Source organism: Lissotriton vulgaris, chromosome 5 (assembly GCF_964263255.1).
Source record: "Lissotriton vulgaris chromosome 5, aLisVul1.2, whole genome shotgun sequence".
NCBI lineage: Eukaryota > Metazoa > Chordata > Amphibia > Caudata > Salamandridae > Lissotriton > Lissotriton vulgaris.
The window spans coordinates 1,809,050,340-1,809,122,428 of record NC_141693.1 but is presented as its reverse complement, the minus strand read 5'-3'; the positions used below and the strand labels follow the sequence as shown (position 1 = coordinate 1,809,122,428).

Below are 72,089 nucleotides of genomic sequence, written 5' to 3'. Positions count from 1 at the left end.
CAGTTCTGGAGGCCACACCTAGAGTGTGGTGTCCTGGTCTTGAGGGCACCTGTGTGCACTGACAGGCAGTTCTGGAGGTCACACATAGAGTGTGGTTCTAAGTTCTTGGGGGTACTAGCGTGCACTGACAAGCAGTTCTGCACACCACATCTGGAGTGTGGTGTCCAGTTCTTGAGGGTGCCTGTGTGCACTGACATGCAGTTATGGAGGCCACATCTTGAGTGTGGTGGCTCACCTCTTAAGGGCACATGTGTGCACTGAGAGACAGTTCTAAAGGCCACACCTTGAGAGTGGTGCCCAGTTCTTGAGGGCACCTTGTGCAATGAACGGCAGCTCTGCAGGCCACACCTGGAGTGCTGGCACAGTTCTTGATGGCACGTTTGTGCACTGAGAGGCAGTTCCGGAGACCACACCTTGAGTGTGTTGCCCAGTTGCCCATAAAAATTGCCCATTGAATTGCCCATAAAAATCTTCAGGGCAATGGCCCTCCCATCCTGGCCAATTTGATCAAAATGCACAAGGCCTCTAGAAATCTTCGTTCCAATGACCAGAACCTGGCACAAGTTAGCAGAATTAACAAGGCCCGCACGGGTGGTCGCCTCTTCTCTCATAACATCGCGAGGCTGTGGAACTCTCTGCCCCCCTCCCTTCGACAGGAGCCCAATCATCTCATTTTCCGTAAGAAAATAAAAACCTAGCTTTTCCCTATCAATTACAAAAGTTCCAACCTAGAAGGTGATGCAATCTTTACTGAGCCCTTGAGGGGTTATACTTTTAAAATCCTCAGGAAACTTAGGGTGATGTGTTTCTTCATGCTGGGGGGAGACTGCGCTTCTCCAGCAGCTCCCCCCAGCACCTTTTCACCAATGCGGGTGACCTCCTTTCTCTGGGGGGCCACCAAGCACCAAAATGGCAGACTTCCAAATGCCTGGCAAGTCATTATGGGGCATTTGTGCTCCTGTTCTGCACATAATAGACGAGCGGTTCTCCTGCTGTGCCGTGGAGAGCCACGCTGGTGAAGCCGGCGGCTTCGCCGCCTTTCTGACCACGGTGGGGGCCTGGTCTCACCCGGACCCCCGGTAATGTGATGCAGCTCGGGGAGCCCACACCCGGCCGCTCTGCGGTTTTCTGGGGCCTGGTCCCACCCGGGCCCCACATGCCTTCTTCGTTGGAGGCAGCCCGGGTAGCCCACCCCCGGCTGGTCTCCGCCAGCTCCCTGCACGGCCAGCACTCTTCTGTGTGGCCGAGGGAGCCGGTACCTCTCTTCGGGTCTGCCCGCTCCTGGCAGGCGCTGGGAGTCCTTCTGGTCCTCCTGAACCTCGGGGGAGTGCGATGGCACTCCCCCACCTTTTTCCCTCACATCGGGGCCTGGGGATGGGGTCCCAGGCCCCTTCTCCTCCACACTCGGGCCCGGGCCCCCGGACATCTTTGGGGGGGTGCGAGGGTGCTCCCCAGCAACCAGCATCAGCGGGAGCCAGGGTGGGCTCCTGGCGCCCCCTGGGGGCCATTTTCACTGGGAGCGCGATGGCGCTCCCTGACTTTGCCTCGGGCCCGGAGATGGGGGTCCCAGGTCCCAGGGCACATTTTTGCGGGGGAACGCAATGGCGCTCCCCTGCCCCCTCCTTCACATCACTGGGGGCCAGGGTGGGCTCCTGGCCCCTTCTGGGAACTTCACGGGGGTGCGACGGTGCCCCCCTACTTTGCTTCCTCCCGGAGCAGCCCCCAGGATCTGACTCACCCCGGGGGCATCTCTGAGACTGGGGGCGGAGCCCCACGCTCTTCGTTGTTGGTCTTCTTAGGGGGTCAAAGGTCGCCTTCCTTCCGGTGGCTATATCTCAGCCCCTAAGGGTCCTATCAGCCCATTATCACATCTTCTTGCCCCTGGTGGCGGCCTCCAGCCACTGGGAGCACTCTCATTCGGCCTCTAGGTCTCCAAGAGGGTGCATTCTGCAGGGGGTGGTCTTCACTGGCTCCCTGTGCTTCTCTTCTCCCTTCGCATAGCCACCTGCTTCTGCGCACCGGTCCTTGGCTCTTCTTCTGGCACGGTTAGTGGCCTGGGGGGCAGTCAGGGCAGTCCTCCTTCCTAGCCTGTCCTACAGGATATAAAATCAGCCACACACCGCGCCCACTTAACCGAGGAGGGGGAATTGAATTCATCCATAGAGACTCGCTCACCCTCTCCCAGTTAAAGATTCGAGAGGTACCGGGATTTGAACTGCTGGGTTTCTCAGTTAAACAGCAGGAGTCGCTGTGCTGCTCGGGTGTCCTCTGTTATCGCCCCCCGGGACCAGCACCTTCCATTCCTCTTTTCATTGACCTAATTTATGAACTTGCCAGCTCCCATTCCAGGTTATTAGTTCTTGGTGATTTCAATTTGTGGGCAGGCAGTTCGTTGGACAATGCTTTTTTCTCTCTTAGCCAAGCGTGTACAGATCTTAATTTAGTACAGTTGGTGAATGACGCCACGCATCGGAAGGGCCACATTTTGGACTTGGTGTTCACGGATCCTCAATGGGCATCATTTGTGGACATCAAGTGCCAATATTGGACGGATCACTTTCTGATTAGGTTTTCCCTTTGGTCGGAGGACCCTACTTCGCGCAAGGCTGGATTACCTCTAGCTAAGCTAGAGAGACCTTGGTCCCGCATCTTAAACAATGTCCCATTGCCGAACATCTTAGATAAGGACTTCAAACTGGGCAATACAGTTGAAGACAGTTATACCCTCTTCTGTCAGTCCATAGCTAGCTCGCTGGATAAGTTAGCGCCCCTTCGGAAGTCGCGAGGGAGAGTGAACCGAGCTAGTCCTTGGTACACGAGCGAACTTCGCCAGCTCAAACTCGACTGTAAACGCGCGGAAAGGGCATGGAGGAAGCAGTACCTAGACTCCGAGAAAATTGCATTTAAGACTGCCATGCATAAATATAAAGCTCAAATTAAGATAGCAAAAGCGACCTTCCTTGAACTTACTCTGAATCAGGCCCCAAACAAGGCTCAGGCCCTCTTTAAAATCGTTAAGGACCTGGCTCATCCGACCTGCGTGGCCAGCGCTGTTCCCTCGTCGCAAGCTCTTTGTGACTCTCTGGCGGATGCCTTTGAGGAAAAAATTCGTAAAATCCTAGCAGGTCTGCAGGACCCACGGAATTCTACCACTGAGGAGGGAGCTCCGGAGGAAATGGCCAGTCGACCCCTGCAGAGGGCTACCATCCTCTGTCAGGAAGCTCCGGTCTCGCCCTCCAGTCGACCCCGACCAGTTGAGCAGCCTTCCAGCCCGGGAGCTCCGGCGGCGGAAGCCAGTCGACCCCAGCTGAGTAGCCCTCCTTTGCTTCTGTTGGATCAGGCTCTCAGCTTGGGAGCTCCGGCGACTGCGGCCAGTCGACCCCATCGGAACTGCTCTCCCCTCGCGGCCCCTGATTCGGCTCCCTGCTCGGGAGCTCCGGCAATTGTAGCCAGTCGACCTCAGCAGGGTAGCCTTCTCCCTTTTCCGGTGGAGCCAGCTCTCAGTCTGGGAGCTCCGGCGAGCGAGGCCAGTCGACCCCAGCTGAGCGGCTCCTCTACCCCCACTTTGGATCAGGCTCTCTGCTTGGGAGCTCCGGAGATTGCTGCCAGTCGACCCCAGCAGAGAAGTCATTTTTCTCCTTCCTTGGAGTCAGCCCTCAGTTTGGGAGCTCCGGCGTGCGAGGCCAGTCGACCCCAGCTGAGTAGTTTTCCCCTTCCATCCTTGAAGGAGTTCGGCGATCTAGCCCTAACGATTTCTTCTGGCTCGCCTTTGGACCCTCTCCCCCCCAGACTCTGGAGGGTGTTTCAAGAGGACCTCTTCCAGCCCCTGCATGCCATCTGCTGTCAGTCATTCGAGACTGCTACTGTTCCAAGCTGCTGGAAGAAGGCAGTGGTATCCCCGCTTTTAAAAAAACCTACGCTCGACCCTGCCTGCCTTTCTAACTACCGGCCAATCTCCCTGCTCCCTTTTCCGGTTAAAATTATGGAAAAGTTGGTCACCCGTGCTCTGTCCAGTTTCCTAGAAGGGAACAGCTGGTTGGATGAGACGCAATTCGGCTTCCGCCCAGCACATGGGACGGAATCCGCGTTGGTGACCGTGTTAGACAACCTGCGGGCGCGAGTCGACAGTGGTCGGGCAGCATTTTTGGTGCTGCTCGACATGTCGGCCGCGTTCGACACGGTCAGCCATCCTACCCTGATTTCTAGGCTGGAGGAATGCGGGGTCAGGGACAAGGCCAGGGATTGGTTAATCTCCTATTTGGACTGCCGTCAGCAACGGGTTTCATTACCCCCCTTCAGCTCGGAGGAACGGAGAGTGGGACAAGGAGTACCTCAGGGCTCGGCCATCAGCCCTATACTCTTCAATGTCTACCTCCGCCCCCTAGTCCAGCTCATTAAAACCTTTGGTATCTCTGCATTTAATTATGCAGACGATACTCAGCTGGTCTTCTCTCTGGAGGGACAGGAGGCAGTCACATTAGAGACCTTTCATCGGTGCATGCAGGCGACAGCGGAATGGCTCCGGCTGAACTCGTTACAGTTCAACGGAACTAAGACGGAGGTTTTACATTGCTCCACTGATCGAATTCCTCGCGACCTTCCAGTGGACTTCTGGCCTCCGTCCTTCTCAGAGACGGTGTCTGCGGCACAATCAGCGCGCAATTTAGGCGTCACTTTTGGGCCTAACCTGCAGTTGGATCTACATGTGAATAAGATCTCGTCAACATGTATGATGCTGATTCGTATGCTGCGCAAGGTCCTTCCTCTCCTCCCTGTGCAAGCCAGACCAGAAGTAGTGCGTTGTACCATCCTAAGTCGACTTGACTATTGTAACGCACTACTTCTGGAGGCCCCGGTAACACTCTTGGGCAAGTTGCAAAGGGTGCAAAACATCGCAGCCAAACTCGCCCTTTCTCTCCCTTACCACAGTTCATCTACGGCAGCACTGCGAGAACTTCATTGGCTGCCAGTTCATCTTCGGGTGCGCTACAAAGCAGCATGTATTGTGTTCAGGGCTATCCACGAGCTAGGCCCCATTCCGTTGCGGCGAATGTTTGCCTGGTACTGTCCATCTAGAGCTTTACGCTCTTCGTCATCCAGGCTACTGGTAGTCCCACGATTCCAGAGAGTGAGAATGGGGGGCCGCTCTTTCAGAGTAGCGGCAGCCAAACTCTGGAACTCTCTGCCTTTATCCTTGAGAAGCCTTGGAGATCTCCTCTCCTTCAGAAAGGCTTTAAAGACTCATCTTTTCCCCAGGATAGGCTGAGCTACTGTTTTCATTGAGTACGGGTCAAAGCGCCAGGATGCCCTTGGTGGTGACAGGTTGCGCTATATAAGTATGCCACAATACAATACAATACAACTGCCCATTGCCAGGATCCGGCACCTTCTGCCTCAGCAGACCACACCCCAGAGAAAGCTTCTCTTCCTATATAAGCACTTTTTAAAAATTGAGTAGGGGCTGGCAGGAAGTCTCTGTGGTCCTCTCAAAAATGTAAATGTCGTATACTTGTAAAGCGCACAGCTGCCCGCACCACGGGCGTCCCGGTGCTGTATACCGCTGGGGAACCTGTCCTGGCTTTCCCTGTGAGATGGTCCCTTCTGGGCACCTCCAAGGTGAGACCAGGCATCCCCTGCGTTGAAGGGGCTGTTGTGAAGATTAAGCAAGCTATTGCCCAGAGTTGCAGAGTGGAGCCCAAGGTTATAGTCGGCGCCGAGGCGAGAATTATCAGGCCCGCGGACATTTTGACCCCAGACCCTGCCGCGTTGGGAATCGGACCCTGGTCCCGGGCCGATCTCAGCTTCCGGGTCTGCCGCCTCTAACCATTGAGCCACACTTCTCCACAAACAGCGACGTATCACTTCCCTGCCCCTGCTCCCTCCTCCTTGTCCAGCCTCTGCGTTTGTTCAAAATGGGGTCTTCCAGTGTCTCTGGCCACATGGCCTCTGAAACCTAACTCCTTCCCCCCTCATTGCCTATCCTCCTTGGTGCAGCCTGGTGCCTGACACCAAGTGATAGCTGCTAATGGATGAGCCTGGAGCTCCACCCATCTCCTCATCCTGGAGAGGAGGCCTTAGCTTGTGGAAGAAAGGTTATCAATCTATCCAGCTGAGGTCAACTCTCACCCTGGGTCTGGTCATGGCTGGCTCAGAGAAATATGACAGCTCTGTATGACCCAAAAGCACTACAAATATGACTTTGGACTCTGCAGAATACTTCTTTTCACATCCGCTACCGTAGACTTTAGTGCTTGTCTGGAAACTGTAGGCCTTATGAAAGTTACCCTAGCCCATGGGTTCCACCTCCCCATAAGGGAATAATGTAGTGGAAAACATAGTAAAACACACTGACTTTCCCTGGCATGTTTCCTTCCAGTGTATAAAGCCTATTCCATGTCAAAACACAATTCTGCATAAGTCCTGCCACACCATTAATTCTGTAGCTGCTCCTGGACTGCGCATACTAGGAATCTCCCCTCCGCAGCCCCTACACATGTGCACACGCATGTACACATGTGTCTGCATGTAACCAGCGCAGTGTCCCTGACTCCAGCTGCTGTTCAGCGGCCTGGACAAGCCAGGGGGACACCAGTAAAATCCCCATGCAGTCTCTTACATCCTGAGTTTACTGTGGGTGAGTCTCAGTTTATGAGGCTCCCCCACAGTAAAAGCTCAACAATTAGGTGCTCAAAAAAATAAAAATCTGGGTGGCCCATAGTGTCACAACCACCTTCTAACACTAATTCATTGTGGTTTCAGGTGCAGTATCAGTAAGCTCCATTTATGCCAATGCCAAAGTTAACTGTCCACCTCCAGTGCCGAGAAGGGTAACGCCATCACCTATAGACAAGGTTAGGCAACAGTTACTGGTGCCGGTTGAGCGTCCCCCAGAGTCTTGTGGATTGGTCCCTTTCGTAAATTAGTATATTGTTTGGTGTCATCTATTTGTTTACCCACATTTCTTTAGTACTGTGAAGTGTGTCTCTATCGCATCACATGACTTGCAGGTCGGAAGGGTTGCACTGGTGATGGAATGTAGTGTGGAGGTGACTCTATTAGGGGTAGACTGCTTTGTTGATATATCAGTAGCGTAGCAGTGGAACCGGGGCCTGGGGAGTGAGGTTCCCATTGAACCTCAGTTTTATCTGTTTTGTAGCTATCAAACCTAGGAGTGAGTGCCGATTTGGATTACTTACATTAGGGTCCATGGCAATCTTGGACGCCATTGGCTTCATGTGATTGCAGGCCGTAGCTATATTATACTTATTGAACTACCAGGGGCCCTCACAATTGCTCCATCTTCCACCATACAAAGCTTATATAAAAAAAAAACAAGAGATAGATTGCAATGGCCAACAGGTTCAAAAATACTTAAATTTCATAATGTGATGCAGTCAAAATGCCTGTAGAATAAAATAACCTTATGTTTCAGAATGCTCTTACTTTTGTCAAAGGTAACTTCATTCATGTGTGACACCCCTTGATCTGATTGTGTATTTATTCACACATATTAACTTACATTGCTTCCAAATGTTATAGGAATGACCTATTATCTGAATTGAAGATAACACGTACGAAGTAAGACAGGTTTTGTGTGCCACTGATCTTTCGTTTGAGTGACCCAGCCACAGTTTGCTTTTATAGTTTGCTAAATGCGCCATACAAACAATTGTGTATATTGCATTAAAGTGTAATGAAGTCAGACGTTGATCTCCACGTGTTTCCAGACATTCATACTGATTGCATCTATATAGAATGCTTAGCTAGGCATAAATGGCACAGACCTCTGCAGACAGGTCAACAACATCTTAAATGACTCTCAATAACCTGGAAAGAGTCCCCAATCCTGCGCTGGCCCCTTCAGGTCCTGGCCGTTACCAATATGTTATCGATGTTGCAATGTTGCAATGCCAAACAGAAATGTAAAACTAAGGGTGTGCATGCACCAGTAAACTCTGCTCTGCTGGCAGTTGGTGGAGGTTTGCCAAACTCCGCAGCACCATGTGGAGCTCGGAGTGGCAAAACTAGTGTTTTCTTCTGGTAGCAAGGCCCGGAAGTCGACCAATGCAACCGGTTTGTTGGGACGATACATCCATGGGTTCATGGAATCAGCCAAGGTTGTGGTCCCTAAATCATCTGGAAAAGTTCAGGAACATTTTCCAGAATTACTAAACGATAGTCAGGCAACTGTTCGCCAAGTCATTCAGTCAGGTCTAGATATGGCTGATTTGGTGGCTAGGGCAATGGAATCTTCTGTTGCCACAAGGAGACATGCATGGATAAGGGGGTCTGGTTTCTCGCCGGCTGTGCAAGCTACCTTAATGGACTTGATAATTGAGGATTCAAGGCTGCTTGCCTTGCAAAGATTCAAGGACAGTAAAGAAACGGCTAGATATTTGGGCCTTCAGTCGCAGCCTAAAGATTATAGGAGTGGCTGTAGGTTCCGGGGGTTTGGCCGTAATTTTTCCTTTGAAGGCAGAGGCCAATAACAGCAGTAGCCCTCCAATCCCCCCTACAGGATTTATAGGGGGCAGGGTAGAGGCAGACAACATGGAGTTTCCTATCAGCCTTCTTCCTCCTCTTCCTCTCCATCCAATGTTAGAGGAAAGCAGCCTTAGTTTCGCCGTCTTGCAACATGATTGTCCAGTGGGAGGACTGTTGGCCTATTTCCTGCCTCAATGGAGACCTGTAACAACAGATCTTTGGGTTTTAGATACTGTGGAAAATTGGAACACCCTATGCTTCCATGAGTTTCCCTCATCCGTTACTCCCCAACAAGGTTTTTGTTCGGAAGAACATCTTCTGCTTCTCCAACAGGAGGTTCAAATCCTACTTCAGCAGGGTGCAGTAGAGTTGGTTCCAGAGCAGGATCTGGGTCAGGGATGCTATTACCGGTATTTCCTGATTCCCAAAAAGGATGATCACTTGCAGCCGATCCTCGACCTCAGGATTTTGAACTGGCTCCTCAAGCAGGAAAAGTTCAAGATGCTGAACCTTGCACTGGAGAAGGAAGACTGGAGGGTTTCAAGATGCATATTTTCACATACCCACGAGTGAGTGAATGTGAGTGGGTGGATGAGTGAGTGAGCGAGAGAAAAGGTGAATTGATTAGTGAGTAGGTGTTTGACAGATGACTGATAGGATGTCCCACTGGTGATCTCAATGCACTATACACATGTATAGTAACAGTTAACACTGGGTAAGTGGGTGTACATGTGAAGACGTGAGAAGAACACATGGGAAAAATGTTATGATGTGGGTGGTTAAAGTGCTGTGAGCAATCATTTATTAAAGTATGGATGTAGCATTTAGTTTGTGACTGAATGGGTATATAGCAGGGGGAGTGGGAGGATGGCAGAGTAGTTTGGAGGATGAATGAGAGACCAGTAACTAGGCAGATGGATGTATAAGTTTGTGAGTGGCTAGGTAAATGGATGAATGAGTGGGTTGATACATTAGTGACTGTGGGTTAGTTGTCAGATGAGTTGGTTGATGCATCGATAAGTGAGTGAGTGGATATGTCGGTGGGTTAATGGAATCATGGATAGCTAGATGAGTGGGTTTATGAATAGAAGTATTTGTAGGCAAATGAGTAGGTTCTGAATGAAAGGGTTGCAGTGGATGAACAGGTGAGTGTATGTGGTGTGAGTGGGTGACGGGGTAAGTGCCAGAGAATTGGTCAAGTGGGTGAGTGAGTGGGTATGTAAATTACTGAGTTTATGGATGTATGAATGAATAGGTGGATGAATGAGTTTTATGTCAAACATTAGAACATGGCAACCTGAATACGTAAACAAACCAAAAATAACTGATGGCAGCTTGCTAATGCTAAGTGTCTATGGGCCAGATGTACTATTGCACTGGTCGCAATTTGAGAGCATCATTATTGTGACTACCTGTGTACTAATGGGTTGGTTGAGAAAATTCTGAATTGGATTGAGTCATAATGCGACGAACCTCATTAATATTCATGAGTAGGTCACAAATTATGACTTAATCTGATGGGACACAAATATGGGGATGGTGACCTGCAGCAGGCCACTTTGACTGTGATCACATTTTTCCTAAAGGAAACAGGTGTGCACCTAAGAAAAAAATGTACTTAAAAAAAAGTTTACATAGGTGTTGACAGTGGTACCGTGAACTACTGCAATTTTTTTTTTCATTCACAAGAGGAAGGGGTCCCAGTGGGATTGGGTTACCACCTCCTTTGAGGTGGTCAGAAGTGTATCAATTGTTTGCAACCAAAAGTGCGTTTGTAGACCATTGATACATAGCACTAAACACCTTCTTTCCAAATTGTTTATAATGAAGACTTTTTTTATTTGCAACTTGTTTTCCTAAAAGGAAACGGGACTATGTTTTTTTAAAGAGTCTCAGGGAGAATCCAAGGGACCATTGTTAATTCTCTCTGAAACATTTTTCAACATTAACAAAGGGGAACGAGTCAAAACGTGACAGCTTCACTTTTACGAATGGGTTACAACCCCACCTTAGGAGTAGGTAACTTGTCAATAGTTTGCAACGTAAATTCAAACTGCAAGCCATTGATACATTGGATACGGAGTGGGTGTTTGGAAAGGATGCCCTAAACATGTCCTTTACAAATACAAATCAGTATCCAGCTGCAGTCCCATTTTAGGCATCCTAAAATGGGATCTTTACATTGGAACCCCAATTTTTACGGTCGTAAACTCCGATTCGGAGTCTTTGCGGCCACAGAAACGGATAGTGCATGTAACTCTCTATTCTGAAAAATCACAACAGACTATTCCACAATTTGGTAAACAGAAGAGAAGTAGGCATGAGGGAGTGCCTCACTCTTATACCAACTAAATTATATGCAATTAAATTCTCAGTAGGGATAGATCATTTTTATATAGTACCTTAGATGTAGTGGTTTCTCCCTTTAATGGCATTCTCATTAGAGACACTCACCAAGCAAGAGAATTCACTTCAGCTCACAATAGGCCAGTGTGAAATTATGTTCTATCAGATGCACTGATCTGGTCTGATCAGCTGAGGGGTTGGGTTGTACACTAGTGGACTAGGTCTGTACTATCCTATCCGCCATAGGACCTCCATAAGCAGTACTATCCTCCTCCTTAGTGCAGACAGTGTATTCTTTAGGCATAGGTTAGCTCACTAGACTCAATTACTGTATTGTGCCACACTTCTGCCTGAACACTTTATAGACTTTGAAAGAGTAGAAGGACTGAAATTGGTCAATTGCTTTGAATTCTGTTACACCCACTGCTTAGAGCTGTTTGAATGTCGTCATGCATGCAAAGTAACCAGGAGAACAAAGGAAAGACGCTCCCTCCAACACCCTGCCTTTAGGCCTATTTGCTTGTCAGTACATATGCTGCTGGTTCCCTCTAGTGGAACTGAAGCTCATATTATGCTTTCAGTGAGATAACAAAAGGGTGCACATGTGTGTCTAGGGTTCCATTAGTGCAAGTAGGGGCAATTTATTGCCAAAGGCAAGCCTGTCTGCGCCCGTCCGCGCCTGGGCCGGTCCCAGGGCCAGGACCCCTGGCACTGCAATGAGAAAAATATTAGCCAATCCGCCTTCGCAAAAACAGGCAAGTAAGGCAGGGATTTATAAATATGATCCCGATTTTCTGAGAACCGTCAATAATTGTGGAGTGGTTTGGCTCACTGGTTTGAGGCGGCAGACCAGGGAGCAGAGGACGGCCCCGGACCAGGGTTCAATTCCCGACACGGCAGGGTCGTGGACCAGGGTCAGCGGACTCGATAATTCTCACCTCGGTGCCTACTCCAACCAGGGATCACACTTGGCAACTCTGGGCATTAGCTTGCCTCATCTCCACAACGGCCCCCCACATACGCCGGGGATGCCTGGTTTCACCTTGGAGATACCCAGTAGGGACCATCTCACAGGGAAAGCCAGGACGGGTTCCCCAGCGGTCTATTCGTGCCAGGATACTCCGGTAGTAATTGAGCGCAGTATAAAACAGCATATCATATAACATAACTCTCTAACCCCCAACTGTGAGCACTATCAGTGATCCTTTTATCTGCACCCATTGCGGTTTTCACTTTACTTCCAACGATAATGTAAATACACTACATCAGGCGTGGTGCGCCAATTGGGGCTTAGGGGCGTAGCCCCACTAAGCCACATGGACGCATCGTCGTCAACCACACAAACAATATTTTGCATTGGCAACAATCCTAAAGAATGCTAAAAGCGCTGCAGCGCTACCCCCCGGGAATCCGGGACACACCTGACTTAATACAGAGTGCGAAGGGGTGGGGCTGCGCTGGGCTGCTGCAGCTTGAGTGACAGTCCACACTCAGCTGCAGCAGTACTGTGCATGTGAACTTTTGGGTTCAAACTAGCCCAAGCATGTGCGTACACTACCTCCCCTGAAGTTCCCCTTAGAGAGGGTCCAAGGGGGTGCTGTTTCTTACAGCATCCGGGCCGCAGCCTCCGGGGTTGTAAAGGGCGAGTAGTCAGTGTGCCCCCTAGCCAATCCTGGCGCTGCATGCAGCGCCAGAATTGGCTGGTCCACCGCGCAGAAGGGCAGGCAATCCATTATTGGATGCCGCGCATGGGTGGTGGCACACTGCCTCAGCCGCACTTTCTATTGCCAATCACTGTGTGACTTCATTTGAAGTCATGCAGTGATTGGCCATTTCGGGACGTGCGCGCCGCTGTCTGTAATGTGACATGACGTTCTCAATCTCTAGGGGCTTGTGCACAGGCAGTAGACCGACTCCCGCCTCACCGTCACGCTGTTGTGTACACTACATACAGTTATAGTATACTGCGTGCGTCGTCGTGTAGATTATCCGATCCATCCTGATTCCTGCTGTGAAAAAGTAAGAGTGAATAAGAGACATCGTCAAGTTATATTCGAAGGGGTCAGAGTTCAAGTACAGAGTGTCTAGTATAGTGGGAGAGAGTCTCGGCTCTAAGGGGTACTAGTGTTTCTGGCACTCTAGTCTTGGTGACAAGAGAGTACAGAGTAAAACTGCAGGTGGGGAGAGATTGCCGGGCAATAGAGGAGGAGAGTGTCAGGCGGCATAGAATGTTAGATTGCGAGAGACGTCAGTGTCAGGCTTAGGTTGAGTGTAATTTTCTAGCTGGGATGTGAGGCTTGAGGCGAGAGTGTCGGCCTCTAGAATAAAGCGTTACTCCAAACGGCGAACGCATCAGGCAGTGACTCCTGAGAGAACCCTTGGCTGTAGCAGAGTGTTCCAGGCTTGGAGAGAAGGAACGTGGTGAAACTCAAGAGCAGGCGGAGTGGGGAGAATGAATGCTAAAAGAGAACCGGATGTGAGGGAGAGGGTGGGTTCGAGGAGTATGGAATGTCAGTCTCTGTAAACACCTCGTGACAGACTATAAAGGCAGGGGTTGGAATGGTCATTTTCTAATGTGCGCTCAGCAAGTGTGTGCCTCGAAACCTTCATCCGCGCCAATCCTTAACTTAATTTATGCATTTTTCACAACTTGATGGACGAAACAGAAAACCTTTAATTATAGTGCTCTCCGGTGGGCAGTGGAAAAAGTCAAACTCCCTCTTGAGCATTGTCGTTTATTTCCAAAAGTGTGTCCCTCAGCCCCCCCAGACGGTTTGTGTGATCTCAAAAGCTGGTAAATGCCGTTCCAAAGTGATTTTTATCAATTAATCCAATAAAAAGTACCTGTTGTATTCAACTCGTGCTTTTAATTTCTTTCCTTGATTTCTTAATTTAAGTTCACATGATGACATTCCTTCTACAGAAAACAGTGTGTTTTTTTCTCTGCCAATTGTAAGATTACAGAGTCTGTATGCAGACCTTGCACTTCTGTAGAAAACAGGCTTTTGTATAGTTCTCACAGAGACACACGCTAAAGCACCTTTACTTATCACAGTTTGGATTTCCTTTCAACCTTTCAATCATTTGACAGCTCCTATTTGCTAATAATAACAAACCCCTTATAAAATGGTTTAAGTTGTTCCAAAAAAATATGTTCGAGGATGCTGCAGCTTTATTTTTTATTCTTCTACAGCACTTCCTGCACATTGCACAGCAGTCTAAATTCCTTAGTAGTTTTGGTCCTTTGAGAATACTGATAATTGCAGCCGCTTTCTGCTCCTCGACTACTGCAATGGTTTTAAAAATGGGTACATCGGGTCTTTGAGTATCCCAATGTTGGTGGCAAATGTCCGTCTTTGTGTGTTTTTTTATAACTCCCTAGTTCAATTTGTTTCGTCTTTTATTACACACTCTGACTCCCTGGGGATCGCAGGAAAAATATTCTTAAATGATCTTAGAAAGTTAAAAAGGAAAACAGTTAGTTCAGGGCCAACTGTCCAGCATTAGATTTAGTATTAGCCTTTGATGTGTTTAAAATTGTATTGGGTGTATAAAGAATTGTCAAATGGAAATATCTTTTAGGAAAAAGAGTTACAGATTTGTTTGGCGCATTTTTGCAAGAGAAAAACAGTTTTTGGCTTCAATCTACCACTTCATTATATTCCTTCCCAAAACATGCCAGTGCAGCTGCATCATCCAGCTTTTGTTGTTGATTGTAGGCAGGAGGCATCTGTTTATATAGCGCCTAATAGTGTGGTTAGGCCTGCTTCTAGGTGGCACAAGTTTGGCAAATGGTTAACTGTAGCACAGGGCAGTGGCGCAGCCAGCATTATAACTTGAGTCTGTTGGTACCACAGTGGAACACTGTTGCACTGAGCATGTTAACACCTCTAGTTAGCTACCTCAATAGTGATGCACCTGTCATGGCTTCCATCTTGTAATGGCAGTGTTTTACAGTGGTGTGTGTGGGACACATCTGTGTTTCGCCACCCATGTTGGGCTCAACCTGTGTCCAACGCCCTGTCTGCATGTATGGTCAGTGCCTCAAAGCAGTGCACAAAAACATATTTTTGATGTGTGAATAGTTTTGAGAGCCTTGGAGTGAGAAATTGCTACATTCCCTAAGCGCCAGTGTCCAAGAAAATTCATCACCCTGTCAATTATGGTATTGTACATGTTTGCTTGTGGTTATATCCAGTATGATTAAGAATAGTTGTGCTACTGCGTTACCAGGAAATTGTTGTTCATTTTAGTTCCATATTCACAGAGCATTCTCATTATGGGTCAAACTTCTATAAGGTTTCTTAACTCCCACAACTCTAAACAGTAGTATTAATTGAGCTGTTCTTCACACCTTCTGGTTTGCTTGAAAATGCACCATTTGTCCACTCTTTTTTCAAATTTTTCTCAGGGTAGAACCCCCGAATCCCCCGTAGATGGTTCGAGCTTGCACGTTACGCGCACTCGCCGCTGTGAAGTACTACAACTCTTTTACGCCCCACCACTTTCAAATGTCACCAGCCGCCCCTGCACTACATGCTGGTAAACAAATAACCCCCCCATCTAAAAGATACAAGATGACAAGCATAAACTGCTGTTCGCTCCCTAAACATAAAGCAAACATTTTTGACCTTCTTTTGAATGACCAACCAGATGCGGTTTTCCTCACGGAAACCTGGCTCAATGAGAGCTCAGGACCAGATATAGCAGTAGCCCTACCTTCCAATTATGCCATAGCAAGAGTGGATAGAACACAAAGGATAGGGGGTGAAAAATTCTGCTGCACTTTAGATCAGCTCCCTATTGCTGCATGCGAAGCTGCTCTCTTCAAACTTACTCTCTCCCCCAATTTTATCTATTCAGGAGTGCGTCTATATCAACCTCCAGAGCATCTTGCTAATTGGATTCCCACTCTGATGGAAGAGATCTTGTTTCTGGTAACTAACAAGGCTAATTTACAGTTTTAGGAGACATAAATCTCCATTTGGAGGACTCTACCTGTAAAAATAGTACCAGACTTATCTCTGATATGGCTTCCCAAAACCTAAAGCTACTAAATTCCGGCCCCACCCATATTGCCGGACATTTCTTGGATCCCATTTTTTCAAATTTAAGTACAATCAACTGCTCCCCGGCCCTACCAACTAGCTGGTCTGATCACCATCAGATAAACTTCTCTCTGACCTCTATATGATAAGAACATATCAAATAATGCAGAAAGAGCAGGGAAACCACAGAGAAATTGTGAAAAGTTAGACATCGAAAAATTTAATAAACGTCTTGATACTCCTAAACCATTTTTAGAGCAAAAGGCTGATCCCCTAGCATAGGCAGTGCAAAAATGGCTCTCAGAAGACATTGACTTCTTCTTCCCCGCCATAAAATATAAAAGAACCGCCCATCATCCACCGGCGCCATGGTATAACGATTCTTTAAAGACCTTAAAAACTAGCTGTAGGATCCTTGAAAGAAAGTGGAGGAGAAAATACGACCAATCAACCAAACAAGTCTATAAATCAGCCTTGAGTAAATATCACAAAGAATGTAAACAAGCATGTGCTACTTTCGTGAATTTAACCATCTCAAAGGCATCTAACCTGTGAAGAAACACTGTTTAACACAGTTAAAGAATTGGCGGGCTTGGATACCATAGCCAAACCACCAATACTGTCCCAAACTAAATGCGAGGAACAAGCTGCCTTTTTTTATAAATAAAGTTGAAGGAATTTACCAAAAAATTATTTCACAAAAACCTGTATATGATAGCTCAGTGAGCTTAAATGCATCTATGCCGGAGACATCTCTTTCCCATGCGGTGCAAAAATGGATTGGCCCTTCCTAACAACGGAAAATGTAGAAACAGTACTAAAATCAATTGAATCTGAATCACCGAAGGACCCCCTCCTAGTCAACATCCTTAAACAATTAAATCACTCAGTGATGTCAATTCTAACCCATCTTTTAAAAACATCAATCAAACAGTCAGTAATTCCTCCCTCATGGAAACACGCCATGATTCACCCACTATTAAAAAAGCCAAATGCTGACCCAGCTGATACCAAAAACTATTATCCCATATCACTGCTTCCGATTCTATCGAAAATCTTAGAAAAACATATTCATAAACACATGACGCAATATGTAGCAACACATCAAATAATTCATCCCTCACAGTCAGGCTTCAGAGTGGGTTTCTCGACGGAAACCACACTCCTAGGTGTTACCGAAGCAATCCGTCAGAATTTAGACAGGAAAAATGGTGGTGCTCCTTCTGTTAGATTTGAGCGACGCTTTGACACCATATCACACACTGTGCTCATTAATACACTGAGCAAAATAGGAATAGGTGGAGCAGCTCTCAAATGGATACAGGCATTCCTCTCAAGCAGAACTTTTCAAGTTTTTTTTCAAAATGCCTGCTCCAAAACTTACTCCTTCGCACATGGTGTACCACAAGGCTCCATCTTGAGACTGCTACTTTTCAATCTCTATGTAAAACCTTTAGCGGAGCTGGCTGAACAATCCGGACTCTTAATTTACTCCTACGCAGACGATTCCCAAATTTTGTTTTCACTATCGGCGCAAAACCCCAATGATACCTTCACACTTAAGACAGGGCTGACTAACATAGCAACCTGGGTGCAATCTCATTTTTTTAAATTGAACGGAGGAAAAACAGAGGTAATAATACTGGTAAAGCAGAAAAATCTATGGAGCCTACAACATTGGCCAGATAAAATGGGCACCCTTCCTTCCCCGGAATCACAAGTGCGAAACCTAGGCGTACTCCTAGACGATACTTTAAATATGCATGCTCAATCAGTAAAAGTCGCAGCCACTTGTTTCTCCATCATTAAATTGCTGAGGAAAATATGCTGCAGGCTGCCAGATACAACAACAAAAACTGTAGTCAATGCCTTAATTACTTCCCGGCTTGACTATGGAAATGTCCTCTATGTGGGCTCAAACAAACTGATTCTCCCAGACTACATATGGCCCCAAAATGCGTCAGTGAGGCTCCCATGTAAGGTACCTAAAAGAGAATCGATCTCCGCATTTCAACGTAAATTACATTGGCTAAACATTGAAAATCGAGTGAAGTTCAAAACACTCACCTACATGCACAAAATTAAAGCCAATATAGCCCCCAACTACCGCTGCACTGGTCAAACCATACATTCCATCTAGAAATCTAAGATCAACCTCACACGGCCGTTTTGTGGTCCCTAAATACAAACTAGCGCGAAGTGGAGGGAAATCTTTCACATAACTAGGGCCATCGTACTGGAATTCCCTCCCAATCTCACTTAGTAATGAAACAAACTACTCCAGCGTTCCCAAGTGACTTAAAACCTGGCTGTTTGACAAATAAGATGCCCATGCTCCACCCTGTCTAGGCTTCGATCTGCGCCGGGACCCTTTTTGGGTAGCTGTCGTGCAATACAAATTATAATAATAATAATAATTTCTATGACATGATGAGCTGATCCGAATTCTGAAAGTGACAAACCACATACAATAACTTTGTCTTACCCTGTGACCTATATTGGATAGTTTTGCTACATGTGGAGTGAGAGGTAGCCTTGTTCGTCAAGTTAACAGGGTATTGGTGTATATCTGGAGTACTACAGGAGTAAGTCACATCTACTCACAGCAGAATGTTTGTGAATCATGCGTTTCAAAAACATAGTCAAAATACTCAATCAGAAAATGCAGGCACACAAAACATTAGATCCAGGAAAACTAAAGGTTGTTTAAAACGTTTTTAAATTCATATTGATTGCATATTTATAGTAAACCTTATTCACAACATAAAGTGATGCAAAGGCTGCACGTAGTGCTTTTGCACTTGTCCCTCTCTTTAATGTACATGTGCCTCAGCTGAAGCCTGAGAACACATGTCTCCATGCACAGACAAAACTATTAGCGGCATAAATCCTAGTTCATTTTTTCCGGGCGGGATGGAGGGATGTTTTAGGACTGTATGATTTCTCTCTGAGAAGCAGTTTTTTGGGCTGAATTGGAGAGAGTATATTTCTGGAGATTCATTTCTGGTGACGTTAGTTTCAGTGATGTCACAGGAGACGTGGGTTGTGCCTTTATAAGGCAAACATATTTAATTGAGCTTGAATGACTGTCCGCATTCTTAATGGACACATTTAGCAACTGGGCACATTTTAAATCCTGGCATTCCTGAACCACCTTCATTTAATTGTATGTTTGTGTCACGTCTCGGAATGGCTGGGCTGAGTCTGAGTATCACAGCAGAATTAAGTTGTGATAAAATGAGGACGAGAGTAACACCCAAGCATTACACCATAATAACATTCAAAGTCCAAATTAAAAAACTGTGGGTGGAAATTCTTTAGAAGGCGCGTCACTTTCAGACGCAGGGCTCCCAAGTCCCTATCTTAAGTCAGTCTGCTAATCAAGTCCAAATCAATTTAGTTTTATTTTACATGATTTTTATACTATGTTTATTTCACTGATCCAAGTTACAATATAGCAATCCACTGCAAAGTCTTTAGGGGCATGACTACTTTATTGTGATGTAAGTGTTGTCGTAGGAAACAGTAGTGATGCTTTCAATTTCAAGCTATTTCAAAGTCCATGTTTTATTCAATGTGTCACACTTCTAGGTTTAGGCTGAGTCTCCTTTGAAGATACAGATGTTTTCTTATGCTTCAGTACCAAATACTTTCATTTGCCCCTTATATATCTTTGTAAACTAGTGGTAGAGAAGAACGTTTATCTCAGTAAGTGCTTCTCTCATATCACAATGGTGAAAGACTGTGTTGTCTTCGGATTTGTGGTTCAATATGTGCCGGTCAGTCTCTGTTTCCCCGCTCCTGTCAGCCAGTCTGTATCTAGTGACAGATAGATTGTTTGTGCCTTGTCGTTTTTTTTTTTGCCACAATTAGATTTTCTGCCAGAATAAAATCTATTCCCTCTGATTTTTAAAGTTCTAGGATCTTGTAGTGCTCTGTGGAACAGTTGAAATATACTTGAGGATCACTTTCTCAAGCTATGAAATATTAGTAATTGAATCGTAGAATACCATTACTGACTGGCCATTTCCTGCCAGCTTTTGGAGCTCAGATTCTATCTGCCTTGAGCCTGATGTAGTAAGCAAGAATCTGTGCCTGGTAGAAAAGTCAGTGTAAGAATAGACTTCTGTTGCTTTAATTTCCTTAGAGGTTTTGTTGTTTTGTTAACCGTGAAAGGAGTAATTTATAGCTTCCCTGCAAGTCTAGGAGCAGATGGCTGCTGGGATTTCCTTCCGAGACCAGAGGCTAAGACTAGACAGCCAAGTGATGGTGGTTCTTCTCTGGCTCACCAGGATCCACTCTTGTATTCGGCCTAGGAGTCATTATCAAAGTGCATTATAAATACAGTTGCCCTCTATTCCTTCCTTTTCCTTATGTTATCCTCCACTAATATCTCCTGTTCTTTGCCCCTGTCTGTTGGTCTGACAGAGTGGCAATCACCTTCTAGTCCTCACAGTTCCATCTTTTTAAATCGATCACAACATTCCTGGTCTTAGGAGACTGATATGGGTAGCACTTTCGTCCCCAATTTTGCAGCTTGCACCAGTTGTTTTCCAAACATGAGATTTAACCAATTTTATTAACATTCTTTTACATAACCCTTTAGCTCAAGCGATTTTTTTTTAAGTTAGCTATTTGTGCTAATTAATCATCGGTATTTACTGTATTACAGAATCCTCTACTCTTCAAAAAGGGACGTGCGGAAAAAAATACAATTTAGGTAAGGCTTTACATGAAGTCTAAGACAGTGATGCCCTCTGAGTCAAAGGGTATATGAAATTATTACCAGTTACTCCATGATTCTTCTTAAGAAATCCTGCAGGTGCCTAGGCCTTGTGGATGCCAAAGTTAGAGCACAACTAGAAGGGTCATTCTATCTGAAGTGCTGGCTCCTGCCAGACAATGATCTTGTTCACACTGGATCCCTGGAATTCCAGGTCCTCATCTGGGTGCTCTGCGGAAGAGTGCAGTGTGGCATAGTCTAGCATGCCATTCTTTGTGGAGCATTCGCTCCTGAGCCATGTGGTGCTTGTGTGTTGTAGACACAATGCGAAAGTTGTGAGCAATTTCACGATTTGCTGATACTGCATTGGAACCGGCAGTCCGTGCAGTGTCACAGGCTTCACCATTGCACTCAGAACGTTTATTAGGAACGGACACCAGGGGTTATAACTTACAGTGAAGAACTAACAAGAAAAGCCACTTTCACTGGGCACTCAGACCAGCCACAGCACTCAAGTGCTATCAGTAGGCTTCATCTGCAGATTTTTAATCGTCTGATTTCTGAATCCTCTTCATACTAAGTGTTATTTTCCATTTGTCTGTCTTGTTTTTCCTTGTGCATCTGAATTAATATTGTATGAGTGTGCTGGTGGTATACACTGTGTTAGGGTTTAGGAGTCAGGGGTCTGGGGTCTGGTAGGATTTTTCCTAGTTATGAGAATGTTAGCATTTTGCTGACACAAGACTGTATTAAGGTATTTCAATCATGAGACTGTAGTAGGATTTCGTAGTCACAATGCTCTTAGGGTTTCAAGAGACTGTGTTAGGGTTTTGTCTTTAGAAAACTGGATTGGAATTTTATAGTCATTAGACTACGCTCGGGGTTTAGTGACATAAAACTGGATATTTATGCATGCAATGACTTTTATGTTCAATGAGTGGCATGTTCTGGTCATGTGCATTTTTCCTCGTGGGTACTGCATATCTGGGTGGCTGGCTACATGGGATACGTAATAGGCTTTGGATATCTATTCATGGGCAGGTATTTATTTCATTTATGTTTTGTGGCGGATTCCAGCAATTTACTCTTTCCTCTTATTTAAGGTGGTCAGAGAGAGTGGGATACATTCTTCGGCTCACTTTAAGAAAGAGTTATTGATAAAGGAAGCAGATATTTCTGAATCTTTAGTCCAGAGTGTAATTCCTTCGTGCAAACCTTAATATGTAAATTATCCCACCAACATTTGCAAAATCACTGATTTGTGGGTTACATGAAAATCTATTTTTTTTAAATGTCTCATACCTTTGCGCACAAAAAAGTCACACACCGGCTTAATAATATCCTTTGGATGGTAAATTAAACTGCTCGCAGTAACATACGGTGCTTTTCATCACACAATCCCTCTACTGCCATCTTTGCTGTTGTACATTTAAAAATGTGTCATGCATCTGAAAAATAAACTATGGTATGAACACATTGGACCCCCCTCATTCCACAACCCAGAAATCAAACCAACAGTTCACGAAATATTTTGAGTACCAAAGGTCTGATTAGTGCCATCTTTGCACATGCATTTTGGCACATGGAACGTATGCCGACGGAAAATCTGCAGGTAGATAGAATTTTAACATTCATAGGTGTAGAGTATCGGTTGAGAACATTTACGTTCCCAGGAAAGGAGCGAGGCTTAGCCATTGGGAAGGCAGTGCACAGCTCCTGACTCATAATTGTGTGGGTGTTCACAGACTTATCCAAAGTTTGTTCACACCCAATTTATACAGTTGTACAATGTAGCAAGAAATGATGGAGCACGTGTGCATTTTAGGTGCCCAAAATACACACGCTGACACTTTAAGTTGAACTAGAGGATGGTCTCTCTTACCAAAAGAAACACCTTAACTCTAATTTTAAGTTGGTGGAATTTCCACTGGTGCAAAATCGGGCCACGGAAACACAACAGTAAAATTTAGGTATGTACATGGGATTCTTGCCTAACACACGACTTCTAACGTTACACTTTTTGTGACTGAGGAACATAAATGTTCAGTGTGTGGGAAAGTTAAAAGATTTCCTGATTTGCCAGTAAAGGCTGAGGCAGAGCCAGACACGTCTCTGACTCATGCGACTATCTATGTCCCAAATATGCCAGCATTTATTATTCTCAGAATTCTCAGCCAAGGCCAGACTGTGGCACCAAAAGCAGCCCTGGCAAAAATGTTAAAACCAGTCACGCTCCCTGCGTCTCCTTACGCAATCTCTCCCTATCCATCCACCCTTGTATCCTCTCTCTTCTTCTCTCTTCTCCTTCTCTTGAAACCACCCTACTACAGCTGCAATTCAGATGGGTTAGCTGGGGAAAGTGACAGAGGCACCAGGAGCAACATGGGCATTCAAGACCAACAGTTAATGGCTCCAACCCACCAGGGAAATGCCCTGAGGAAGAAAAGGCCTGTCTGGCCATGTCTCTGCCCAAGTTTGCTACAATGTCAAAGCTTGCATATCCAAAAGTAAAGCTGTAAATCTAGAGACGTCGGGAAAATGTATCCTTTCACAGACCACTCCAACACTGCCTTTATCAAGTATTCCCTTCTGCAGAGAATTTCCTGTTGCAAAGCTAAAAAGAACATCACTCGTCTTCCCGTGTCTTATGCAAATATTGATATTTAAACAAGATCAAATGATAATTCGGACTTGAAATTGCAATAGGAAAAGTTTATTTAAAAGCAAGAGCGTGAGGAAGCAAGATGCTGTTAACTTTTGTTTGGAGTAACACAATTATATAACACATTGACCTCGAAGTGAATTTTACATTTTTTTTAAGAGAGAAAGTGCACATTTATTAAAGCATTTATAGCGCTCTTTTCCGACAGATTCACTGACAAGCAACCTCTTTGGGAATCCAGGCCTCCTCTACTTCTCCTGTACTGTCTTCTTTTGAGAAGAAACAACTTTGCCATCGACCAAATCTTCAACGATTGTTGTAACGTGGCGGGATCGGTTTATTTCTGAAAATGAGAGAGTGACACAAAGTGGCTCAGTCTTACGAACATCTCGTCACCCCGCACTTTTGCTAACTTTTCATATTTATTCGGAAAAAACAAATTTAAATGCAGTACGAGGAAATCATTGTTTTGTTGCATAAGATTTGAAATTTGTCCTCAGTGTCTCCGCTCTTATGTAAAAGAGAACTTTCATATGTTAGGAAAATTAGCTCAAGAGCTAAACTTAGAATCATAGAATTATTGAATTGAGAGCCACTGCTTAGACCATCATACCGCACCCCCTGCCTTCTTATCCTTCTTATAATATTGTACTACGATACTGTGCACCATTGTGTTCATCCATTTCCAAACATGTGGCAGAGGATCCATGGCTCTACCAATGCTCTTGAGTGCCTTAATTCATGTCTGACTACAGGAGCTGTACCGCTATTTTTGCCCTTGCGGTGCTTGAATCACTGTGTTCAACCCAAGACCCATAGCTCTTCTGTTATATTAATACTCCTGGATCATTGTGTCTGACCCTTGGCATGTCGGAAGAAAACTGCTGAACTAACGTACTTGGAATACACCTTTCACTGCGTCCAACCCAAGCCATACTACAAGACACATTGCCGTACGGATGTACTTGGACTACAAGGATCACTGCGTGCAACCCAAGCCCTACTGCAAGAAACATTACCATACGGATGTACATGGACTACAAGGAACACTGGCATCCAACCCAAGTGGTACTAAAATGCACATTGCCGTATGGATGCATTTAGAATACACCGATCACTGCGTCCAACCCAAGCAAAAGTACAAGACACATTGCTGTGCAGATGTACTTGGACTACAAGGATCACTGGCATCCAACCCAAGCCGTACTACAAGACACATTGCCGTATGGATACACTTGGAATACACCGATCACTGCGTCCAACCCAAGCGAAAGTACAAGACACATTGCTGTGCGGATGTACTTGGACTACAAGGATCACTGCGTCCAACCCAAGCCGTACTACAAGACACATTGCCGTATGGATACACTTGGAATACACCGATCACTGCGTCCAACCCAAGCGAAAGTACAAGACACATTGCCGTACGGATGTACTTGGAAAACTCCGATCTCTGCGTCCAACCCAAGCCGTACTGCAAGAAACATTGCTGTGCGGATGTACTTGTTGTGCATCAACCACTTTGTCGGGCTTCAGTCACAGTACAGGACTGCATGGATCATTATGTCAAATGCCAGTCATAGTACAGAAAATATTGCATCCGCAGTACAGGAAACATTGCTGCACTGATGTGCTTGGACTGCATGGATCACTTTATCCCACTTCGGCTGTAGTACAGGACACATTGTTGTATTGGTGTACCTAGAAAGCATGGATCACTGTGCTGACAGCCTTTCATGATTCACCCTCATAGTAGAGTTTACCTTGTTCTCCTGGGGTCTCGCAGTAATACATTAAACCCGATAACTGATAAACAAGCGGTTAAAGAACTACTACCTTGGTGTTACTAGAGCACTCTTTGCAGAAGACATGCTGTTGTAAAGAGCATTTTTACAGTTGTTAGTGTCAAGATCACTGTTGAGATGTCGAATATGACCTGCACATATATTGTGACCATACTTAATATTGACTTCCACTCCTGGTTCTTATTTTACACCCTTTTGAGTTCGAAACCTCTGCATCAGCACCAGGCCAGTGACACTCACCTCGGCTATGGGGTAGTAAGGTTCTTAGAACTGATTAACATTGCTGCAGGTTCTTTTAGTGTTCTGAATAACTGCAAAGTCCAACAATAAATAGAAAAACATGCCTTCTCTTTCTTAGAACCTCACTTTCTCTCCCCTCTAATTTCTGCAAAAATAGTTCTCCTATGACAAATTTATGCATACACTTATACTTCATAAAGTGAGTGCTAGGTTTGTTCTGAAAGCAGAAATCCCTTTAGGGAACACACAAGCTTGAAATTAAAGTTGTAACTCTGCTTACCTTTGATTTGCTCGACAGGTCTGCTCCTGTGAATGATGAAACAAGGAGCATTGGTTACTGTCACAGTAAGAGGTGTCAGGAGCATGCCCCCTGGGTGAATGCTCATGAGATGGAAACAGCACAAGCATGGACCCGAAGGGAGGAATGTTCTGTGATCTCAAATATGTGATGGTCTTCCCAGTGGTCAACAAACACCTTGGTACAAAAACCCTGAGGTTCATCACATACCACCATAAAGACCAGCTGCTAAGTGTGGTCTGTCTGATAATCCCACTGCGAGCTTGAATCAGGCCTGTGGAGATGGCTGGGCCCCCACTGTCAGCTCTCCAGGGACATTCTAAAGTAGCCAGAAGAACTCACGCTCATCAAAACACTTGCTCGCCCCTTTCCTTCCCTCACTTAACGGGAATGTACTCATAATGGCTAGTAGATAAATGATCTTTTCGTTTTGGTTTTTTCCACTTTTCTGCTGGCTGTTAGTGCCAGCAGCCTGAGTTGAAAGAGCCGGTTCTTTGCAAGAGTTGTTTATTCCCTCGCCCAGGGCTAGTTGAATTCACCAATGAGTGAGTATGGTGCTGGATTAGGCCACCCAGTGGGGCAGGAGGCTGGCAGCCATGGAATGAGCGTTCTGATTGGCTGGCCAATCCCCAACATTCGATAAAGGGCACACACAGTTTATTCTCTTCACGTACACACATACCCGTAAACTCCCATCCACAGTCATAGGTGCAGGGTTAAGGGTTGAACGGTGGGTGGGTGTTTCCTCGCGAGAGTGGGGAGGTGACTGCCCATTGGAAGTGAACAGTTGTGCAGTTTTAGCCAAATGATCTTGAACTACCTTGACAATGTCATGTGCAAACGTAAACATTAAAGGTATATTAAAACTGCAACTCTCAGGGCCCTAGCTTTGCGGTCTAGCTCAGATTTATTATTGCTCTTGCATAGTCTGCCATCTGCCTTCGTAGCCTAGTGGCAACAGTGTCAGCTGTGAAACCAATGTCCCAATCCTGGCTGCACGCCTTGGCTACATTGTGTGGTCTTGGGGACACTCCTTCATCTCCAGGTACCTTCGTTCCATTACTTGGTAAACTCAGGAGCTCTTGGTTATGTACTAACCCAAGTGTTACGCACTACACCCGCCCCTCTAAAGACTTCCTTCACGCACACTTTGGTGACATGGAGAAGTAACATCCCCAGGGTGAGTGAGTCCTTACCATTCCTCGCCGCCCAGCAGGCGCCGGTAGGTGTCGATCTCAGCCTCCAGGCGGGTCTTGATGTCCAGGAGCAGCGTGTACTCCATGCTCTCGCGCTCCATGTCCACTCTCAGCTCGTTCAGCTGGGCCTCCAGGCTTCCTATGATGGTCTGGATCTGCCCCAGCTGGGCACAGTAGCGCCCCTCCGTCTCTGCCAAGGTGCACTCTAGTGCTGATTTCTGTTAGTGAAGGAGATGCAAATGGAATGGTACGGTCAGTTATGACATTTCATTATATCTTGATAGGGTTAGCAGATAGCGCTTTGAAGTCAAGTTAGTCATTTCATAAATTGAGTTCTCAGGCATGTCTAGAAAGGCTGTTTCATATATACGTGTTGATACATAAACACCAAAAACAGCAAAAGCCCAGTGGATCAATCTGGAGCTGGAGACAATGTTTATATAGCTTCTAGAACTGGAATCATCACCAGATGATGCATTCACAACTTAGCATTATCTCCAGTTGTCCGGAATAATTTATGAATGACCTGCAGAACTTAACAAAATAGTCCAGATGTGATCTTTTGAACTGAACGCAATAGTCCAGAAATTCCCTCAAAACAATTGACACAGTACTCCTCATGTGGATTAAAAAACACTCCAGCAATAGCTTCAAGAGCTGGAAAAAATTCTCGATATGGCATCCAGAGCAGGAGATGACTCAATACATGGCTTCTAAGATGGCTTCTAAAATCCTTCATCAACAACTCTTTGGGCTCAATTCACAAAGGTAAACTTATACCTGAAGTCTAAGTTTAGATCTAAAGTCTAAGGTCTCAATTCACAAAGGTAAACTTATACCTGAGGTCTAAGTTTAGACCTAAAGTCTAAGGTCTCAATTTACAAAGGTAAACTTATACCTGAGGTCTAAGTTTAGACCTAAAGTCTAAGGTCTCAATTTACAAAGGTAAGCCTGAAGTCTAAGAATACCTTTGTGGATTGGACCCTTAGACTTAAGGTCTAAAATAGGGCTGGGCGGAACTCGCGGAGGTCCATGAAAACTCCGCCGCGATATTCCACAGAGTTCTGTGAAGGGTCAAACATCGGCACGTTGTGCTGCTTTCACTGACTCTTAGCACCTGGAGCTTTTTCCATGCTGCAAAATGAAAGAGTTAGCCGAGTTTTTCTGGAGCTCATTATTACAGGTGTAACGCGGAATGGCTAAAAGTCAGTGAATTCTGCCAGTGTAACCACATTTTTCGCCCACCTCTAGTCTAAACTTAGACTTCAGGTCTATGCTTACTTTTTGAATTGGGCCCAGAGAGCTAGATAGGACCTTTCAATAGCAATATGTGCTATAACAAGCACCTAACTAGCTGAAAAATATAATCCACTTACACATGTGCTGGGTCACGATTGCTACTGTAAATTTCATAAGCATGCTCAAGAAATAGTTTAAAAGTGATAACCAGTGCTCATGAAGGAAAGCTGCTGAGACACCTCCATTTTGAGCCCAGATTTGAGTTTTAACATGAAGGTGTATTCTTGCGTATATTATTGGGGTAACTATAGCTGGCGTAGAATTCTGTTTTATTTGTGCTTACTCTCACCGTGTCGCCTTTTCGCGCTCGAGAGTTTGTTAAAGCAGAAATCTCTTACAATGATAGGCAGCTGTGAGGGAAAGGTATGCAAGAAAATGTATGTTTTTTTAATGCTAGGAGTTATTTTTAAAGCGTGCTTACACTAAAAACGCCATGTCACTGAAATAACCTGCCTTTAAAATATTGAACTGAATCAGTTAATTAGTAAATGGGAAAGTTTTGAAGAGCTTCCTGCAGTGAATAAGGAAGGTTCTGACCAGAGAGACAAAGGTAGAGCATTTCAAGTTCTGTGGCAGTAACTGGAAAGGCATGAGTCTCAAAAGTTATATTTTTTGTTCTGGTGGTTGTTAATAGGTGTTAAATGTTGTATCCTATAGCCTGCTTATACTTACACCAGCTAAACTTGAATGCAATAACATCCGGGGAAGTTTGATAAACAACTCTATGGACAATGACCATGGCCTTGAATATAGGATTCAATTTTATGAAATTGTGTGGCGTCCACCAGCGTACTAATTGAAAGCTGTGCGGTAGGGCAAGAGATGAGGGACACCCAGAACAAACCCAAACATCAGCTGAGTGTCATCTGCAAACATGTAGACTCTTGCATCTCCTTGATTTAAAAGTTGCGCTAGTGGACACATGTAAATGTTGAATACAAGAGGCAATAATATTGATCCTTGAGGACATCACAAATGAGAGCTTTAGGCTTAGACATGTAGGGTGGAAGTATGACTATTATATGGCGACCTGTCATATAATAAATCAATCTACTCAGGATAGGCCTGAAATACCTATTAAGTCTGAACAACCGAATAGTGCGATGACTGCTTTTAAGTGCTTCAGAAAGGTCCAAAGGACCAGGGCATCAGCACCACTAATTGTCCACCAGCCCACAAAGGTCATCCAAGACCAAGCCTACAGCTCACTTTAACCTGCCCTGAAACACACCTGGGATGCAACTTTGGGGTGACTTGGGTTACTACGTCTTTGTGGGCTATCAATGTCTGCCAGATACAATAGAGGGAGAATGTTGTCCCGTGTTTAACTATGTGTTCTCTTACAAGTTTTCTTCCACATGTTTTGGAATTTGATGGAAGGCGAGTTTCTATGAATATTTATACTAATAATGTAGCAGCAATATGGGTCTAAAATTATTTAAGTCAGAAAAGAGAGATTTCATCTCCTGATATGATAACAATTGGGCTATCTTGATTATAAATATCACAAATGACCATATTGTGATTCAGACGACCCCTAAACACACGTATTAATTGATGTTCTCATGATAATTACTTTTCCTAAGTGAGGTGGAAGACTGTCCACTAAAATGCATTTGCTCACTCCATATGCATAATAACAGTGTATAGCTTTCAAAAGTGTATGCGCCTTTCTACATTTGTCCACTAGATGTCAGGAACACACTATTATACTTCTGCTTCCTGCCTTTAAATTCAGTAGGGAATGCTGCGGTGTCATAACCAGTTTGCAGCCTACAGCAAACAAGTAGATGATGCACGTGGAGTTTTAGTGTTCTGATAAATATCCAGCTTAAGTGCACACAAAGATTCATGAGGTGGAAAGAATGTTACAAAAATCTGCCATTTGAAAGTTATTAAGAAGTTTACGGTATCTTCTCTTTGCATATTTGTTCTTTAGTCAAATATTCTACATAGTCTCAAGCAATGCCCTTGCTTAGTACTATTTCCAGGGAAGCATTATAATATTTTCGGATATTATAGTCATATATGTTGTATATAGGAAGAGGTGAGGCGCCGCGGCCAGGGTGACTGACTCCGGAATCTGGAGATCACGGTTCGATCCCCGGTGCCAGCGGCAGATTAGCCCAGCACCATGTGACTCTGGGCAATAGCTTGCTTAATCTTCCCGACGGACCCTAGCGCCTAGAAACCCTTACGGGTGATTGTTCACGCTTTATAAATGTGGATTATTATTATTATTATTATTAAAGACTGCTACTCCGACGTTGACTTCGAGTTGGGTGGCAGTCAATGCATTGGGGAAAATCTCCTCTCTTCATATGGGCTGCTTAATGTATTCCTCCTCCAGCAATAATGGATTAAACAGGTTGTTTTCAAGGCAAACATAGCATGGAAATGATGGCACCTTGCATGTATCATCCGTGCCTACGGTAAAAGCAAGGGAAGAAGAGAATGACGTCTGTAGCCAGAATGATGCCTTACACAATTCGGGGCATATTTGCAAGGGTATTGCGCCACAGAACCATCACTTTCACTGACTTCCTGTGGTGCAATACCCTGCTCCATATTTACAAAGGTGTTAAGACACTTTTTGTGGCTTAACACGGCTTTGTAAATATGGTATCCTTTCATGCAGTTTTCTGCATGAAAGGGGCATGCAATGGGTGTTGCTGTGGCCGTTCCATCGGGCATTGCTTTTTGATGCTGCCCCAGATTTTCAAGGCTGTGTAAATCGGAGGCAGCGCCAAAAACAAATGCCCTGCAATAGCAGGTGGTAGAATGGTGCAACGAGCAGAAATACTTTTGCAGCACGCAATGCATTTTGCAGCACACATAGAAAGAGCAAAACAGCATTAATGTCTCTTCCCCTCATTAAATAATGAGGATTTGCTACTTCTATTTGTGCTGCAGAATAGAAGAAACAAATCGCCATTATTGATTGCTTATGTGCAGGAAGGGACACCTTCCTGTACATAGACAAGCATTCCCTGCAACACAGGCATCCTTGCACTATGAAGCAAGGGTGTCTGTGTTGGAGCTAGGCAAATATTTTTAACACCAGCGCTAGGGAAAACATAGGGTGCGCCGTATTGTTGTAAATACGGCGCATCCCTGCGTTTGGAAATGGCGGAGCGCGGCTCTGCATATTTTGACGCAGCTCTGCACTCCGCCATCTCCTTGTAAATATTCCTTATCTTCCTTTTCAGGGTGCAAGTTCTTTACACTGAATTTTATGGCTTCTACAGCCCTGATTGTAAATGTGTTGACGTTTCCAACCACTGAGTAAACCAATGTTTGACAGGGATTCGGAATTCCGAGTTGTTTGGTATTTACTGAAACCGACACCGAGGGGCATATTATCAAGGGCTGTATTACCACTTTAGCAGCACTTTTTGCCGCTAAAGCGGCAATATTTTTATTGCCCTATTAGCAAGCTGTCGCTAACAGCTGTTAGCGACCGTTTACTGGCAATAGCGCCCATTTTTTTGCCGCTTTGCATGTCAGCATTATTTATCACTAATGACATGCAACATAGGCGTTCCTCACTACAATTAAAGGGAAACAGTCGCAAACACAACTTACCCTATTATCAATGCCTGCGAAGCGATAAAAAAAGTCTTGCTAACCGAGATTATCGCTTGATTTGAACGCCTGATAAAAACTTGACTTAGCCATCTTGTCAATGGGGGGTGGATTGTTAGGTAAGTACACACTTTCCTATTTGCAAGCTTTTCATTAGCGCAAGCTTTTCATGAGCTGGTATTCTCACGCTATTTCTGGTTTTCGCCTCTATCCCTGGATTTTTTATTCCCTTAGAGATAAGCGTTGCTAATAACGCGCTTTCTCAGCGATGAAATCCAGCGATAGACGGCGATAAAAAAATGCCGCAAACCTGGGTTAGCAATAATTATCGCCACTTCTTGCTAATATGCCCCCAAGTGTGTCAAAAGTCACCTCTTCATTACATTTTTCTCTTTTACTATAAATACAGATTTGTTATTTTACATAAATTGCTCTTATCTGTTCTAATTTATTCAGTACTTGTAATACTCCGTAATGTTTATTACTGTTACATTGTATTCAGTATGTATATTATTGTTGCTTTCTGAATCTTAAATAAAAAACATTTCACAAAAAAAAACTGCCCTAATTTAACCGGGGAAAACAGTATACAGCATTATCATAACATGTGGATTTTAGTGTGTCAAGCACAAAAAATGTGTTACCCAAACACTGGGAATAGGTGCTGTTTATTACACTCAATAAATAATGAACCTCTGGGAATCAGTATTTTTCGAGTGCGATAAATAGCACCAATTCCTCTGACACACTTCTAATCAGGACCTATTTAAGGACCTTAGTGCACCTGGATATCTGTGGGCAACCAAGAAGACTACAGGGTAACATTCTAGGTGCATTCATTCAACGTGTCATCCTTACAAGGCAGATACAGTGAATGCTAATGAGCTGGGTTAAATCTTGTTATTTACAGTGGAGCAAGCACTATATGAATACAGGTTTCAACTGATCTACATTACACCTACCATAGCCAGCTGGGCCTGCAGATCAATTTCCAAGGTCTGGAAGGTCCTCTTCAGCTCTGTGATCTGGCTTATATTGGACTGTATCAGATCAGTGTTGGTGGTGATCTCTTGCTTCAGCTCACTGGTCTACAGGCAAAATACAAGCACAAAAAGGTGGCCATTCTATGTATATGGAATTTATGTTTTTAGAAAAACTTCCTGGTACGATTTGCAAGATGTATTTACCCTCTGGATGAACTGCTCCTCAGCCTCTGAGCGGTTCTTATCAGCCATCTCTTCGTATTGATATCTCATCTCATTGAGAATCTTCAGCAGGTCGATGCCCGGCGCCGCATTCATTTCCACAGTGACGTCGCCCTTGTTGCCTTGGTAAGCCTTGATATCCTAGAAAAGTTTAAGAGACAATCGAGAAAGACAAAATTATACAGGAAACTAAAAACAATTTATAAAAGCAGTTTAAGAATTTTTTTGAAAAAACAGAAAAAATATTCTTAAAAATATCAAACAAATAAAATAACACTAAGAAGACCATTTTTAAAGAACATCTAAAACATTTAAAAAATAATATAATGGAAAAAATATAGTGCTTTCAGAGCAAAATCACTCGTGGATTTTCATAGCTGACAGAGACTTTCTATTTCACTTGGCGCATTGCATTCGATCTTGTCTGAACAAGTGGCTGCTGCAATTCTAAAAGCAGACATACTTTTGTAGAATTTTGGAATCTCTGATTTACGCAGGCCAATTATTATCTTGTAAACTTGAAAGGAATTATTTGGCAGATAGCCTGGCCATGGTAGAGTTGTGCACTCTAGACGAATTAAAGTTCTACACTTTCCAACCTCACCCCTTTTACGAAGCTGCCCTTTTCCACCCAGTGCACCGCCTACTTCCTGGAATATCTTGCCCATCCTCCAGCGTTCCTCATCCCCTGTAATCAAGTGCAGGAAAGGGTTGTCTAATGTAAGGCTATTAAGACCGACTCTTTCGGCTAACCACTGACCCTGTCAAGGATTCTCATTTAAATGTATTTTTGGCAAAACAATGTTATGTGGATATCATAAAATATGGCAAAGAAACGACCCTTATGGATTCAGGCTAGACACCACTTCTTCAATGTGATATTTCACATTTGAGAAGAAAAAGGAGGACACCTCTTACACCATGCTACCTCATCTCATAATCAAATTCACCCTTTCCCCTAATCAGTCCACCAGCTGACTGGCCCTATTACTGTTCTTCCTGTTGTATTATGTTCATAGATGGAGCACCATCTGGAGTGGACCTCAGCAACAGTAGTACCATGTCAAGGCATGGGAACAGCAAGAGATTTGGGGAGATGTTTAAAGTATTACATATATGTGGATTTCTTTCAAAATCCAGGTGGATACCCCATGCAGGGGTGGTGCAACCACAAGGTTTCTGACAGCAGACATCTCTTAGTAAGGCGAATGGAACTGTGCCAGAGGAATGGTGGCCATAGTGTCTGCTGACCTCATTGGACAGGCTACCACCAAGCTACAAATGACCTCTCAAAAGGTCACTTAGAATGAACTAAGTACATTGTCAAAAACACATTCAAGCAATATTGAAGATAATACCTTGCTTGAAAGTCTGTGGAAGGTTGATACATAACCCTAAGGCATAGAAAACATGCAGCTTTATTTAGACCCTGGAGGACAGACCTTTGGTCTGCCAGGGACACGCCTCCATCATACTAGCAGAGGACTGTCCACCTGATTTTGAGATCCCCGCCTGCTTTACATGGATCTACATGCAGTGAAGGGAACCACTGCAATGGTGGCTCCATCACAGAATTGCAGTTTACAAGAGTGGGCAGTAAGGGCACCATGGTTTAAGCGCATGTTCAGCACATTGTGTTTGTTTGGAGAAAAGAATCCCAAGATAGGAGTTTGTTTCTTTTTCTAACAAAAAGTAAATGGCCAGATGCACAAGAAGCTTTTTCTCTGTGCGTGGGAACCTTTTAATATGTTCCCTGCCAGTTTCCATCATGCCTTGCGTAGCAGTCATGGGCAGGAAGAATGAGTGATCCTAGTCCCACCTTCAACAGGGTGGGACGACCATCACTGTGATCCACTGCTCTGGTGGTAGATGGACCTCTGAGTGAGAGATTACTGTCGGCAGCAAGGCTCAGCTAATGATATCTCAGCGCTTCTCTCGACTCTCTTAATAGAATGGAGGACCTGCGGGTGTGGAGAGGCGGAGAACTGCCGGTTTATGGGGGTCCTTGGCTGACCAAACCCTACATGAGGCTCTAAGATGGGAAAAATAAAACTAAAACAGGGGACACAACAGAGAGAAAGCACATACGCTGGAACAGGGAACAAAATCACATTGGGTGATGGGCTAAATTGCTGCTAGATCAGAGAGCCTGTTGAGGGATAGAACACAGTGGAACAGTTACCCACCCCAACACAGGACGGGGCAGTGAACATAAACATTCATAAAATTACTACATTTTTCATTATGATAAATGAGCAAAATTCTCAGTAATTACCATTATGCAATTTCGCATATCTTTTTTAAGAGAGCACACACCTGGCATAAAAAGTTACTAGATACTAGATGAAGACTGTTTTGCATAGAAAATGCCTCGCTGAGAGACATGCTCTGCTATAGCCAGTCTCCATACAAATGTTATTATTTGAGGTGTGTGATCGCTTAAAAATGTCACATGGGATACCAACAAACCACATTTCATTCTGAAATCGTAATTTCATGAAACTTTACAAATGCCCATTTATGACATGAGTCAGGAAGTACACAGACAAGAAACACACAATACGGACAGACACCAAGAGAGAAAGAAGGGAGGCAGTCCCTTTGCAGAACTATAAACACAGGGCCTCATTTATGAAAAGTGTTGCATTGCTGTGGTAAAATAGTGGTGCAACACTTTTCAGTGCGCCCTCCTGCGACACCATGGGTACACTGTATTTACTGTACGGTGCTCCATGTCACAAGGATTGACAGATACGTCAGGAATCCTGACGTATTAGTCGGCGCAAAAATGGTGCATTACTAGACTGTGTCTAGAAACAGACGCAACTCCAGCAATGTGTCATTTCACGTGGGGCAAGCCCCATGTGAAAAGGTCTGCTCCACTCTTTACGCCTGCCTCAAGCAGTCATAAAGATTTGATGCAGTGAGGCCGTAGAAGTCTCATAGATTTCACTGCAACATTTCTACAAGCCTTTTCTGCGCCGTAACGCCCACCCTACATACATGATACCAGTCGCAGGCATAATGTAGCGTAGGGATTTACAAAGTGAAGCATCTGCCTAGATGCATCACTTTGTAAAAATGGAGCAGTGTGGCAAATGTTTTACGCTGCCAGAGCGTCACAAAAAGTTACGCAAAGGCGGCGTAAGGGCCTCATAAATAAGGCCCACTGCATTTAACAACATAATAAGTGAGTCTTTAGGAGAGGGACACATGTGGGCTGAGACAGGAGAATATGTACATAGGGACTGCAATACAAAAGACACTAGAAGGAGTAGTGACGTACACTGGGATGTGTTACAGGCAAAAACACAAACACTTACTAAAAACATAAGCACACACCCAAAACACATACATACAAACGAAATTAAACAAATGACTCATTGATCAATCCCATAAGGCTTTTTGGAATGCCGAGACATAAATTCGCATAAACCCAGAATCAGTATACAAGGGTCTGCACACTAGAACAGAATCACACTAACAAGCTCAGTGTAATAAAACAAAATACCCAGCTAACACTCTATTATCGGTAGCTGCAAGATACAACCACCAGCTTGAACCCCGACCATTCAGAAAAGCCACAAAGAACAGAAAACAGTCTGCATGTCAAGGGCAGAATAAACACTAATCCAAACCCCTGCTGCTACACCTGCACGATCAGCGGAAGGTCACAAGGCCAATCAACCTTGGGAGCTCTGCTTTTCAACAACTTACAACCCCTGGCTTTACCAATGAAAGGGAGTCATTGGCAGGTACTGCAAAAACGGAAACTTACTGGCTACAAGGAATCACAAGGGCTCATGGGCTCATATTAGCTGTATGGCTAGACAAACAGAGTAGACCTGCCCCCTCTGAAGACCTGCTACCAAACGACCACACACAGAACATTGACAGCACACCAGAAGTGAAACACATGGCACACTGAACAGTTGCACGGGTTACTGGCTTGTCAAACATATGGAACCTGCAGCATTGTAAAAAAAGATGCTGATAATAGAGGGGGCAGTGGTGTGTGAACCGTACGTATAGGAAACACACAACCCCTGCCACTCTTGCACAACTTAGTGCAAGGTCCAAATCCCGATCAGAGCCACTGTCGTTTGGAAACCTCAAGTTTTAGCAGACAGCAATCTGCAAACTGGAACCCCCAGCAGCACCAATAGACTAAGGAAATAGGAACCTGCTGAAAAAACGTACAATATTACACCGCACCCTTCCCATGGCTGAAACCGTATTCCTCAGCCAGCCCTCCGCTTGCGTACAAATCTCCTGAGAGGGGTTGCGTATTCTGTGAATTTATCAGGACACCGGAAGTTTTCTAAAGTGCTAGGAAGTTATTAACATGAAAGCTAATCCATATAACTATAGACACCACTGGAATCTTCATATAGGAAGAGGAGACTCGCACCTGGTTTCCTTGGTGGGCGCGTGTTCTCTAGTACTCACCTCCTCATGGTTCTTCTTCAGGCAGAGCAGCTCCTCGCTCAGTCTCTCGATCTCCGACTCCAAATCTGCCCGTGAGAGGGTCAGCTCATCCATTACTTTACGCAGACCACTGATATCACACTCCACGTTGCGACGTAGGAGCGCCTCACTCTCGTACCTGTTGGGAGAGCACACAGCAATGGCATGAGATGGTGTGAGCCAAGGAGCTGATGTTGACTAGGTCAACATTCATGAAGTGTGGTACAGGAGCAGACATTCTGCGCGTGGAAAGTGGGATGTTGGCAAATAGCCCTACCTAATGTGCTTCAATGAGGCGTAGAATTGGAATTTGGCTCTAATAAAAATACCTTCTTTTCATCCAGTACTGCATATTAGCAAAATCTTAGCACTTAAAATAAGCAAACCCATTGGTAATTAAGTTATTGACTAAGGAGAGCATGATACAGAACTGCTCAGCAGTAAGTGCCTAACTAAGTGAGCTACCTGATATCTCAAAATTGTTTCAAACAGAATGGGGATACATACTGTAGATTAATTAAAACCTACTTAACATGTGAATTTAAAGGCCCAATGATTTCAATTTGTCTTACTGTTTTATGTGGACGTCGAGTGGGCTTCTAAAAAGATGGTCTTGTCTAGACACTCTCAGTCATGTGGCCAGCACATTGTACATGCTCTGGCCCAGTCCTTCCATTCTTAAAGGCACTAGCTAGTTCTGTAACCTCCTGCTTCCCTGTGGGCCATTAAGCCTTTACATTGGTTGAGATGAGGTGAAGTTGGTGACTCTTCTAGGGTGATCTTGGATGTAATGTAATGTAATCTTAGTTCCAGAATTAATTGTTGAAAGTAATCTTGGCGCAGTAACTGTACCTTTCTCCGCCGTAATTACAGAGGTACTTGGAACCCCTCCGCCCTCTTTCCTTACAGACCAATAAACCTCTTTTTGTGAGATGAGTTACAACCTGTTTGATATTATTCAACCAAAGTGGAAATTTACGTATTGTTCGCAAAGGATCTCTGTAACATCAAGAGAGGCCATAGAAACAAATTGAAATGGCGAGCCAAGCACATTGAGGGAGGATAATTCCACAGTAAAGAGACATTGCTGAATGAAAAATACTGCAGTTTATGAGGTGAGCTCTTAAGAAAACACTTTCCAATCAGCTCATGTCCCTATGAGTCAGACTTTGGAGAAGAGACGTTTGAAGGCACAACAAGTTAGGGTCTGAGAAAAGGTACCGTCATAAAGAACTAATGGTGGTCCCGGGTTCCCAATAAACTCTCTGAATGGTTGACTGTTTTTCATAATCTCATTCCCCTGAAAATTGCCCCAAGCCCCAATTCTCTCTTTCCTCCCTTGTCGATGATGAGCTTCTGTTGATTGTTATACTTACTTCATCTTGAAGTCCTCAGATGCCAATTTTGCATTGTCAATCTGGAGAATCAACCGGGCGTTGTTGCAGCTTGCGGCAATGATCTAAGGAACAAAAGGCATAGAGGTGGTGATCTCATCTCCAGGAAACTCGCAGAAATAGGTTCTTCCCTTTTGGCAACTAACACGTAATGATATCCTATGCAACTTAACTCAGTAGATTTGAAAAAAACAGTCTCCTTTTCTACAATCTGAAGACTCTCCTTGCTCACGATTATTTTTGTTGTATGCAGCGTGCTTTTCATTTGGCCAAGACAATGTGAACATATGTGGTATGGACCAGTAGCTGCAAGGCCCACACGGGTTGCCTCTTCAGGCAAGTGTGTCATTTGAAGAAATGTTTAACCAATGCTGCATCATGTGACCAACATTTTATATTTTTAAGATCATGAAAGAAGTGAACTCATTCTTGAGCACTGGAGTTTATTGCTCAAAGTTTTCTATAAATCAAAGATGGACAGAGTGTTTTAGGGACAGGGTAGAGGTAAGAACTTTGGGGTATCTTGGCCAAATCAATAGCAATACAACAAAAAACGGACCTCTACTCATCTGCAATACTAAAATGTACATGTGTGCATTCAGTATGTACTCTACTGTAATCCGGTAATACCATAGATGTAAAGAAGGGGCGTCCAATGTGGCTCCAGGAGGACCAGATTTTCAATAGATTTTCAATATAAAGATTGGCTATAAAAATGATTTGTATTTGAAATAATGTAATGCAAATTTATTTTATTTGGAAATCCTGAAGGCCTATCTTGGATCTAGCTCTTTTACGCTGGCCTCTCCTGAGCTAGAGGAATATTGAATGAATGAATACCACTTGTAAAGCGCGCAGCTGCTTCTATTAAATAATTTGTTATCCAAACGTGATTTAGTACCTAATATTTCAGAATCTGTTTGAATGGGATACATCACCAAAATGGCACAGTAGCAGCATACACATTACTAGAGTGTCAAAAAGCTTCCTTTCTCTTTTCCACGGCTGCATTAGTCTGATTGATGTTCACTAACAAGTAGCGTACAGGATCTGAAGTATCTGGCATAGCGAAAATCAGTTCAGTTTCGTTGCAGCTTTCTGACAAATGCACTTCCTAGTTCAAATTCATTCATGTGTTTCTTTTGTGTACATGTTCTTTATAGGGGAAGTAACATTTACCCGTTATTTACTCTCCAATTTCAACCCCACCACTTTATTCCTTTTCTCTTAACTGTTTTTTTTCATTAATCTCTAATCCTCCATTCTCTCGTTCCCACTCCCTCCTTCTACACTGTGTCTTACCAAAGTAAACGGTTTCTATTTTTAAAAATATATTTTCATTCCTGTTTGCTTTGTTTAACCTGCTCCTCCCGCCATCTCCATCCATGCTGGTGCTCTTTTTAACTGTTTCAGTGCTGTCAAATATTCCATCCTTCCTCTTCCCCTGTGTCCTATTCAAACTGTGACTGCTGTAGAAATAGAAAAGAGATTACACCGGCCCAGTTTACTTCTTGTATCCGTTTCTATTTTGTCTGCTTGAGTTATTTTCCTGCTTGACTTTTATTTTCGTTAGTTTGGCGAATTCTCGAAAACTTCTGTTTTATTTTTATAGTATTTTTCCCTCTCCTAACCCAGACTCCATGCGAAACCGTTAGTTTCTGTGTCATTTTCCTAATTAAGGCTCGATCATCAATTCTTTAAAACTGCTTTCTTGAAAAGGTTTTCAAATAGTTTTCTTCAATCAGGTATTCTCTTTCCTGGCATTCCCTCAGCACAACAGCCTTCTGTTTAGTTTTTCACTTTCCTGCGTTTTTTCCTTCATATACATATTGTGAAGACCATTATAGTTCAATATTATAATACTCCTAGCTCTACACTCCACTGTCAGACCTCATTTCACTATCGGTGTTTGGATTTTACTGGCACTTCTACTGTCCTTCCATTATGATGTACCAGGAGGTTTCACCTCTTTAGTTTGTAATGCCTTCCTTCACTTGACACAACCATTGTCTTTCAAAACCTTATTTTCTAACTCAGGAGAACAAGTCAACAATGGGAGAACCACACGTTCATAAGTTGCCCTTCTTCTTAAATGATAAATGCAAATCTTGGACTTGTGTTATCCTCATTGACCCAGAGGCATACATCAGGCACGTTCCCTGTTCATCAGGATTGGAAAAATCAAATAATCTCACTGGTCTTTTGCATTTTATTGAAACATTCTATTCATATCCTCCATCATGTCTGATCAACTCCCTCCTAGTTTGGTTAGTCGGGACCTAGGGTCAGACAGATATCTATCTCTCATCAATTTCACCCCCTGGGGCACTGAATGAATTCCAGGATGTTATGGCAAATATAGGTGGACAACACCCAAAGAAAATTCCATTTAAAAAGTAGTGAGTGCTGCACTTTACTCATTATTTTAAATACATATCAAATTTTTAGTAAACACTTACCCCCAATATTCTATATCCACTAGGAAATATGGAACAGAAAGGTATCACCAACACCTGACCAGGAGCAGTCGCAGAGGTGCATTTTTAGGGTTTAGAGTAGAAAATCATAGTGCAGTGTACTTCTAAAAATCTCACTACGAGGCCTTCTTTTTTACTCCTAACATTCTGTTTCATTTGGTAAATGTGTGCAAACTTTTTAAAACAAAATACTAACACTTTTTTTCTCCCAAAGACCTTCATACTTACGGTGGACCATTTTTGTGGTCATTTCAAGCTCACCCCAATTGAGTTCACTGCTTTGCCTGGGATAAAAACAATCTAATTAGAGGAAGGATTCCTACCTGGTTCTTCAAATCTTCAATGACCTGGTAGTATTTACTGTAGTCTTCAACCTTGGGTCCATAGATAGCTCCAGGTAGGTGCTTCTCATACCAGTCCTTGATCTTGCACTCCAGCTCGGTGTTAGCCTCCTCCAAGGAGCGCACCTTGTCCAGGTAGGATGCTAGGCGGTCATTGAGGTTCTGCATTGTTACCTTTTCGCTGCCCGAGAGTAGACTGTCCCCATAAGCATAACTCCCTCCAGAGCTACCACCAAAGACCACGCTACCACTGCCACCAAACATACCAGCAGAGGTGCTGCTGAAGCCTCCACTAAAACCACCACCAAGGTTGGCACCAGGAATGCCAGCTGTGAATCCCCCTCCAGATCCGCTTTGTAAGCCCATACTCTGACCTCCTCCATAGACACCAGTGGAACTGCTTCCCAAACCACCAATGCCACCATAGAGAGAGCCACCACCTAGCCCAGAACCCATGCTCTGCAATCCCCCAAAAGATGATCCACCGCTGCTGTGCACAGAGGTCCTGATAGACCTGGTGCCATGTGAAGAACCATGCTGAGATGCAGATTTCAAAGACATGGTGTACAGCGAGTGGGGAAACTCTGGCAAAGCGGCACTAGGATCTAGCAAGCTGAATGTGCAACTGAGTGATGTTTCTCTCATTATATACCAAATTAGGAGGGTGTTTCATGGCTGCGGTCCACGGCGCCTTTCATCAAAAGGGGGTTTGCCAACGTAGTATTTTTGTGCCCATAATTGTATATGATGAGTTTTTAAGTTAATAACTAACTCCATTGGGTCATTTCTTGGAGAAGCACATGTAAGTGCCTAGGGGTGGATTCTTTGATAAAGGATAGAGACAGGCGGAGTACTGATGCTGTTTTATTGAAATAATCCCTTTAATTGAGTTGAGTAATCCTCTTTTATTATATATTTTTGCACAATTTTTTGAAGTGTGAGAGCTGCATTGAATACACCAGGTGAAACCAATAATGCTTAGGATTCATATAAACCTTAATTGTCTCTTATATGACAGGACGACCATTTCTGGATAATGAAAGGCTTGCAGTAAAGTGGGAGCTATGCCTAATGAATAATAATGTTGCACCCTTTCACAGCCGCACCCCCCTCAGCTTGCACCATCACTAGATGGATCGCTGGGAAACGACGTAGGAAGGGACAGCACTAGTAATTTAAGTAATTATGCTGACAGACAACCTAATTTTGCTCACTGTTTCTTAAAATGGCACAAAATGTATACTTCTTCTGTTTTCTCTAAGTCACACAGATTCCTGCAAAAGACCCTTCCTTCTCCTAAAGCACAGCTCTCCACAAATTAAAGCAAACAGACATATTTTAATAGTATTTGTTTACAGTTCTGCTATATTAATGAGCCTGATATACATGTGAAAGGTTTCATCACTTACAAGGCTTTTTGTAATAATGATGACACCTTTTTATTGTTGAAATATCTCTATCGAAGTTAGGCGTCTCTTAGTGAGACCAGTGATTAAACTGGCGGAAAAGAAAACAAGAGGATATTGCACCATTAATTGAGTTTTAAAGAAATTAATTGATACATTTTTTGGCACATAAATAAACATTGTACATTTAAACAGTGGTTTATGTACATGCACAACTACTAAATTTGTATGGGAGACTTTCAATCTAAGGTATACTTTATATACGATTTCTTTCAATATTGATTGCAAATTTAAACCTACCTCTAAAGAAAATTGAGAATTGTACCTTCTCTCTAATTTAGCTAGGTTCTATTTCCTCTTGATTTTCTCAAAGTACTGACTTTATCCATATTTTTGGACTCTGTGGATTCTTACACTTTATTTGACTGCAACTAATATAGATATTTCATCACTGTGATTATTTATAACAATCATTGACAAAAATACTTACAGAGTAAGTGATTTAATACATTTAATATTCCTCAACTAATGAGGGTAGGTGGAAATATTTTATAAGACGGCATCATAAGAGTGCCTGTCGAAGCTGTGCTAGAAATTGTTGTTATACTCAAAACAGAAAATGAATGTGCAAGTAACTGTTTGATATGTGCAATTATCAATTCAGACTTAAAATAAAATAATGGATATAGGCAAACAGTTTTTATTTGCTTCACCTCTGCATGCCAATCGTACCTCTTATATGTCCTTATTCTAAAAATTATTTTGCATGAAGCAGGATTCTCTTAGCTACTTGCATTTGCAAATCTATCCTATGAGTGCAAATTATTGGATTGCCATGTTTGCAGGAGAATGCCTTACATTCTTAAACCCTGTTACTCTCATAGAATATTAACTCACAGTTGTATAATATTAAATGGGAATAAATTCCATACAAGTAGTGGAGGTTAGTATTTCAAGGTGTGATATACATATGCTTCATAGTATGCAACGAATGTATGACGTTACAACGCATATATTCACAACGCATACCATCACAACGCAACTTTTACAACGCAGGATCCATTACAATGCATGCTATTACAACGCATGCCATTACAACGTAAGTATAGGTAAGTATATCATTTAATTAATATTAATTTAAATGTAATTTAATTACAATTTTTCAAAATTATTTATTTAAATTAAAAAAAATAATTAATAAAATATAATTTAGTATTCTAAATCCAGGGGGGTGTAATAGTAGGGTAAGTTCTGGATAGTGTAGGGGGAAAAATTACTATTCTAACTCCAGGGGGATGTAATAGTAGGGTAAGTGCTGGATAGTGTAGGAGTAAAAATTACTATTCTAACTCCAGGGGGGTGTAATAGTAGGGTAAGTGCTGGATAGTTTAGGGGGTACAAATTACTATTCTAACTCCAGGGGGGTGTAATAGTGGGGTAAGTGCTGGATAGTGTATGGGTAAAAATGACTATTCTAACTCCAGGGGGGTGTAATATTAGGGTAAGTGCTGGATAGTGTAGGGGTAAAAATTACTATTCCAACTCCAGGGTGGTGTAATAGTAGGGTAAGTGCTGGATAGTGTAGGGGTAAAAATTACTATTCTAACTCCAGGGGGGTGTAATAGTAGGGTAAGTGCTGGATAGTGTAGGGGTAAAAATTACTATTCTAAGTCCAGGGGGGTGTAATAGTAGGGTTAGTGCTGGATAGTAGGGGTAAAAATTACTATTCTAACTCCAGGAGGGTGTAATAGTAGGGTAAGTGCTGGATAGTGCAGGGGTAAACATTACTATTCCAACTCCAGGGGGGGTGTAAGGTATGTGCTGGATAGTGTAGGGGTAAAAATTACTATTCTAACTCCAGGGGGGTGTAATAGTAGGGTTAGTGCTGGATAGTGTAGGGGTAAAAATTACTATTCTAACTCCAGGAGGGTGTAATAGTAGGGTACGTGCTGGATAGTGCAGGGGTAAACATTACTATTCTAACTCCAGGGGGGTGTAATAGTAGGGTATGTGCTGGATAGTGTAGGGGTAAAAATTACTATTCTAACTCCAGGGGGGTGTAATAGTAGGGTAAGTGTTGGATAGTGAATATGGAGTTTAATTAAAATTAATTTAATTTTAATTATTTAATTTAAATAAAATAAAATTAAAATATTCAAATTTATTATAATAAATTAAATTATAATTATTTTACGAAAATTAATTAAATTTTTTTTATTAAATTAAAATTACATTAATATTAATAAAAGTGTATCCTTACCTATACTTACGTTGTAATGGCATGCGTTGTAATAGCATCTGCGTTGTAATGGCATGCGTTGCAATGGCATGCGTTGTAATGGATCTTGCGTTGTAAAAATTGCGTTGTGATGGTAGTGCGTTGTAAAAGTTGTGTTGTGATGGTTGTTTCCCTATGCAGCGAGCCACAAACATGTCAGGTTGTGGCTATTCAGAAACATCCCTCCAACTGTTTTTTACCCTGCAAATGGTATGGGATTTACTCTTGTGTACACCGCTTTCCAAAGCATTGAGGTTATAGGAACACACTGCAAAGGTTTTTGGGGAACAAATGAAAAGTTCCGTCTATTGGAGGAAATATTTTCTCTGTAGAGAAAAGAGATAGGAGCAAATGTTCTGTTGCAGAAAGGCACTGGCTTCCCCCACAGTACAGCTGCCAATTTGTTTTTTTTGGAAGTTCTGTCACTATACAACAATTGTAAAACTGCACTCAAGCATAGAAATACTTTTATGGTTGAAGATGTTTTTTTTTTAAATTGGGATCTACAAAAGATACTCTTGTAGGAAAATGCTAATAGTTATAGAAAGGTTCTTTATTACAGTGGCTCTAAGCCTGAGGACCGGGACCCCTAGAAGTCCCTAACACCGACTCAGGGGGTTTCTGACACTGACTCTCGGGGCCCGCTGCTCATAGAAAATTAAATAATATTACCAGGTTAATAACATGTTGAAAATTAAAGAAAACCATAAATGTGAGGGAATTTAAAATTAGAAGCTACAGGGTTGATGTCCTCAGAGTGATTTGTGGGAGCAGTGCAAATTCATGAAACCAAATATAGTATGGACGATAGGTGTCCTCAGTTGAATTTAAGAAAGTCCCAACTTTCCCATTTATAATAAAATTTTGATATTGCTTCATTTGTTTGTGAACTAAATAATATATGTCATCGTTTGTGAATTTGTTTGATTATGTTTTTTTCTATAGTGTTTTTGTATTGTTTGGGGTTCAAACCATCTAAATTGCTTAAAACAGCTTACTCTGCTTCCAGTAATGACTCAATGAAGATTAACAGATTCCAATTACGATTCAGTGGGTGTCCCTGGATTCCAGTAATGATTAATTGAGGGTACACAGAAGTCATAGGTTTAGGAAGCACTGTTCTACAAGATAAACATGCTGAGAAAATCAGCATGCATGTTTAGCTGGATTTGAATAACTGAAAATTGTCCTCAGAAGCAGTGAAATGTATTTTGCTAGGCGAGCAAAATGTTGGGACGGGTGAAGGTAAATGTAAACCAGTTAATGTTGTACACACATCAAGAGCTTTCCACGACTTTACGTCAGAAAGAAAACACTCTGCATAGGACCTCATACCTCATAGTTGAATAGCCATCTTATATTTGCCTTAAATTGCCCCATTTAATAAACACGTTTTGTTCAAATCCACCAAATGTGCTGATGTAAAACTGACATTGTGACTTCCTATGTGTTATGGTCTCATGATAACTGAATTTAAAAATAAATTGGGAACCTAATATAGACTCTAATAAGCACCTTACAAATCAGCCCCGAGATGATACACGCAACCTGACATCACAAACACTATTGAATAACATCGGAACCGAACACTCTGAGACACGGGCTGGGTAGGGGGGTGGAGTGGGAGGGGAGAGAGAGTCGAAAAGCAGCAGGAAGATACTAATTAGAACTGTAATAGATGGCTCAAGTTTGTACTTTGTTGTTCATGGCTTGCAAAACCATTACGAATTTATTATAAAATAAAGTACCTTCTATACCAATTATGTTGCAGCATTTCCTTAATGAAAATACTTTTCCTAGTGAACAAGTTCTCATTTTGGAAATAGTCAAAATAACTTACCTGGGAGATCTGGAATTTGACTTGCAATTGAATCATAGAATGAAATCTAAACTAATCTATTCATTGTTTCCGAGCTCTTGTACATCGTGAAATATAGAGAAGTATACACAGACAGTGTGTAATACGTGTATCTTCTCAGCATGTAATTTTAAATCAATTTTTATTTGCATTTTTACATTTCAACAAGAAACTGTTAACTTTAGGCATCATTTCTATCAATTGAACGTTGTTGAAGAAACTGTAATGTTCTCGTGTAGGTATAGTTGTTAGATTCTGCTCATTTTTATATATCTACTGAAAATTGTAGGAGGACCTATTTATCACTCTACTGATATGAGGGTAACAGTGGTCCTGCTAAAAAATGTATGGAACAGCCAAGGACGATAGCAGGTAAGATGGCTATATACAACCAACCTACAAACCTTTTGTTTGTAAATGTCTTTATTACATTTTTCTTTATAGTGCTGTCATCTGTTATTTCAGGTTATAAGCCAGCAGCAAAACACATAGTATATTTGTGAAAATAATTCTTAAACGTTTAGGATATTAAGCCATACTGAGTTCTAATTACACAAGTGTCCTTGTGATTATGTCCCACTTATATTGATATAATAAAAACTAACTGGCAAGTACTTGTCAACATATGACGAATTTTCTAGAGCAGAGTTGTGTCATATATTACATAGAATCACCTAACATCTGTCAGTCTCTGGCATAAATTGCCCCGTTACCTCTACCTATTCACATAACACGTGCACCCATATGACTGGGAGGTTTGTGGCATATTTTAAATGTATTCTATACACCAATCATTAACTTTGCTTTCACCCTGACATAACTTCAGGGGTCTTTCATTTGTTTTGACTGATAGTTTTTTAAGATGTTCATCCCACTGTGTGTAATGCCTGTCCTGTCCTTCAGTCCCCCACGGCCCTGACCATTCGTCAACCTCTGGATACGGCCACTTTATCATATGGCCGGGATGCCTGTCACCCCCTCCCAACACAATCCCCAAGGATGGGAAGACGGACACAGTTCTGAACTTTTGGAAGGCGGGAGGGAGTTACCCTCCCGGCCGTATTTATTAAAATATGAAACAAAATTAAAACATTAAAATAACAGTTTCATATCATGTACAATTTTCATTTATTACATTACGATGCAGACACGTTCATTGGCTAACCTTAACAAATCTCTAATACAAAGGTTGTCCTAGCCGAGTCTAAACATCCTGCAAATGCATACTTTCTAAAAATTGTACATCCTAGCATTACGGGCCAACGGCAAGGTCGCAACCTGTGTCAGATCCCTACTACCAGAACTCCCCCCTCACGGTGTGAGGGGCGGGCGCACAGAGGACTGTACCTCTGTGCCAACTCCAATTTCCCTTGTCTTTGCGGGGGCCCCCTATTTAACTCGATGCCATCTTAGTGGTCGTCCGAGGACTCGTGTGAGGTGTCTAGTAGGTAGCGTGGACCCCCCTCCCACCCCACACTGTTCATCACATCCGCCGTCGCGGATATCCTGGCCCCGGGAAATTCCTGTAGGAGGGGCATCTAGCCGCCTCCTCCCCTGGGAGGGGCCTATGACCGCCTTCCCTTAGGCGACCCCATACTTAGTGGGTGCCGCCTCCCCGTGTGAGGGGCCAATGGCCGCCTCCCCCCGGGCGCTCCCATCCATAATGGGTGGCGCCCCCCCTCTAGGGACCTTGAAATTACTGCTCACCGATCATGACCTTACCGCCCGCCAAAAAATAAATACGACGTTTTATGAACCTATTTAAGAAAGAAAATCAACTTCACATTGCGAATTTACCTTCAACTAGACTGTTATACTCCGCTCTACTAAGGAAGAAAATGTTATGAAGCAAATCATTTTATTGCAATACCAACATTGACATTTTTATTAACCACTAAACCAGGAGAGAAAGACATTATCAAAGCAGATCAATTTCACTGCAGTACTAACATTTGCCATAAGGGGCTGGTGGGTGGGTCAAAAAATTGCTCCTTGTTCCGTCGAGGGCTCACGTGCAACGAGAGGGTGCAGCTTCCAAGCACAGGAACAAGAGGATGCTTCTTCGGGTTGCTGCTCCTTTTATTCCTCTTCGGGAGGGCGTGTACCCTCCTCCGGTACGCCTACAGGGCGTGGCCAACGGTGTAGGTGTCTAGGACAACCCTTCTTGGGCGGGAAAAGGCGCGCCCCGGCTACGCCGCTTCGGGCATACCAGCCGAGACACGCCCCCGCCCAAAATGGCTTCCCAGGGGGATCCGGGCCCCCAACCATACGTTCGGGGGGACCGAGTGGTCGCCCCTTTCCATATGGCCGGGATGCCTGTCACCCCCTCCCAACACAATCCCCAAGGATGGGAAGACGGACACAGTTCTGAACTTTTGGAAGGCGGGAGGGAGTTACCCTCTCGGCCGTATTTATTAAAATATGAAACAAAATTAAAACATTAAAATAACAGTTTCATATCATGTACAATTTTCATTTATTACATTACGATGCAGACACGTTCATTGGCTAACCTTAACAAATCTCTAATACAAAGGTTTTCCTAGCCGAGTCTAAACATCCTGCAAATGCATACTTTCTAAAACTTGTACATCCTAGCATTACGGGCCAACGGCAAGGTCGCAACCGGTGTCAGATCCCTACTACCAGAACTCCCCCCTCACGGTGTGAGGGGCGGGCGCACAGAGGACTGTACCTCTGTGCCAACTCCAATTTCCCTTGTCTTTGCGGGGGCCCCCTATTTAACTCGACGCCATCTTAGTGGTTCTCCGAGGACTCGTGTGAGGTGTCTAGAAGGTAGCGTGGACCCCCCTCCCACCCCACACTGTTCATCACATCCGCCGTCGCGGATATCCTGGCCCCGGGAAATTCCTGTAGGAGGGGCATCTAGCCGCCTCCTCCCCTGGGAGGGGCCTATGACCACCTTCCCTTAGGCGACCCCATACTTAGTGGGTGCCGCCTCCCCGTGTGAGGTGCCAATGGCCGCCTCCCCCCGGGCGCTCCCATCCATAATGGGTGGCGCCCCCCCTCTAGGGACCTTGAAATTACTGCTCACCGATCATGACTTTACCGCCACAGGCCGGATAGTTGACCGGCTATCCGTTCCCCCTACAACTCCTACTAAAGGTCATGCTTTTACAAACCCTTTAACCATGCTATGAAGTCTCCTATGAGTAAGACATTCCCTTCCCGGGACAAATGGACCCTATCTTCGAGATACATGTGCTCCCCCCGAATACATCCATGTGGAATACAGTGTAACTGCGCCGAGCGAAACAACCTACCAAGCTTGTTATTGACTTTCTTTACTGAATGGTTCAGTGCTGACACCGATAGTCCCCCGCCACACTTTCCTGGGAATCATGTGGGACCATGCTATCGTGCACCCCGGGATCCTCCTCGCCAACCAGCTAACGGTAGACAGAACTCGCTCGAGTAGTACTCGCCGCCCGAGTGTCACCAAATCATTGCCTCCCAGGTGTACTATGATTACAGACGGCGGAGACCTTGTCCGCCCTAATAGTCCCTCGACAAAACACTGAAACTGGTCAATACAGAGCCCGCCCCTTCCGTGGAAGGTCACCCTGTACCCGTATTCCCCAGCTGCGTGAATCATGTCACCTGCTTTGAATACGTCCCCGGCCCGCCTCACGTATGAGTGGCCCACGACCCACACCACTCCTTCCACAGACGGTGATCTCTGACCGCTGATCCCCAGGTGTCGGGTCGACTGCTCAGTCCGCCCCGCATAGCATGCTCGCGAAACTGTAAACCAAACAGAAGACAAGAAGCGTGAGTGCATGACATTGGCTTCACAACATGTGCAACCGCACATACCTTTTATAACAGCTCGAGGACCATCGTCCCAATTGTTTCACCTCTTCAACACTCTGACCCCTGGCTGTAGCCTCTGTAGCAGCCCCTATCCTAAAGGAATGGGTCCCGAAATCGCACGGGTCCAAGCCCGCCGCTGCGATAGCCATTGTTAGCACCCGCTGAAACTGAAACCTTGTCAGTGGGGTGGCGTCAATGTGTCTCAGCAAGCTTCCCCCCCATGCTTCAGACCCTTTGCGCTAAATATTCCTCAACGCACTTCACCGGGCACCCGGGGGACCCTCGCATGCGCTGGACAACAATACTGTCTCCCATAGCACCCTGATCGGTCTTGGACCTGGCTATTGTGACCACCATTGAATCACCCTTGATCAAAATGTGTTCTCGACACAAACCTCCCTCCACATCCTTCTTATTTTTTGCAACCAGCTCGCTCACCCGCATAGCCCCATGGAACGCTAATGCGAAAGCGGCCCGGAACAGTACTGCCTTGGACTGGGAGGAACATGTCGCGGGGAGTACCGACATCAGCAGGGACAACCTTTCTAACCCAATCGGGCGTCTTTCGTCTACTCTACGACCCTCCAGGCGTTGCCAACCACGCAGGGCCTTCCTCACCAAAAAGGACGATGTGGGGTCCCTGATGCCATGCGCCTGCGCCATGAATGCAATGGCGGCCCGGTGCCTATTAGCCGTTGCCGCTGATCGGCCTGCCCTGTGTAGTGCTACTAAAAACTTTAGGACATACTCCTTCTGCCCCCATTTGTCCCCTCCCGCTGGACCCAAAAATGCACAATAGGAACGAAACGCTCCCTCGTATGCCTTCCGTGTCCTGGGGGCTAGGCTTGCTCCCACGAGGTCCTGTAATCCGGGGCACCGAGTAACCAGAGTGCTTCAGGGAATGGTGCCGCCACTAGGTCCGCGGAAGGTAGATAACCCCTGAATGCCTGCATGTGGGAACGAGAGAGTGCATCAGCCGCATGGTTCAGCACACCCGGCACATGCCTCGCCCTAAATTGAACGTTCAGTCTCATGCAAAGTAGTACAATTTCCTTCAGTAATCTCAGTATCCACTTGCAGCGTGCTGCCTGATTATTTATGCATTCGACTACGGTCATGTTGTCGGACCAAAACACCACTGAGCGATCACGAAACTCTTCCGGCCATGCCTTCAGAGCCACAAAAATGGGGAACAACTCCAGAAACCCAATGTTACCTGTGAGCCCACTGGTGTGCCACCACGTCGGCCATGTTTGCGCCGACCATCGATTACCGAAGATGGCGCCAAATCCCACGCTCCCTGCCGAGTCGGTCCATAAACCCAGCTCGTCCGAGGACGCTGGTGGCTTGCCCCACACCACTCGACCGTTGAAATCCGCCAAGAATGCCAACCATATGCGCATATCCTGGCGAACCTCTGCAGACAGTCTTGTGCGGTGGTGCCCTTCCTTGAGACCAACCATGGCTTGTGCAATAGAGCGGGAAAAGGGGCGGGCCATTGGTATCACTCTAAGGGCAAAGTTAAGCTGGCCCACTGCTTGCTGCAACTGATGGAGAGTAACCTTCTCTTTGCTAATGCACAGTTCGAGAGAGGCCCTGAATTTCGCTACTTTGTCCCTTGGCAAATGGAAGCATCCCTCCACCGAATCGAGCTCAATTCCAAGAAACTCGAGTGAAGTAGATGGTCCCACCGTCTTGCCCGGTGCCAATGGCACGCCGAACTGCTTCATGAGAATGCAAAATTCCCGTAACGCCTGCGCACATTCCGTGTCACCCTTGCCCCCAAGAACAAAAAATCATCTAGGTAGTGCATAACCTGTGTATAGCCCGTAGCTTTGGTAAACGCCCATTGCAGAAAACAACTGAATTTCTCAAAATAAGAACAAGAAATGGAGCAACCCATTGGCATACATCTATCCATGTAGTAGCGTCCTTGAAACACAAAACCTAACAGACGCTGATCCTGCGGGTGTACCGGGACCAACCGGAACGCTGACTCGATATCTGACTTCGCCATTAGCGCCCCGGGCCCCAGGCGATTTAACATGGCAACGGCCTCATCGAAGGATGCGTACCGTACCGAACAAACTCCTGGGTCAATTGCATCGTTCACCGAAAGACCCCTAGGAGCCGACAAGTTATGAATCAACCTAAACTCACCTGGGTCCTTCTTGGGGACTACTCCCAACGGTGAACAAATAAAATTAGTGACTGGCGGGTGCCTATATGGGCCGGCGACCCGGCCACGGGCAACTTCCTTTGCAATCTTTCTTTCTACCACCACCGGGTTCTGCTGAACGGACAGTTGGTTTTTACACAGTGATTCCCCCCGAAAATCCCCCGCCGGGATGTGGAAACCATACGAGAAGCCATCCCGCAACACCCCAGCGGAGAAATGATCAGGGTATTCGTTTAGCCAGGGGATCATTGCCATGATATCTTCGGGGGTAGGTAGCGGTACCCCGTGGTCGATATTAGACCTGTTTGGCACCTCCTCTACCCCCGGTATCACCATTCTTGGCTCTACACGAACTCTCAGGGTGTGAAGAATGTTCGCACCCTGCACACTCATGCCTGAACTTACATGTCCCTTGTGGCCTCGTGCACTTGCCTCTGTTAAAATTCCAGCAGACCCCTTTTCTACCCCCATTCCCACCATTCCTCGGTTGGTGGTCACCAGCGGGGGCTGCTCGAAAGGGCGCCGCCGATTGATGGCGGGAGGGCGCCGACCCATTCCCGCCAAGCGAAGACGACTTCGTCGTGCCCGGCAGGAGCTGCTTCTGCCAAGAGATGGAGTCGAGACAGTCCCACGTCAGAGATGAATCGTGCTCCTTGGCCTTACGAAACTTACTATCATAACCCCTCCATTCATCGCCCTCATATGTTTCATAGAAATCCATTATACGTGCCTGATAGCAGGCCAATTCGGGCAAAACCTCGGGCTTACGTTCCCCCATGACTGCAGTAAACATCGCAAAGGCCTTGGCCCAATTTGAGATCGTCTCATCAACCCTGAACCCCGCCATTTTTGCGCGCCACACACTCGGGTGCCACAAATCCTTCTGAGCCTTAACATACTCTATCTCGTGATGGTCAGTCAGGAGAGAAAACATATTCACATACTTATCAGCCCAAATCATTTCTTTCGTGGCCAGCGGAATATGTTGGACTACTTTTTCCCTTCTCGAGGGTAAAGACCCCTCCTTTGCCATTGGCAATGGCTGCTTACCCGACTCCATAGCTGATCCTGCTGATTTTCCACCGCCAGCCGTCGGTCCTTCCGATGGAACCTGTGGGGTGACAAGAGGGAGATTCGCCTTCGCAGCATCTCGCGATTGCCGCAACTGCTTCATTAGCAACTTGGCCTCTTCGGCCGTGTCTCCAGGTTCAGCAGCACCCCCTGTATTTTTGCCAAGCCATGCGGCCAACTGGGCGGCCAATTCCGGAGGCATATCCTCCTCGTTGGTGGGCGTAACTACAACCGGAATCGGTTGGCCCGCGTCCGGGCTCGGTACCGGGGCCTCAACTGGACTAACCGGGCTTGCCGGGGGTGACTCGGGAACTGGGACCTCCCCCCCTGCCGCCCTATTCCTGGCCCTTTTACCTCTCCCAGCGGGGACGACTCCCGGCAATGCTGGGTCTATGACTTTCTTCGGTCTGCCCGAATTGTTCATTGCCGCCATCTGCTTTTTCATGCTCGCCATATCCTTTATCAGCATGCAGAGCATCTGTTCAGTCCCTGCCTTCTTTCCGGCCTTCTTGCCAGGCATCGTTGTCGGATGTTCGACCCTTGGTGTTCAACGTGGTCCTGGATCCGAAGGTTTGGAGTCGCTGAAAGAGAAACACAAAAATTACAAGTTCTCAAAAAATTGCTCCTTGTTCCGTCGAGGGCTCACGTGCAATGAGAGGGTGCAGCTTCCAAGCACAGGAACAAGAGGATGCTTCTTCGGGTTCCTGCTCCTTTTATTCCTCTTCGGGAGGGCGTGTACCCTCCTCCGGTACGCCTACGGGGCGTGGCCAACGGTGTAGGTGTCTAGGACAACCCTTCTTGGGCGGGAAAAGGCGCGCCCCGGCTACGCCGCTTCGCGCATACCAGCCGAGACACTCCACCCGCCCAAAATGGCTTCCCGGGGGGATCCGGGCCCCCAACCATACGTTCGGGGGGACCGAGTGGTCGCCCCTTTCCAGGAGACCCTGCCAGCTGGACAGTAATGGGACAACGGTGGATTTCCACGCCAGGGGAATGCGTTGTTTTTTAAAAATCACTGCGTGGCTCACAAATCCACATGCGTGTTTAGTTTTCTTCGTACAATCCTTTATATTTAATATACATTGAAACAAGCCCAGTGGAAGCAATGCACCAGCTACCTTTGATACTCTCTTTGGCACAGAACTGGGATATCAACGGAAATTGCCAGACGGATGAAGTCTGCCTCTGTCTCTGCACACCCAGGGCAGTCACTAGAAGTTCCTTGATTCATATGTTGTATGTGTTTGAAGGAACATTAGGTGTCAGGTATATAACTGAATTGAAGGTATATCAGTCTGGTGTTCCTTGTTTCACCAAGCTGAGCTATCCCTCCAAAGCAAATCATTCCTGTCCCAGCGTGGTCTCCCACAACTCCTTAAGAGTCCCCAAGCCTGTGTCTGTCAAGTGCAACAGTGCTCTGTGTAAGCTTGAAATTGCTTTTCTGCCAATTCTGTAGGTCAAGAGGACACCAAGGGCACGGGGAGGCACCCTGCTTCTCATTCACCATTCCCCATAGCTGTCAAATCAGTGTAGTGTAGTGTTGAAGAGAAACTGACCCGGTCCCAGTTCATGCATCCCTTACATCAAGATTTGAGTGTTCTGACATTTCCCCAATACGGTCAGGCATGCTTCAGTCCAGGCTACAACATTGTGTAGTGGTTCCAAGAATGCACAACTAGATAATGAACACAGAGGCACATGGTGGCGGTTTTTAGTTCACTTGGATATATGACCTTCAGCACCAGTTGCCCACCATCATAAGCATATTTGTTTGTGATCTAGTTCCCATTAACTAATCCAATATGCACTGTCCACCTGACTGCCAGTATGTCTCCACACTCTGACCTATAGGCCCCACTCAACCAACACATTGGACACTGTAGTTGTGTTGCGACATAGCAGTTCCTAGTTTGGTGCTCCCCGTACCCCCTCTGTCATTGGGATGTATAACTTCGTCAGCTTTCCCTTTTCCCTAGCTGACAATAGAAGTGACTGCAGATCCCTTAAAAATGGCTTCTTTAATACTATCACTAATGCTGCAAGATAATACAAGAAACTAGGGAGCAGTAGCATTGTCAATATCCCCACAAAAATGGTGCACCAACATAAATACAATTAATAAAACATACATAAAAATAAACATAAACATTTAAATATGAAAAAAAAGTTTCACTTAGCTTAGCCTGCAGCACATCATTGGTGTTCTCCAGTCCCGGCTCCAGGCATCTGCGAGCGCGAGGACCCACAGCTCCTACAGGTCACTATCCAATCCAGATACTGCTCTCATGCTGCATGAGTGAAGTGTCTAGATTGGCTGGAGCAATCAGCCTCAGCGCTCCGAAGAACACTGAAGGCCTGTGCTGCTCTCCAACTTTGGAGAGTTTGAATTGTGCATGTCGATTTGGCCGTAGCAAGGTAGCTGGCCAATCCAACACACGCAAATCATGCTGAAAGGGTCACTTGTCATTGCTGCCACTCAGCAGTGATGCACTGGCCCCACCCTGCCCTCTCTGTTTAGCAGAAAGCCAGAAAAATAAAATGGTTATACCATTACCATTTTATCTTTTTAGCTTTTTGCACAGCACTGTGAGGGGGCTGGCGTTCCTTCTCTATCATGAGGGATCACTACCCTGCCCATCAGTGAAAGAGGGAGCATACACCAGAATGATAGCGAATGTCGTGCCGCTGTCAGTGCCTTACCCAAGTTTCATCTAGGAGTTCGCCTTCAGTGTCATATGTTGACACCTACATATTTTAGGGTGTCTAGTTTCCACTATAGTTTGGTGGTGAGAAGTATCCTTTCATGCTCATCTGTTAGTTTAACCTAAGGGAGCAAACAAGATTTGTCTCAAAGTTGTGGCCTGATGTTAGATCTAACTCATTCAACAATTCTATCAATAACTGAACTTTATTCACCTCTGATTGTCAATATACCAGTGCAGCATCGGCATATAATGAAACTATATGACACCGTTGGTCTATGGTGATTCCCCAGGTTGGTCCTTAAAACGTGAATGCCACACCAGTGGTTCATTGACCAGCGTAAAGATTATGGGAGAGAGAGGACATCCCTGCCTAGTCCCTCTTTCAATATTTATGGACTTCGGGAACGCCCTACCTGTGAGGACTCTAGCTGCTGGTTGTATAGTAGTTTCCCCCATCCCAGGCTCATCCCATGCCTGTGGAGCCTTCCCAATGTCCAAAGAGGCCAACCAGCAGTCAATCGCATTTTGTTTGACCCAGTCCAAAATCTGTAACAGACTCCGCAGGTTGAGGTAAGTCTTTGTATCTGAAATAAAACTGTTTTGATCCGGACATACTACAGTGCAATCTACTGGTATTGGCTTATTCACCATTGCCCTTACCAGTATCTTGCAATCTAGGTTCAAGAGGGACAGGGGAAGGTAGGATCAAACATTTAGGAGGTTCCTCTCTGGCTTCTGATGGATTACTAGCAGTGCCTTCCTTACTGTTTACAGCAAATCCTTTTTTCTTATAGCAGTAGCAAATGAGGAGGAAGCATGTTTTTTTTTCCTCCAAGTTTTAAATCTTTATTTCCAGTTTTTATAGATCAGGAAGACAATCAACATATAGGTCGGTTGGGTACATATTTCCGGATCCTCAAAATCCAAATGAGGCATAAACACTTAATCCTCAGTGAAATCCCACTGCCCCGATTCCTCATATCCAATTGGACAACAAGCAGTTGAAACAATTAAATCCAAAGTCAAGCATGTTATGTTATGTTATGCTAAGCGATGTGTATTACCTGTGAGAGTATCCTCGTGCTGGATAGCATTGTTTGTATGTGAAGTAAAACTCTACCAGGAGGCTAAATATTCCAGTGTTCTTACCTCTCACAATCTGAGAAAATGCCGATTTTATCTCATCTACAGACAGCAGTTCTTCTAGTTCCTGGCATGGTATTGGGTTTATAGAGGGCAATGGGAGTTGCTTTAGATATTGGCCAATTGATTTAACCTCTACTTCCGCTGGCACTTTGTATACCCCTCAAAAATACTCATCAAATACATGGTTTATTTCAATTTGGGTGTTTAGTAATAACCCATGTTGGCTTCAAATGACGCGTATCGAAATTCTATGGATTCCCGGTTTTAAAAGCCATGTAAGTAGTCTTCATGATTTATCTCCTTCTGCATGTTGCCAGGCCACATGTCCTTGTAGTCTAATTTATCCAACATGTTCAAGGATGTGTTGTAGTCCAACCTAAGTTTGGCAACGTCCTGGGACAAGTTGAGGTCCGCCACCCATTTAGTTTCCTTCCTCAACCCGTAGGTCTTGACTCTGGACCTTCTTAGTCCTATAAACAAGTTCATGCAAGGACCACTTAACACAGGTTTAAATGCATTGTATTCTACTGCTGCGTTCAAGGCTGTACCTGCATTTTCAGTAAACCACTGATTGACAGACTCACTTGCATTTGTGCCAAACGTTGGTTCAAGTAGTGCGTCTGGCTGAAGACCCCATGTGGGTATTCTCGGATGTAGTCTTCCTCATGCAAGAAATATCTTGAGGGGGTGGTGGCCTGAGAATTTTCCTCCCAGATATTCCACATCGGCCACCTTCTGGCTTGCCACTCCTGAGCAAACCACTATGTCGATTCTGGTGCGTAGCGCATTAAGTCCGGAGTAAAATGAGTGTTTCCTATTCCCAAGTTGTTCAATTACCATGTGTCCATGGTCTGAGTATTCGGAGCTCACCACCACAACTGATGAACTGCCATGATCAGCTGAGTCTATCTTGTTCTAAGTCTAACAAGCACCAGATTTTGTCCACCTGTATATAACGGAGAAATGACAGTGTCAGTGTGGCAAAGAAGGAGGCCTGATTCACATTTGGTGTCTCTACGGTAATCAACGTGAGCATTACCTCACCCAATTTTGTCTCCACTACTGCATATTGGCCCTCAGCGTCAATCCTGGAATGTTGCATCTCAAAAGGTACTCGAAGGGCTATCTAAATAAGTACCCATTTGGTGATCCCGAGTATGAAAGTCTCAACCACTCTGACTCTCCACCTTTTGCTGAGCGTATTCAGCTCCTCAATAATTAAGTGAATCTCCTGTAAGCATGCACCAAGTATCCGAGGCTGCTTTAGATATGCATTATTATTTTTTTAGGTCGAGCAGACCTACCCTCAATGCGTGAGCATTGAAGGTGTCCGCTTCAGACCTATTGTGGCCCGTATTTAGGAATGTGGACAGCTATCAGACGCGCGCTTTGACAATGTCAGATTTCACCTCGGGAGCGCACGTCTGAGCTGCGCTTGCGCGGAGCAACACACAGCCCTTGCTCACACACAGACACAGGCAGCCCCCACCCCTCTGCATGCACACACACACACACACAGGCACGCGCATGCACACGCAGGCACACGGCACACATACAGGCACACGGCACACTATCCCCTGCCTCGCATTCTCTCTCAATCACACACAGTCACGCATGCGCACACACATTCCCTCACGCACACACGCACACACGCGTGCACACGCGCACACACTTCCCCCCCTCCCCTCCCCCACAGGCATACACACAGGCATGCACGAACTTCACATCAGCCCTGGGCCCCACTCCCCGACTGCGCTCTTCCGGCGGGGCTCCTCTCGCGCTCCGCTCCTCACGGCGCGTCTCCTCTTCTGAATCGGGGCTCCCTCAGGTCAGAGGAGCCCCGCAACAGGCGCCACACTCCTCCTTCTCCCCGGCCCCCTCCTGGGGACCCGGGCTACCCAGGACCGGCAGGGCGCTCCATGCGCCGGCAGGCCTTCTCACGGACCTCAGGAGGCGGGACTTCCGGTCGGCCGCGAGCGGATTGGCCGGCCGGTCAAGAGCGTCCGGGTTGCCGCTGGCAGCGCGGCGGCACCCTCCCGATCACTACAAGGACAGGAGATGTGCACGCGAGTGGCCGTTGGCGTCTCGAGTCTCTTGCGCCTGTTTTATTACCCCACCCAGGTTCACCACTAGTTCTGTGGGAGGATTGGATCATACTGTTTAACAACTACTTGGTGGCTTTAGATGGTCAGGACTTTCATCTGTCTAGAAAAAAGGCATTGTAGTGAAGGTCAACAAGACTTTTGGTTTGTGCTTCAAGCTACAGAAATAAGTTGACAACCATTGCTAGATGTTTTTGATGAGGCTAAACGTAGATTGGAGGTTAGGTTTGCAAAGGAACAAAACGTAGTCATGACACGCTACAAGCCTTAAACCCAACCAAAAAGAGTAGATTCGTCAGTTAATGAGTTTGTTTCAAGATTGCATGAGCTGTCCGCGAAATGCAACTTTGGAGCTATGACCGACAAGCTAATAAGAGATCAGTTAATGTTCAGTGCAGAGAGAAGAAAATCCAGGAACAGCTATGAGCAGCCAAAAACCCAATGTTGAGGGAAGCCATGACATGGCTAAGGTTTTAGAACAGTCTGCTTCTTGCATTCATGAACTTGAGATAAAAAAGCAAGAGGGAGGTGTCTCAGAAGTGGTGGCTGTCAGTAAAGCAGTGGAATCTCTTACTGCTCTCAAGTACACTAGCAAGTCCATCAAGCATGGTGGGACTGTTAGACAGGTCAACAGAGTGTGCAATCGTGACAATATTTACAGATGGCAGTGGTGGTCTAGTTGGTAGCACATCTATTCTCTTTGTGCATTTAATGTGTACATCCAAGTATTGATGCCCCTCAAGGTTACGATAGCTACAGCCCACTACCTAAGGTGCCAAAACACTGGGGCCCATTTGGATCCAGTGAAAACTCTTGTGGCAAGATTGCATCCAATGGCATGAGGATTTACATATATTTACCCCCTCCCATCTCTCTTTGTGGCAAGATTGCATCCAATGGCATGAGGATTTACATATATGGACTCTGTAGTCACAGCTTGTGTCGTCCCTCTTCTATGTCTCCTCCCGTCCTGCCCAGCGCGCGCAGCCCTGGCTCCCTCTTGTCTAGTTTAGCGACTGGCATCACATTGGAACATAATAGAAACTCAGCAGTTCAGACATGTGCTTCCTATTCTCTCGACAGCTACAGCTTTTTCTAGCCAGGCCTAAAAAGGTATTGCAGAAACCTCCCCAAAAGATGAAAAGGAGCAAAGAAGTTGCGTGTTGTTGGCTTACTTCCTTCAGTGGTTTCAGTTGCCCATGAGCTAACACTCAACTGAGCATTTGCGGCTGGTGTCTTGTGTAATGGACATGTCTCGCATCCAAATCAATTCAGGGCCGATTCTGAGCATCTTACTTACCAGGTAAATGATTTAAGAACAATGTAATTGGTACATTACGTAGAGCTGCATCGCTAGGAAGAAGCAAGTATTATACGATAAAAATGGCCATTTATTAACTTTCTGTAAAAAAGTCATCGGCCCTTTCCACTTTACTATTTACCTACTTTTACAGCTTGAGACATTTTTTCTTCTTCTATCTTTACTGTTCATATTGAAAACCATCATTATCCCCTAAAGTTCCTTGACTTTTTCCACATCTTTGTAATAGCCGACCACTTCATCTTTCTTGAGTTGTTTTTATTTTGGTTACGGGACAGCGATTACTTTCATATTAGAAAGCGCTATACATAAAGTTATTAAAATAAGCATGGTCGGTACTTTGAAACATTTTTTAGGATGTTTATTTGCACTGTCAGATCCCAGTCGGGGAGGGGCACAGGACAGGCCGTAGCTACTCGACCCCAAGTGTGGTGGTTAAGGTCATTTGCCACTGGGGCCATCTCACTATGCCTCTCTACAAACTGGGCCAAGTACAACCGTTTCTGCAGAAAACTCACACCCTCCTCATCCTCACACCCTCACTCACCCTTACACCCTCACTCACCCTCACACCTCCTCACCCTCACACCCCCTCACCCCCACTCATCCTCACCCCCACTCACCCTCACCCCCACACCCTCATCCTCACACACCCTCACACACCATCACACCCTCACCTCCCCTCACACACCCTCTCTCCCACCCTCACTCACCCTCGCACACCCTCACACCTCCTCACCTTCACACCCTCACTCAGCCTCACACTCCCTCACCCACCCTCACACCCTCACCCCCTCATCCTCACTCACCCCTCACCCCTCCTCACCCTCACATCCCCCCACCCTCTCAAATCCTCGCACCCTCACACCATCACACACTCACCCTCACACCATCAAACCCTCACTCACCCTCACACCATCACACACTCACCCTCACACAATCAAAGCCTCACTCATCCTCACACCCTCACAACTCCCCGCCCACACATCCTCACTCACCCTCACACCCCCTCACCCTCCCTCACTCACCCTCACTCACCCCCTCATCCTCACACACACCCTCACCCTCACACACACCCTCACACACCCCCTCACCCCCACACACCCCCTCACCCCCACACACTCCTTCACCCTCACACACCCCCTCACCCTCACACACCCTCACTCACTCTCACCCCCTCTCAACACCTCTCACCCACCCTCACACCCCCTCACCCTCACACCCCCTCACCCCCTCACCCTCACACACCCTCTCACCCAAACACATCCTCACCCCGCATCACTCATTCGCCACCACAACATCAATCTGTGCAACCATTCAACAACTAATTCAAATATGTTCTCTCAATGTTTCAAGCTTTATTACAAATGTAACAAAAGATGTTAATATTTCACTTCTGTTTTAGGACTTTTGTAACAATAAAACACACAGAACATAATCTTCACAAGTTATTTACAAAAGTTTAAGCTATTGCCATTATAAATTACAATACCTTTTATTTAAGTATTAATTATGTAAAAAAAAATTAAAAGCCATTGTTATTTGTAATATCAATACATGTAAGTCACGTAAATACAACACATATTGCATTACAAGTGCTATATGTGTCACATTTATTTATTTATTTATTTATTTATTTGAGAAGCTTATAAAGCGCGCGGCTACCTCCGGCGGGGGTGTCCCGGCGCTAAGACTACCTGTTTATCACAAAGAGGGTTGCCTAGTTCATAACCATCTGCCAGAGAGCAGGGCTGCAGAGATCTAACTAGTTAGTGCTTAGAGAACAGCCATGTTTTCAGTTTGCGGCGGAAGACTTGTTCAGATTCGGAGAACCTAAGGTCTACAGGTAGGCTATTCCAGAGCTTGGCGGCCGTAACGGGGAAAGTTCTGCCGCCAGTACGCGTGAGCCTGAATCTAGGGACGATCAGAAGGCGTAGACTGTTGGATCTCAGATACCTTACTGAAGAGGATATCCTAAGCCTTTTGCTCAAATAGCCAGGGCCAGTGCCATTAATTGCCCTGAAGGCCAGGATCAGAACCTTGAAGTCAATGCGACGGGCTATGGGAAGCCAATGTAGCTCATCACGGTATGCTCTGACCGAGTTGCGAGGGGGGATATTACCAATGAGCCTTGCTGCCGCATTTTGGACAATTTGAAGACGGTCAATGAGATATTGGGGGGCGCCGGCATAGAGACTGTTGGCATAATCAAGGTGTGCCATGATGAGTGCCTGGACCACCGTTTTTCGGGATGACTGGGGGAGATAGGGAAAGATCTTCCTGATCATACGCAGTTTATTAAAACAAGCCGCCGTAACTTTATTGACCTGGGTTTTACCGGATAAGGTGTTGTCAAATATGAAGCCAAGGTTGCGGGCAGATTGCATTGGTATGGGTGGTGGGTTGAGGACGGTGGGCCACCATAAAGTTGCAGGGGGAGTAGATTTCTGACTGAAAAAAAGAACCTCAGTTTTATCAGTGTTGAGGGCAAGATGATTAGCAGCCATCCAGGTGCAAATGTTGCCAAGGCAGTTTCGAAAGTTGGAGAAGAGTGAATCAGAATGGTCTCTAAATGAAAAAACAAGCTGTGTATCATCAGCATAAGAGACCACCCTGACTCCCCATGACTCAACTACCTTGGCAAGAGGGGCCAGATAAACATTAAACAATAAAGGGCTCAAGGCTGAACCCTGAGGCACACCACACATGAGGGGTTTGTCTTCGGATTGATATGGGTGTAGCAGAACCCTTTGGGTCCGTCCGGACAGAAAGGATTTGATCCACGCAAGGACTGTGCCATCAATCCCCAGCTGTTGTAGTCGAGCTGTAAGAATGACATGGGAGACCGTGTTGAATGCAGCGGATAGGTCGAGGAGGACCAACATGGCCTCCTCACCCCTATCCACTGATTCCCTGATTGTTTCGGAAACTTCCAACAGCGCAGTCTCAGTGCTGTAACAGGTTCGAAAACCGGATTGAGAGTCGTGAAGCAGTTTGTTTGTTTCCAAAAACTGGGCCAGTTGTTGCTGAACCACTTTCTCCAACACCTTGGCGGGTTTAGGTAAGAGCGAGATGGGTCGGTAGTTGCAAAATTGGGAGGGGTCGGCATTTGGTTTCTTCAGGATGGGAAGTAATCTGCCCTGTTTCCAAACTGAAGGAAATTGACCCTGGGTCAGGGAGGAGTTCCAGATGGAAAGGAGGGGATCAATAAGGACAGGGGCAAGATTGCCCATCACTTTAGCAGGTACTGGGTCTAAAGGTGAGCCAGACTTGACTTTGTGAAGTAGTGATAGGGCTGAGTCAGAGGTTAATTCGCTAAAGGAATTAAAGGAGCAGTGTGTGGGGTGAGAAGCATCTGAAGGTGAGTTGGGAGAGACAGAGACAAAAGAGGAGGCGAGTTTAATGATTTTGTCCTGAAAGAAGTCAGAGAGTCCATTGCATAGATCTTGAGTAGGAATGCATTGTGTTTTAATGGCCGTAGGGGTAACAAAATCCTTCACAATAGTGAAGAGGGTTTTGGAAGAGTTCTGCGCTTGTTGGATGAGGTTTGAGAAATAGGTTCTCATTGCGGAGCGTTTGAGTGTTTGAAATTTGTTGAGAGCAGATTTATATGCCAGTTTTGCCACTGGATCATAATTCTGGCGCCATTTGCGTTCCATCCTTTTGCATTTACTCTTTTCCTCCCGTAGCAAAGGGGAGAACCAAGGGGCCGAAGGACGAGATCTGGCAGACGCCAGGGGAGTAAGAGGAGCAATGGAGTCCAGAGCAGAGGTGAGGGCAGAATTGTATCTTGCTGTTTCCTTGTCCAGATCTTCCGACTGATTAAATTTGTACTGAAATCGGGAATCAATGGCCTCACAGGTAACCTTGGTCCATTTACGACCACTGTCTCTATTGAGGGAGGAGGAAGGGGGAAGGGGAGGCAAGGTGATAAGAAAGGGGATGAGGAAATGGTCAGACCATGTTAGGGGAAGCGAAGGAAGGACAGAGATGCCAGGATGATTAGAAAAAATCAAATCAAGTGTGTGACCTGCTTTGTGCGTGGGGCCTTTAACTAATTGGGACAAGGTAAGTCCTTGTAGAGTTTCCAGTAGTGAGGAGGCTTGAGCACAGGAGGAGTTGTCAATATGGAGGTTAAAATCTCCCAACACTGTACAGTGAGAGTGTTTGACAGAGAAGTTCGCAATGGAGTGCATCAGGGCATTGAGAGAGGATGCCGTAACGGGGAGGGGGGGGTTATATACCAAGATACCGGCAAAGATAGTACATGCGGAGTCCTTAATTGTGAGATACATGGCCTCGATAAGACCAAGGTTAGCAATTTTAGTGATACTCAAAGTAAGGTGGGATTTTGCAATTATCGCGAGACCACCCCCAGGTTTAGTGTTATCTCGATTAATGCCTAGTAATCGGAAGCCAGGGGGAATGGCCAAGTTAATGTCTGGCATGGACGAGTCTTTGAGCCAAGTTTCCGTAAGGAATAATATGTCCCACTTGTGCGTATCTAGCAACAGCCAAATGTCCGAGGCGTGTGCAGGAAGGGATCTGCAATTAATTAAGGCAGCTTGTAAGGTAGCCGGGAGAGAGCATTGAGCGACAATGTTGGGGGGCGGAAACCGTTTAATAAAGGCAGGAATGTGGAAGTTACAGCGTGTACACGAATAAGAGATGGTTTCCAAACTATGAGGGTCACAACATTTTAGTGAATTGCAAGCACTATGGCGTAAGTGAACAAGTTGCTCAGAAGACCATGTGATCGAAGGGGTGCGAGAGGCAGGGGGACTGGCGCTAGGCGCGGGTCCGGCGCGGACAGGCGCAGACGGGCTTGCCTTAGGCGCGCCCGCTGCGCCCGCCCGCTGCGCGGACGGGAGAACCCCTTCCTTTTGTCCATGTCCTGCTAGGGGTGGGAGGAGGGTGGGAGGCGTCCAGGAGCTGGAGCGCTACCCTGCCTCCCCCCAAGATGGCGGTTCCGCGTTTCCCAGCCGGCGAGAGCGCTGTGCTCGGCTGCGCTGGTGGAGAGATGAAGATCGGAACCCCTGTGACGAAGGAATCTCGTCAGAACAGGCAGGCGGTCATTTGCGAAAATTATAACTATTGGCTCTGTAAATGACAAAATTATTAATTTTGCTATTTTCAAAAACAAAACATAACTAAAAAAATTGTCATTTACAATTCCAATAGCTCAAACTTTCCTAATGCGAGACCTATTGCATTGCAAATGCTTGTTCTTTTTGTGTCCGTGGCCATACCCCTCATGTTCCAGGTCACAACATTATATGTACCTGCGGCCAGGTTTGTTCATCTCTAAGGGCATTGTGGAACAGCCAATCTTCCCCCAAGGAGTGGATTCTAAAAAGAACAAGCATTGGCAAAATATTTGCAAAAGCTGTTGGCTCTGCCAACCTTTTCTTTACATGTTGCTTAGCAGTTGCGCTGCTGTGCAACAAGCCTTAAGAAGAAAAAAAAAAGAAGATCTATGACACGGTTATTGCACTTTCTTAGTTTACTTGAAGCCATGTAAAAACGTTGACAAAGCCATTAGATTTCTCCTTGGCGAAACCTATTGGCTTTGCTGCTGTTTGCTTTTCAAGACAGACTGTAATTGATGAGCCAGGCCTCAGTCTATGGTGGTGGTGCCTGAGCGATCAGCCAATTATCTTCTTCGTTTCACTGAGGTGCTGTGAGGCGGAGGGGAAGATGCCCGGAGGAAGGATCTGCCTCTGCAGCACAGGTTATGCACAGGCCGAAACTGGATCATTTAATTTATGAAGCCTCAGCTTGAGTTTTTAGGTCGAGCATTCGAGTTCTCTTGTATATACTTTGGTATATACTTATATGTGTATGTACTTTGTGGGCTCTGGAGATCAGCCCTAGGACTCGTCTGCTTCTGCTTAGGGACTTTTTTTCTGTTCAACTGCCTCTATTTAATTGTCTTAATAGAAAATGACCAGTAGAGGTCAGTAAAATACCAGAATTGCTTTCTGCTTGTTCAACTGCCTCTATTTAACTGTCTTGATTGAAAACGATCAGTAGAGGTGAGTAAAATACCAGAATTGCTTTCTTATGAGGGACTTTATTTTCTAATTTTCTGGCAACTGCCTCTATTTAACTTTCTTGATAGAAAACGACCAGCAGAGGTCAATAAAATACCAGAATCACTTTAGCCTTCTCTAGATTCCAGTCCATAGAACCTGTCTTTCACGAGCACCCGTAGACAATTTTTTTTTTCAAATCTTGTATTTTCAGTGATATGACCACCGAAGGCCCTGATTTTATATTAAAAACAGAGCTTTGGACTATACCATTTCCTGCTGAAAGGCAATATTTCTCTCCATGTGTTCCCATACCTGGTGTGTCACGGTTTGGGCTTACTTTCCCTGCATGTTAAAGAACAGTAGATATTTCAGCACCCATGCTAATGTGCTGCATAGCTAAATACATATAAGGTCCCAAAGGCGAGACCGATAGCATTGCAAATGCTCATTTTTGTATTTATCTAATATGTAAGCTTTTCAGCCAGCTATGATGTACAGGTGTTTCACAAAGTTGAAGACAAGAGAGCTTCCCAGGAGAAAATCGTATATAACCAATATAAAAATTATTTCAAGTTTCATATTTGATGTTTGTCACACATTAGTCGAGTTGGTCTGGATAAACTATCACTAGATAGTAACATATACCCTTGCTCCACCTCATTGTGGGCACATGACCACTTGCCCCTTGGTTTGTTGCAGCGGTACTTCAGAAATAATTTCTAAACCCAAAATCACTGCTTCCCTGAAATAATCAATCACACATTCATTCACCAGTGGGGCCCATAACACTGTACTCTCTTCACTATTACTCTACTTCAGGGTTTGGTGACATCTATCTGGAGTAAACGCTGTAACATTGGTGGAGTGCCTAAACCTATTTAACTAGTTATTATTTACGACTGCAGTTTAAAACAGTTTACCATGGTTTAATAAACATCAATTTTATTCAGACACACCACCATAGTGGTGATGAACCTGTTAGTAGAAAATAGGCGTTGGAAAATACAAGACCAGCTTTAACTTTCCAACTCTCTTATTTTATTATCAACAGATTTCAGCATGTTTGATATTAAGGCATTTAATAATTCTTTATTCAAGAAAATTCTTAAATCTTTATTTCAGCAACAAATGATCATTTATTTTAGAGCTCAGAAATAGACATTTATTTAAAGTTCAGTTGGGAAGTTTAGCAAAGAACAGATAGTTCCAAATTCACTCTTTTCCTAACATCCCTAGCTAACACCCTCATCTTATCCTAACAGTCCTGCAAAGAAAACAAATAGTCAGAAAGGATCTTACATCCAGGAATCGATCTTCAGTCCGGCAGCATTTCCAGAGGAAGTCGAAAGGAGCAATGCCTCTAAGTAAAATTAGGTGTTTTTATACACTAATTTCCTAGCTTAATCTATCTAAAAAGTATCTAACATCACCAATTCGGGTTCTGATTGGACAATTTTGGGGTGGGTGAGCATCTCCTCACCATTACAACATCATATTCACAGTGATTCAGCAGATTCATAATACTCTTATTGTATTAGGTCAGTCTTGGCCTACTCACGTCCGCAACTTGAAACGTAGGGACCTTTTCCCACGTTTAGAACACTCAAATGTCCATAATTTGGCACTCATCCTTGTTTTCCGAACGTGGTAACCTTGAACTCCCCATCTGAGCACAGGCAGCTCGCTCGCACTTGCAGGCTTTGGATGCACATGCGCAGTCCAGCATTCACTCGCAGTTCATCAGAGCGGCCGTTTTCACGGTAGGCCTCAGAGGCCACTATTTGGCACTATCGTAGAAACAAACACAAATTCATGTTAAATATAGAACTAAAGCAGTTCTGTTTACCTCCCACCATACTAATGGTTCCCCATTAGTTATTACCTAGCAAATAAGCCAAATAAATGCGTTTTATACTTACATATCCGGAGACTTTCTAGCACAAAACATATACAATAAGCACACACATGTTGCATTTAATTTTATTTAAGCTGTGCATTAGTTCACATTACCATGACAATACAAATTAGTTAATAATTTTGCTTCATGCAAGCAAGATTAGTATTCCCGCGTGTATTTTATGTATGAATCTTATACTATGGTTGATTATTTCGGCACAACACACCATTAGTCAAGTTAACGTTATGGAACATTGACTTCACAAGAGGTATACTAAGTTTTGTTTTTGCCACCTCGCTCCATCAGGTTGACTTTTGGGGGTGCAGTGAGGGTGGGAAGTTGTTATGTGAAAATATTTAAGTTCATCTCTAAAACTCTCCCTTCCACTCTTGGGGCAGTGATACAGCCGAATGCGCTAATGTGAAATGGTCGCGCATTGCAAATAAATTCACTTTCTTGCATTTTCATGAGCATTTACTGCATGTTTACAAATTGCTTTGTTGCACAATATGGCATGGCAGATAGTTTTCTGGTCTAATGGGTACTCAGCAGCCGTGGCCCGTGCAGGTAAGAGCAGTAGAGAGGTAGGGCCGTGTTGGGGGGTGGGGGATTTCTACGGATGATGACACGGAAATTAAAAAAAAAATTATTTTATCTCATCGTTGTCTGTCAAAATACCCCCTCAACTAGCTCCACGACCCATCGCTCTTACCTGCATGGGCTGCAGCTGGTACTCGGTCTTCATGGCCGGGTGTGTGCTGCTGCAGCATTCACTGTAGGCGTTGAAATGAAACACTGAACCTCGTCGTCATTATCTATTACAGTGGAACTCATCTAGATTAGCCGTGTGCTCGAAAGAATAATAAGATGGCATAGTGTAACAGCTGAGATCCATTGAGGATGTAACACACCATGAAAAACTGTCACTTTCATACTAACACAGTACTCTGAAAAGGCAAACAATAGCCTCAGCCCAGGCAGATGTACCAAAGCAATAAACTATTGTTTAGGATTCTATTCTTTAGGATTTATAAAGCACTTGGTCACCCATATTGGCATCCAAACACTAACAGCATCCCCCTGTCGCCCGCAATCTGGGGGTCATTTTTTACACATCACTTGCCCTCGACAAGCAAGTAAATAGAACGGGTTCCACTTGCTGCGGGATTCTAAGGGTGCTGAGAAAACTTACCCACTATCTCTCCCCAGACGCCCGGAAACTTGTCTCTCTTGCCCTTCTATCCTCGCGTCTGGACTATTGCAATGCCCTGTACCTCGGCATGAGCAATAAACTGGTCCACCGTCTGCAAGTTGTCCAGAACGCAGCAGCGAGGTTTGCTGTCGATGCCCCCAGAAGTTCCTCATGAACATTGATCAGGAAAAGACTTCACTGGCTTCCTGTGCATGCCAGGATAAAATTCAAAACTCTGATCATCACCCACCGGGCACCCCATAGTGCTGGTGCCGAGGACATTAGATCCTTGGTGTCAACCTACGTCCCTGGTAGGGCCCTGCGCTCGGCCAGTAAGAATCTGCTAACTGTCCCCCGAATTGCTAAGGCGAGATCGGGAGGTAAGGCGTTTTTTTCCCTTGCCCCCAAACTCTGGAGCCAGCTCCCTTTGGAACTCAAGAACCATGAGTCCCTCGTCCTCTTCCGTAAAGGTCTCAAAACCCTGCTTTTTGTTGAAGCCTATCCCTAGTTCTCCTATGCTCACTAGTTGCAACTGGCGATTTTCCATCCTCTGCGCCTTGACGCCTCCGGGCAAAGTTGCGCATTACAAAACACCAATCAAATCAAATCAAATCAGGAAGGGATACTATTTCTAGCACTCAAAAAATTACTGATTTTAACACCTTTCCGAATTTTGACTTTTCCTTATATACTCAGGGAGAGTGTTCCACAGCTTGGGGACCAGGAACGCAAACAAGCATCCCCCACTCCTGGATTTCCTAATCCTGAGATTCTTGAACAATTGCTGGCAAGTGGAGCGAAATGATCTGTAAGGGGTGAGACATTTCTGAATCAATCTGTAACCGTTTTGGTACATCACTCGATAGGCCATGCACAGTGCCTCAAAATGAATTCTTTTAGGGCCAGATGTATCAAAGGGATTTACCCATTCTGTGTCTATAGGAAAATGTGTTGGTACATATTGCCCTTAGTCACTGATAACCAGTTCAGATTAGCCAGTGCCGCAGTAACAGAATGACATCTAGGTATTTTCAGCAATATACGAGATGCAGCATCTTGGATAACTTGTTCTCTTTTTATGATCATCTTGGGGCTCCCTAGGTACAGGAAGTTTCCATAGTCTAGTCGGGATATGACTAATCCTTCTCGAGGATTCTGGTAGACATCTCAGGTCCTTAGTAAGCCAAAGCAACTTGATGCTAGCTTTTTTGATTGATTTGCCGTTGACAGCTTGTTATCAAGCCATACCCTCAGACTCTTGATCTGTGGTTTAGGAGTAGGTTGATAGCCAAGAAAGTCAGGCCAATTCAAATCTAGCAACCTCCCTGGCTTATTTCCCACCACCACCACATCCGTTTTTTCTTCATTTAGTTTCAATGAGCTTGCTGCCTTCCAATCTTCTTAAGGCAGTTATTAAGATGGTTAGATGTTTTATCTGTTTGATTCAGTGCTTTATAGGGAAAAAAATAAGTGCAGGTACTCATTAAACAGAGCT

The 72,089-nt window shown here is 44.9% G+C and overlaps 1 protein-coding gene across 1 annotated transcript; it reads right to left on the bottom strand.

The window, feature by feature from the left end:
• Positions 1 to 23,292: 23,292 nt before the first annotated feature.
• LOC147717254 (keratin, type I cytoskeletal 12-like) lies at positions 23,293 to 42,185 on the bottom strand. The gene is made up of 8 exons (XM_086924200.1): positions 41,553 to 42,185; positions 38,735 to 38,817; positions 37,341 to 37,497; positions 32,874 to 33,032; positions 32,649 to 32,774; positions 26,803 to 27,020; positions 25,589 to 25,614; positions 23,293 to 23,606 (listed from the first exon to the last, which is right to left on the bottom strand). The coding sequence occupies exons 1-8, from the start codon at positions 42,129 to 42,131 to the stop codon at positions 23,512 to 23,514; spliced, it is 1,443 nt and encodes a 480-aa protein (XP_086780326.1). The 5' UTR covers positions 42,132 to 42,185; the 3' UTR covers positions 23,293 to 23,511.
• Between the last annotated feature and the right edge of the window lie 29,904 nt (positions 42,186 to 72,089).

Coding starts and splice junctions, on each gene's coding strand:
- LOC147717254 (XM_086924200.1), bottom strand. CDS start 42,131: ATGTCTTTGAAATCTGCATCTCAGCATGGTTCTTCACATGGCACCAGG. Junction 37,498..38,734: donor TCTGAGGACTTCAAGATGAA/GTAAGTATAACA, acceptor CTCTCCCAACAG/GTACGAGAGTGAGGCGCTCC. Junction 32,775..32,873: donor AGGAGCAGTTCATCCAGAGG/GTAAATACATCT, acceptor TTTTGCCTGTAG/ACCAGTGAGCTGAAGCAAGA.